This window comes from Anguilla anguilla, chromosome 14 (genome assembly GCF_013347855.1).
Source record: "Anguilla anguilla isolate fAngAng1 chromosome 14, fAngAng1.pri, whole genome shotgun sequence".
NCBI lineage: Eukaryota > Metazoa > Chordata > Actinopteri > Anguilliformes > Anguillidae > Anguilla > Anguilla anguilla.
Genome location: NC_049214.1, coordinates 28784724 through 28853929, shown reverse-complemented (window position 1 = coordinate 28853929; position 69206 = coordinate 28784724). Strand labels below are relative to the sequence as shown.

At 45.5% G+C, this 69206-nt stretch overlaps 6 protein-coding genes and 1 long non-coding RNA gene across 10 annotated transcripts in view; 5 read left to right on the top strand and 2 right to left on the bottom strand.

Annotated features, from left to right (window-relative positions):
- The window catches only part of LOC118212801, a 7107-nt gene extending 4987 nt beyond the window's left edge, over nucleotides 1-2120 (top strand). Inside the window, exon 3 of the long non-coding RNA XR_004762315.1 lies at nucleotides 1858-2120. This is a non-coding gene — a long non-coding RNA (uncharacterized LOC118212801). The remainder of the gene's footprint in view (nucleotides 1-1857) is intronic.
- The window catches only part of LOC118212780 (stromelysin-3-like), an 18516-nt gene extending 7857 nt beyond the window's left edge, over nucleotides 1-10659 (bottom strand). Inside the window, exons 1-3 of the mRNA XM_035391059.1 lie at nucleotides 10355-10659; nucleotides 2275-2519; nucleotides 884-1027 (exon numbers count right to left, since the gene is read on the bottom strand). Coding sequence (XP_035246950.1) covers nucleotides 884-1027; nucleotides 2275-2519; nucleotides 10355-10468 — 503 coding nt within the window. The 5' untranslated portion in view covers nucleotides 10469-10659. The remainder of the gene's footprint in view (nucleotides 1-883; nucleotides 1028-2274; nucleotides 2520-10354) is intronic.
- A 14905-nt stretch (nucleotides 10660-25564) lies between these two features.
- On the top strand, nucleotides 25565-28369 carry chchd10 (coiled-coil-helix-coiled-coil-helix domain containing 10). Its single transcript, XM_035391102.1, has 4 exons — nucleotides 25565-25767; nucleotides 26987-27227; nucleotides 27571-27712; nucleotides 28160-28369. Exons 1-4 carry the CDS (start codon nucleotides 25724-25726, stop codon nucleotides 28177-28179), a joined length of 447 nt encoding a protein of 148 aa, XP_035246993.1. The 5' UTR covers nucleotides 25565-25723; the 3' UTR covers nucleotides 28180-28369.
- Nucleotides 28370-28972: 603 nt separating this feature from the next.
- Nucleotides 28973-30839, top strand: ddt (D-dopachrome tautomerase). The gene is made up of 3 exons (XM_035391103.1): nucleotides 28973-29175; nucleotides 29610-29785; nucleotides 29926-30839. Exons 1-3 carry the CDS (start codon nucleotides 29068-29070, stop codon nucleotides 29996-29998), a joined length of 357 nt encoding a protein of 118 aa, XP_035246994.1. The 5' UTR covers nucleotides 28973-29067; the 3' UTR covers nucleotides 29999-30839.
- A 4553-nt stretch (nucleotides 30840-35392) lies between these two features.
- gstt1b (glutathione S-transferase theta 1b) lies at nucleotides 35393-40792 on the top strand. Its single transcript, XM_035391092.1, has 5 exons — nucleotides 35393-35611; nucleotides 36571-36658; nucleotides 37887-38037; nucleotides 38153-38329; nucleotides 39540-40792. The coding sequence occupies exons 1-5, from the start codon at nucleotides 35500-35502 to the stop codon at nucleotides 39735-39737; spliced, it is 726 nt and encodes a 241-aa protein (XP_035246983.1). The 5' UTR covers nucleotides 35393-35499; the 3' UTR covers nucleotides 39738-40792.
- A 5034-nt stretch (nucleotides 40793-45826) lies between these two features.
- p2rx4a (purinergic receptor P2X, ligand-gated ion channel, 4a) lies at nucleotides 45827-56088 on the top strand. 3 transcript variants are annotated; one of them, XR_004762307.1, is made up of 12 exons: nucleotides 45827-46171; nucleotides 47880-48027; nucleotides 48709-48780; nucleotides 49736-49808; nucleotides 50840-50936; nucleotides 51494-51574; nucleotides 52188-52329; nucleotides 52850-52986; nucleotides 53111-53204; nucleotides 53816-53881; nucleotides 54426-54505; nucleotides 55085-55170. XR_004762307.1 is itself a non-coding variant. In XM_035391082.1 (12 exons), exons 1-11 carry the CDS (start codon nucleotides 46029-46031, stop codon nucleotides 54429-54431), a joined length of 1059 nt encoding a protein of 352 aa, XP_035246973.1. In that variant the 5' UTR covers nucleotides 45827-46028; the 3' UTR covers nucleotides 54432-54470; nucleotides 55085-55143. The 3 variants fall into 3 exon arrangements, 2 of the variants coding, with proteins under 2 accessions (XP_035246973.1, XP_035246971.1); XM_035391082.1 differs by having other exon boundaries at nucleotides 54426-54470; nucleotides 55085-55143; XM_035391080.1 differs by lacking the exon at nucleotides 54426-54505 and adding an exon at nucleotides 55848-56088 and having other exon boundaries at nucleotides 45828-46171; nucleotides 55085-55180.
- A 2387-nt stretch (nucleotides 56089-58475) lies between these two features.
- The window catches only part of bcr (BCR activator of RhoGEF and GTPase), a 42079-nt gene continuing 31348 nt past the window's right edge, over nucleotides 58476-69206 (bottom strand). For both annotated transcript variants that reach the window (XM_035391037.1, XM_035391038.1), the window contains exons 11-24: nucleotides 68745-68910; nucleotides 68014-68133; nucleotides 67435-67510; nucleotides 67178-67282; nucleotides 66287-66361; nucleotides 66021-66118; nucleotides 65737-65868; nucleotides 65468-65527; nucleotides 64974-65083; nucleotides 62960-63099; nucleotides 62431-62565; nucleotides 62084-62189; nucleotides 61657-61819; nucleotides 58476-61390 (exon numbers count right to left, since the gene is read on the bottom strand). In XM_035391037.1, coding sequence (XP_035246928.1) covers nucleotides 61301-61390; nucleotides 61657-61819; nucleotides 62084-62189; nucleotides 62431-62565; nucleotides 62960-63099; nucleotides 64974-65083; nucleotides 65468-65527; nucleotides 65737-65868; nucleotides 66021-66118; nucleotides 66287-66361; nucleotides 67178-67282; nucleotides 67435-67510; nucleotides 68014-68133; nucleotides 68745-68910 — 1576 coding nt within the window. In that variant the 3' untranslated portion in view covers nucleotides 58476-61300. The remainder of the gene's footprint in view (nucleotides 61391-61656; nucleotides 61820-62083; nucleotides 62190-62430; nucleotides 62566-62959; nucleotides 63100-64973; nucleotides 65084-65467; nucleotides 65528-65736; nucleotides 65869-66020; nucleotides 66119-66286; nucleotides 66362-67177; nucleotides 67283-67434; nucleotides 67511-68013; nucleotides 68134-68744; nucleotides 68911-69206) is intronic.

Genomic DNA, 69206 nt, shown 5'->3' with positions numbered 1-69206 from the left:
GAAGGAGAGAGAGAGAGAGAGGGAGAGAGACAGAGAGAGAGAGAGAGAGCAGAACAATAAACCGCGAAGGGGAAGAGATTCCACACGCCGGGGCCTACAGGCTCTGTTGCTGCTTGGTGAGACTCTAATCGGGCTGGAGAACACACTGCGAGCGCAGGCCTCTCCAGCTCTGGTCCCAGAGGGCCCCAGGGTCTGCAGGTGTTTGTTTTCACCTTAAAAATCAGCAACCAAATTCAGACCCGAGAGCCCAGGTGGAGTGAGTTATTTCTGTAATCAGCAGCTTAGATTCAATCAATGAAGTGCTGAGTGACAGTGAAAACCTGCACACACTGCACAAAGCTCACCAGGACCAGGGTTCAGTTGGTCCTTCTTCTCGAGGCTGAAACATTAGCCAACTCAGGTTTTTTGTAGAAGAGTGTGAGGTTCTAACAGATAGTTAAACTTTATTTAAAAAGTGTTTAAGTTAGCTTCAGTTAAAGCAGCTCAGAATGCTTCTTTTCCTTTTCCTTTGGAACGCCCAATTGCTGAGGACTCATCCCATCACTACAACGTTCTTCATCTATTCAGCAGAGTAAGGGCCAGAGGAGGACTGTTCACAACCAGTCCACCAGAGAGGGCACTAGCGAGCAATAAGCCCTTCCTCCCTGGGTGGTGCTCTGGGTACTCAAGGTTAGACAAGATAGGTTTACCTGGTCAGAGTTGAGCTGCCAGGACAGAGAAGTGTTGTCTGTTTAAGGAAGAATTACCTGGTCATGGTGGGGTCATGTGGTCATGGGTCAGGGTGGGGTCACCAGGTGTGGGCGGAGTTACCTGGTTTGGGGCTGCTCAGTCAGGGCGGGGTTAACTGTTGAAGCTGGAGGTTGCTTGGTTATGGCGGCCTTACCTAGTGAAGTCGATGATGATGTCAGCGCGGCCGTGGCTGACCTCGGTGAAGGTGAGGGGGGTGACGTCGCTCCACACCTGGTTCGCCTCCCGCAGGATGCTCCTCACCTTGTCGTTACTCATCTGCCAGGGGAAACGCACGATCCTGAGACACACACACGCACGCATGCACACACACAGACACACAAATGCACGCGTACACACAGACATACACACACACACATGCACACACAAATACATTTTAAAAAACGCACGTATCCGGTATTTCAAAACTCCCAAAGCTCCCTCTCCACCTCTGTCACTGTCATCTGAAATGTGCCCAGTTGTGACAGGCAGTCGATGCCCCTGGTATTACGGTGTTTTAGGTAATCCCTGCACCTGAGCTCGGCTGGCGTGTCTGAACAGCCTCGCCTGTGCCATCTGACCATCCTGTGCCATCTGAGCGGGCGCGATGCCACCTACGTGCTGCGATACTGCGGCTGTGTGCAAGGCACCCTCATGAAAACACCCTCAGGCCTGCCTCTGCACTGTGGGTCACGCACACATGAATGTAGCCATGGGAACCACAGCACGTATTTTCTCTGTTTGTGTGTGTGTGTGTGCATGTGCATGTCTGTGTGTGCTGGGGGGGGGGGTCACTGTGAACTCCAGTGGGGTGAAATGAACAGGATTTTCTGTAAGGCTCAACGCCAGCTATTTACCCCCCACCTGCTAACTACACCCCCCCCCCCACCCCCACCCCCACCCCAAATAATCTGGAGCAGGGTGGGGTGTTATGGGGGCAGGGCTATTGTGAGCTAGCCCCTCCCCTTCCACTGCCTCTTCTCTACATCAAGGGCCTTGGATCCGTTTGACCCCCGACATGCGACTGACCCCTGACCTGCCTGACTGAAAGTGACGGGGGGGGGCGGGTGGATGGCCGTTGAGAGAAATGAAACACGGCAAGCTAATTAGTGTGATACTTCTGTTTTTTAGGGGATACTGTGTACACCCCCGTCTGCTTTGATGCTGGATGCCTGGTTACTGTGGGCTGATCGCCAGTCTGTACCCTCTCAGACCATCACCCCAGACCTCCCTGGACAGGTACTGCTTTAGCCGTGATCTCGGATTGGTCATCAAGGGAAATCTACTTTCATCACCCTGATTAATACTGCTGTGTCCAATAGTACTGCTACAGCTGTAACACCATCACTGATATTAATAATAATCACTGTATTTTTTACCTGTACAACACCAAGAACAGCAATGGTAATAATAATATGATAATAATAACTACAATAATAACACAGTAATCATAACAATAATACAACCATCATAATAATAACAAAACAATAATCATAATAATAACAACAACAACAATAATAATAATAATAATAATAATAATAGTCTCACTTGTAGGTGAGGTCAGTCTTGTCCCATCGGCCCCCAAACAGGACGAATCGTTTGTGCCGCTGCCTCCCAGTGGCCACGCCCCTCTTCTGGGCGGGGTAGTCCGGGACGCCACATCGAGGGCGGCTCCAGAGTTCGGAGACGTTTCCGGGCGTAACGCGGGTCGCCTCCTTCAGCGTGTCCTGGCCGTGGTTCAGCCGGTGCACCCTCTTCTTCAGCGGGTACGGGTGGGGCTTCTGGAGCCAACCCTGGCAACACAGACACGAGCAATCAACTCACTGATAAATCAATCAGTCAATGGAACAATAATAAACCAATCGACAGAGGAACTAGTAAACCGAATGACAGATAAATGGAGCAATAAGTTACCTAATCAACGCAACAACATGAAGCAATTAGATTAACAACTCAATTAACCAATTGAGAAGTCAAACAATATATGAAACAAAGATGAAATTAATCAACCCAAAATCAATTGATCTAACGAGCAATTTTTGAGAAAATCAAACTCAAGAAATGTAGCCATCAATGATACCACTGTCCCTGTACAAAACTACAGCCAGTAATAGTTTGATGACAGGACAGTGTTAGCCACATACCCAACAGTACTAATAAAAACATGTTATTGAACAAAAGATTTAAAAAAAAGAAATGTCTTTGTTTTGTTGTTTTTTTGTGTTTGTTGGATGTATTGCACCAAACCATGTCATGCTTCAAGGTAAATCAGAATCCAAAACGAGTCACAACAATGGTGACCCCATTTCACATCACTAGAGGTTCCTCAGTATTTCTTGGGGTGGGGGGGGGGGGTTGGAATGTCTGAGACGGAGAGAAGTTCACAGGATGTGGATAATCTCACGCATTATCACAGTCAATTTCCTCTGCAGAATTTAGAGGAAATAACGATTAGTTGGCTGGGGGGTTGATTTTCGACGGAGCAGTTAGCCCCCAGTGGACCTTTCTGATCTTTATTATCATTAACCGCCTTTCCTGTGGAAATAGCGAGAACAAATTCCCTGTTACTTCCCTCTAAAAAAAAAAAACATCCATAAGCTGAAGGGTAGAGGCTTGGGTTTGGGTGAGGGGGAATTTAGGGGTTGTGAGACAAGATTTAAAGGCTTAAAACCAGCAATTTAGGGATATTCTCTTTCTCAGCGGACAAAGACATTCAAAACCAAGAACTGAACAATAGAACCAGCATTGGCCTTTACTGTGCTTTTTTCCTTATAGTTGTAAAAAGAAGCACTTCTGTTACTTTGAGGAAGTCTCTCAAAGTTTGTGCTTCAGTAAGGAATGACTGGATGAATGTGTGAATGAGTGAGTGCATGAGTGAGCAGGCGAGAGATCGGGAGAGTGAGTGAGTGAGTGGGTGAGTGAGCAGGTGTGAGATCGGGAGAGTGAGTGAGTGAGTGAGCAGGTGTGAGATCGGGAGAGTGAGTGAGCGAGTGAGCAGGTGAGAGATCAGGAGAGTGAGTGAGTGAGAGGGTGAGTGAGCGGGTGTGAGATCGGGAGAGTGAGTGGGTGAGTGGGTGAGCAGGTGAGAGATCAGGAGAGTAAGTGAGTGAGTGAGTGAGTGAGTGCGTGAGGATCTTCTCTGCGAATGTAAGTACTGTGTGTGGTTTTCCTGCGGTACAGTATGAGCGCTGACAAGCGCTCTGTGATTTACGGCTGTGTGATCTCGGGCACAGTAAGAAGGTCCTTGGTTCGCATCCTGCCGGGGCGTTTCTGTGTGGAGTTTACATGTTCTCCCTGTGTCCGCATGGACGGGTTTCCTCTGGAAAAGTCCAAAAGACACAACAGTAGGCTAACAGTAGACTCTAGATTGCCCATAGGTATGAATGGTGAGTGACCCAGTTCAGTAAACGTGGGTGTATCTGAATTCTCTTGACACGTGAATCCTCCTATTGGGGCCTCCGGTTTGTCGTACTATGCTGATGCGTCAGCCTTAAAACGAGATGTTCCAAAGACACAGGCGCTACGCCCTCTACGGTAGGAGACCTGTCCATCTGTCCTTTCATAGTTTTCATTCTGGTGCATGTCAGCGCATGCATTAAAGCAGTCTGTGCGCTTTCTCCACATAAGCTCTGCACTGTCAGCTGCATTTCATTCTAAATCCACCCCCCCCCCCTTCATGACACCCGTTACATGTTCCCCCATCTCAGCACTTTTTGGTAATTTGTATTTGTCCTAATACTGTAGCTTGTTCTTCTGCCTAGTTTGGCTTGGCATAAGTTAGGTCTGAATAGTGTTCACCGTGTGAACTAAACAGTGTTCTTGGCTAGAAATAGCTGTACAAAATAAGTGTCGTATCTTACTGAACCTGTGTTTTGTAGTTGTCCGTGACCATGAAATGCACTTTTTGTATGTCGCTGGATAAAAGTGTCTGCCAAATAAATGTAATGGAATGTAATGTAAAGCTGCATTTAAGCCTTTGCAGACAGTTGCTCTGAAGACAGTTGAGAGTGCAATTGCATTAAAAAGCTGGGTGCCTGTCTGTCCTGCCCCTCACCCCCAAACTACCCCCCCCCCCCCCCGCCTCAGGCTCTCAGTCAAGTCCAACTGGGAGGGACATTCTCCAAAAGTTCAAAAGGTCAAATCCCAGACCAAGGAGCCTGACCTCATGACATGACCCCAGAGAACATGAAAGACTGCCACTTCCTGTGTGACAGACAGGATCAAACTGCAGAGAGGAGGCTGTATGGGTCCTGCAGTCTGGGCTTCACCTGAAGGCTCCAACATTACAGAAAGGGAATATACAGCCATGTCCTGAAAATATGCACGCTGAGACCATGCTGATGTATACATTTTTCAGCAATTTATTAAAAAATACTAATAGATACACGTATCATCAAATATGTGAAAGTGACAATTATTTTTTATTTTTGCCAAAATGTGAAGTGTAGCAATGCATTGGTGGCACAGTGAAGAAATATTTTCTGCACAGTGTCCGGTTATGAGAAACATTTCTTGTTAAAAGGAGATCCTTTTCCCGTTATAATGACATACCAATGTATCTTGTTATAATGACTAAAGTATCTCATTATGAGGAGAAACTTTCATAATTTGTTATGATGAGAAGACATACCTTTCGAAAATGATGCACAGAATGCGTTCAGTGAAGGCCAATAACTCCATAAAAGTGTGTATTACTTAATCAAGTGTTACTTTAGTCTTGGGTTGGGACAAGGCGAGATCTTTGAGCACTTTAGGTGCTATTGCAATAAGTATGCGTACACTAAGAAGAATTCTACACTAGGAAGAAGAAACGATTAGTCTGACCAACAAAGTTATTGGCCTTCAGTGAAAAAAATTTCGATTGGCTGTATGTATTGATAGCAGTAGCTATCATAATATTTCAGCATGAGAATAGTTCTCTGTAATCCCAGGAGAGGGCACTGCAGTGCTGTGCTATATGACCTGCTGATGTCAATAAACTGTGCCTTTTGATTAGTAAGGGATGTGTCACCCTCTCTTCAAAACATTACTTTCTCGTTATAATGAGATAAAGTTTCTTGCCATAATGAGACATTTTTATGAGAATTTAATGAGGATCTTGTTAAAAAGAAAAGTTTCTGGTTATAGCGAGATAATGAGCGAAAAATATTCTCCTACTGTGGCAGCAATGCCCTGCCATAGTGTTGTTACAATATCCTGATAGTATATTTTACTGCACTTTACTGCAGTATATTATACCTCTGTGATGGGACAGAACTGTATCTGGCATGGTTTTGGCACCCGCCGTGAAATATGTAGTCTCGGTGAAGTCTTACCGTAGGTTACCGCACATATGACTGACAGACGGATGATGCTTAATTGACATGCCGTATTCTATTCATTGTGAAATGTGAACCAGAGAAAACCGGTGGCCAGCGCAGGTGAAGCTTTGGGCTGCCATACGCTGGATGAGGGACCGGCACGAAGCAGGGGTGAACAGGAATGGCATCGAACCCTTATCGCATCCAATCAGTCGTACAGATTCATATTAGCGAGTCGTTGAAAACTGGGTCCGTTCTGTCTGTAAGCTTCCCTGATACTGTAGCCACCTGTCTCAGTTCACCATTCTGAGTTGGTGCTCTGCAGAGGGAAGGGATCATTTATGGGTCATTTATGGCTCATCTGTGATATGCAGGTGTACCATGTAGATCCCGAACCTTGGCACAAGGGCATCTCTGGCCCTGGCACGGTGCCACACACCGTAAACCAAGTCCCGTACAAGTGTACAAGTCCCGGGCGAAGATTCTCAACTTTGGTCACTTTTGGGAGAGGCACTTGACCTAGATCGCCTGACTAAAAAGTATGGTGCGTATCTGCACGAATCAGGCCAAGCATAGAGCCGCATTAAGCTCAATAATCTGCCACTCAGTGACTGAGCTTTCAGATCATCTCCGCACCTTCTGCAGAGGAATGAGGAAACAAAGGGAAGGACTGGAGAATGGGACTGTTACAGAGGAACAGTAACATTCCCACCCCCCCTCCCTCTCCCCCCCATCACCTCTGCAACCACAGCTGATGAAAGAGGCCCAGATCCAGCGGGCTGCAATTATCTGTGCAGGCGTGTGCGTGTTTGGACACCGCCGATCGCTCCGGATCTCCTGCTCGGGAGCGGCCTCTCCGAAGCGTCGCAGAAAAACTGCCGCCGGCGCTGGACTGACGGGCTCTCCGCAGAGGCCGGTCCCGCCAGCGTCCCCCCCGCACGCTCCCACACACCGGCCCCTTCACCGCGCTGTCAGGGGCGCAGGGTTAACCCTGTCAGCGCCTCCGCGAAGCTCGGAGCGGTGCTTTTTTTAATATAATGAACCCCCCACCCCTTTTTTTTTTGGTTTTTCTCCCCAGTTTGGAATACCCAGCAGACCACCATGCGCTGCCCTCTACAGCATGTGATGTCAGCAGCCATTTCTTGTCATAGTTCACAAGTCCGGCTCCTGTGATGGATCACATTGGTGACCTGTGCAGGGTGTATTCCTGCCTTTCACCCAGTGTGTGTAGGGATAGGCTCCAGCCCCCTCAGCTGTGATCAGGAGAAAGTGGTTTAGAAAATGGATGGATGGATGGACAGGCTCACACAGACTTAAGTTGGAGGAAGACACTTCATTTGTACCCAGGATTGACCAGCAGTGGTGTGCAATGAGACACTGTCAGTATTTGATACCAAACCATGGGGCCCATCCATGCACTAGACCAATGCCTTAACAGGATGAGCTCACCAGCAGCCCCCTCAGTTTTGAGAAGCTTAAATATGTCCTGGCCTGACCGATCAGCTGATGGGTCATTCGATGAGTTCTGGTCGTGCAACCCATATGGCCCAAAACACTGATCCTGGGTCAGACTCTAACCCTTCCACACAAAAGGGAATGGGTGGGAATAATTTGTTACATGCACTGATTCAGGATCAGCCATATTTATATAATGTAGTTTCTATGTTTTACGTTTACCATATATTTCCATCTTAAAATAAAAAAAGTACTTTTGCCTTGTATGAATTGTCTTTCAGAAAGAAAAGAAAATACCATTAGTATTATCATCATCATAATAGCTTAATAAAAAAAAACCATGCCTTTGCTTAGAGGACTTATAAAACTCGCACTTCAGGCAAAGTACCTGTTCGTGTTTGCACAACGTCAGTGTATCCACCTGAAAGCCCATACCTGTTACCTGTAACCCCACCCAGGGCCCTCGCTGCAAAGCAATCCCCACTCTGCTGACAAGCGCTGCCGGGCCCAAAGCGGTGATTTACAGATCGCTAAGATTAGCCAGAGCCAAGGAACACGCTGAGCTAAAACACGGTGACTCACACCTTTATTTGGGGGACGCATTAAAAAACACGGCTAATGTTTACGAACTGATTTCTGTTTTCTGCGCTGGCACTGCGGCTGCTGATAGGGTCACTGCGGCTGCTGATAGGGACACTGCGTACAGGTGCGGCACTCGTTCTTAAATAAGTAACTCAGTTGTTCTGGTTACACCCACAGCACGCGTACCGTGTTGGAGCAACACACTTCAAAGGTTGTTGCAGAATGTTGTGGTCTGTTTAGAGTGAATGTAGCGCTCAAGGTGAAACGTAGAGGGTTTAGCCTCTCGACTTCAGACTCGGGATGCATCTGTCCGTTCCGTTATTTCTGGGAGTCCTCCATTCCCTTCTCGCACATTTGAAATGTTTTCATCGTTCGGCGTATTGTTAGTATGTTCAGGGACGAGTGGTGTTGGAATCCCCTCTGGAGCGTAGTGCTTACACCTGAGGGGCCGTGAGCTGGCTGCCTGTGACCCTTTTCTGCACTGACACGTTGTCCATTGGCTGGTCATATTTGCTAAATTAAACTCCACACACCGCAGACAAGTACTCTTCTGCAGTGTGTAGTACATCGGCGATCCATTTTCCTCGGTTCTTGCTGCATCAGCAAACAGACAGGTTTTTACGCAGCTCTACGTGCCACATGACTTGTCTCTGCCTGTATAATCTCTGTCTCTCTCAGGCACTATTAGCTTCAAGGAAAATAGACCATCCTCCAGCTCTAGCTCTCGCTAACTACATCACATACTTCCAATACCACAAAACCAACTCGACAGCAAACTGCGAATACCACAAATTTACCATACTTCTGAAAGATACCATCAATACCACCAACTTAGCATGTCACAATCTTGCCATTTTAAAATATTACTGTTAGTATTTCATTCAGATCCGTTCAGAAGTACATCGGATCACATGGTCTGAGATCAACAAAAAGTTTCAAACGTTTGTGACATAATTTTGGAGAGAAAATGTAATGCATGCACGCACGCGCGCACTCACAAGTTCCACTACAATATCCTTAGAAACGGTTGTCAAAGGCCCCAAAAAACTATCGTGCCCCAGGCGCCCTTCTGAATGAAGGCAATTAAAGTCAACTATTTAAAACCTGAATGAGCGGGATGGCGCCATGTTTTGCCTCGAGTTATGACAAATTGTCGATGGATAAAAATGCTTCTAATCGCTTGTTTTGTTTTTTTGTTCGTAGTAGACAGACATTACACATTACAAATTAAAGAAATAAACAACTACTCCTTTGCATGCATTTAAAATCGTTAAGGATTTCAACGCACGGATGGTGTAACCTACTTTTTTGCTAAATTAATATTACGCTGTCAAATGTCTTTGAGGTGTTTTCAGTTCAAGGAAAGAGCGCGTTTTACTCAAGAAACAAGCACAACTGCAGGGATTGGTTTCCTCGCCGACACCTGCGCTGCGCGCACATTACCCAGCCATTCGCGTTAGTGAAACAATGCGGAAAGCAAAGGCAATTTACCTTTGGCTTTGGCTGTGGTGACATTTAAGCATTAAGCAAACGCGCGCGTGCCTCTGTATGAAGTTTGTTTCTTTCTTTGCTATTATGGACAGTCAAAGGAATACACTGCTCTGTACGCATTTTCAATAACGGAACGGTGATCGAGTGGCTTAGTAGTTAAGGAACGGGGCTTGGAACTCCAAAATTGTGGGTCAATACACTGCTGTTGTATCCTTCAGCAAGGTACTTATCCTGACTTGCCTCAGCAAATAATCACTTTGTACATGGGTTGTACGTAAAATAATACTGTACTATCTAACTCGCTCACTCAACCTCTAGAACAATGGCAAACTCTCGGTATAAGAATAAATATGTTTATTTTTTCAGAAGAAGCCGGTAAAATGTGAAATTGAATAATCCAGGTGAATTTCACGGCATCCGGCGCAGATCGATCCATTCCCGACAGTGTATTGCAATGACGCGAAATTACGGCCACTCGCGTGTAAAATATGTTGAAACATAAGATTATTATTTTCAATATAGACTTCTATACGTCTCATGTTTCACCTCTCATAACACCTGTGGGAGCCGCGCGCCTTTGCTCATCTGCCGTGTCCCGTGGGGTCCCTTCCACACACAAATTCGCAAACTGTAAAATGTATTTTATTTGAGGCACGGGATCAATGATACTTACTGCCTAGATACCCTTAAGCATGCAGACATCTCAAGCCCTGAGATGATGCTGAAATTCCCATCCCATAATTAGCCTACCTTACAGCAAAAGCGCGCGCTGAGATTTGCCAAACTGAAGGAAAACTCACCGCTGCAGCTTTGTGCCTGGCGGAGGCTTTGCCCTCGGGTACTGGCACGGAGTAAGCGTAAAGGAAGAAGTGCAAAACGAAAGCACTGGATAGAAGCCGAGGACCCCGCATCATCCTCCGACTCGAGACGGACTCGTTGAATACCAGAGCACCGGAGAGCAAATTGCGGAACCGGTCAACAGAGTGCGCTACCCGCCGCCCAACCAGTGACTGTAGCAGAGATGTCCCGTGGTGGATTTATATACTCCCAGACTTCTTTGTTCGGTTTCTCTTCAAATTACACTTCTTTATGGGAAGGGGAGACAACTTTTCTCGCTCCCACGTGATTTAACCCTTTTGCTGCCTTCACGAGACAGCAAAGTCTCACAAGTCGCTCCGTGTGACAATTGCAGTATGCAGAATTACCAGAGAAGTGCAGACTGCCACCAATGCTTTGAGGTGGCAACTTGCAACACGCTCATTTCAGGACAAAAGAGAGTTTTAGAGTTGCTAGTTAAGCCATTTAAGTATAAGTTATATAGTTATTATAGTAGTTATAGTCCATTGCCAAGTGTGCCAGTAATCAAAACAACATGGCAAGCCACAGTAAAGGGTATCAGTAACCTATTCAATACGTTTCAGAAGTCCAAGTTCTTTTACACTTTTCCCTGTTCAATCATTGATAGTTTCTCACTGGTTGCTAACACACCAAACAATGTCAACAAACAACATCAACAAAAATAACAAGATTTATAGACGCACCACACTAGCCTACTCAGCATCGACAAGAGATCATTTTTACTTGCTATGCCCAGAAGTGCTTATTTAGCACCACCTAGTGGGTGCGGTGGGTCGTGTATCTTTGGCTGCAACAATGACGACCAAAATGCGGGTTATTGCCAGTTTAATGAACGTTTGCATTCTGTGTGCGTGCGTGCGTGCGAGCGCGCGCGTCTCCTCTCAAGAGTCGTTTACCTAGCCTAATATCCTTTTACGTGTAACCATAAAGTGTACCCTACTCAATTCTCCAAACAAGTAATGCTCACTAATTAAATGACTTCTCATTGGCGTTTTGTATTCTGCGTCATAACCCACATAGCATATTTAATGTATTTCCGCAGCGGGTTGGATTTTTTTAATCCTTGTTTCTACCGCGTAATGACGTCATGTTCTCGTTATATGTGCAGGTATCAGTGTGCCTGCACGGGCCAAGTGCTGAATCGCGGCTCGTGGCGACGTTTCCTGCCGGTAATTGTCAGCTGTTTATTTTAGGAGATCAGACGCGCCTGACATGGAAAGCAGACGGACTACCACCACAAAGCGGGGCAGTTAACGGCCAGCCCCCTGTCCCCCGAAGCCCCACTTAAGATCAATTACTGGCACAAGTGAGCGGCGAGGCATGGAAGCGTGCGCGACGGTGGACATCCATCGAGCCCGCCCAGAGAACGCGCTTATTTTGTATATTGTGGAGAGAGCGACCTCCTATAAAAGCCGAGCGGTCTCGGGTTACCGCGGAGCACTTGTAAAGTTCGAATGTAGCACAACTCCCACAGAGCCAGGTGCAGACTATAAAACTACCATGCTTAATGGACCTTTTCCTGGCCAGGAGTTTGTGAGCTGGCCTGTCCTGGAAACATAGGGTATTACCTGCTTCCCTAACAGCTGATCCCAAACCAGCTATTTGTGGCCTCTGGAGCTCCGACTCTTGTAATGTTATTTGAAACTGAAGCTGATTTAGGATCTGTTTTTTGAGGTGCATAAAACTGCCCTCACTCAGGCATGCGTTGGTTTCCTCTCTCAGTCCAGGCTGTGTGAGGGTGGGTGCTTATCAGAGTACAGGGCTTTATGCCGAAAATATGTGAGTTCAACTGATGAAATAAAGAATAAGAATTAGGAGGATGCTAGGTTGATTAGCCTGTGAAGGTGCTCTTTTATTGGATGAATGGGTCCCACCGTACAAGGCGATAGGTTCTCACGTCGCCCAGGTTAACTGGCGTGACAGCATGTCGTTCTGGGCTAACGACCCCAGCCTGCCAATCAGGCGGCCGCAGGCTGCTGATGACGAAAACAGCTGGCCATTCTAAATGGGGAGAAAAGGGGGAACGCAACAAACAGAACGGGTCTATCGGCGCGTACAGACACCTCATTTACCGTCTGTGGCAGGGGAGCCGTAATCTGATCCAGGAGTGCTGAGGTGCCTGCTGGATTTTTGGTGTGTTTCAGCACTGACGCGCTTCGTTTACGTGATGGATTGGCATTGGTGTCTCTAAAGCCTAGATTGGGTTCTGATTCAAAGAGAAGGACACGGACCCGCGGGCTCTGCGGCCCTCATGTGCTCCTGGTCTCAGGTGTACGTAGCGCTACGCCAAAAAACCTGGACCTCACACTGTGAGGGTCTCTGTCTCTATGGCAGAACCCTGCAAGCTCCTTCACATGGTGACACAACTCTTGGTTCAAACAACCAAGCCAAGTGGTCCGTACATTTTCCCCTGTACACTGAAAAATTGAGATGTTTAAAACTGTTCAGACAGAAGTTCAAATATAGGCAGAAATAAAAGTTAATTCTGCGTTGCGATTAATGTTTTCTCCTCAGTTTGTTGTTTCAGAGAAAGAGCTGGGATTGGCCGGAGCAGTAAGAGACACACCGGGGCTGGGTGTTCGATTGGTCACGTGGCTCAGAGAGACACCGGGGCTGGGTGTTCGATTGGTCACATGGCTCAGAGACACACCGGGGTTGGGTGTTTGATTGGTCACGTGGTTCAGAGAGACACCGGGGTTGGGTGTTCGATTGGTCACATGGCTCAGAGACACACCGGGGTTGGGTGTTTGATTGGTCACGTGGTTCAGAGAGACACCGGGGTTGGGTGTTTGATTGGTCACATGGCTCAGAGACACACCGGGGTTGGGTGTTTGATTGGTCACGTGGCTCAGAGACACACCGGGGCTGGGTGTTTGATTGGTCACGTGGCTCAGAGACACACCGGGGCTGGGTGTTTGATTGGTCACGTGGCTCAGAGACACACCGGGGCTGGGTGTTTGATTGGTCACGTGGCTCAGAGACACACCGGGGTTGGGTGTTCGATTGGTCACGTGGCTCAGAGAGACACCGGGGTTGGGTGTTTGATTGGTCACATGGCTCAGAGACACACTGGGGTTTGGGTGTTCGATTGGTCGCATGGCTCAGAGACACACCAGGGCTGGGTGTTCGATTGGTCACGTGGCTCAGAGACACACCGGGGTTGGGTGTTTGATTGGTCACATGGCTCAGAGACACACCGGGGTTTGGGTGTTCGATTGGTCACATGGCTCAGAGACACACCGGGGTTGGATGTTTGATTGGTCGCATGGCTCAGAGAGACACCGGGGTTGGGTGTTCGATTGGTCGCATGGCTCAGAGAGACACCGGGGTTGGGTGTTCGATTGGTCACGTGGCTCAGAGAGACACCGGGGCTGGGTGTTCGATTGGTCACGTGGCTCAGAGAGACACCGGGGTTGGGTGTTTGATTGGTCACGTGACTCAGAGACACACCGGGGCTGGGTGTTCGATTGGTCACGTGGCTCAGAGACACACCGGGGTTGGGTGTTTGATTGGTCACGTGGCTCAGAGGGAACCCCCTCCCCCGTCTCTCGCACCTTGCGCCGCGTGGCGCAGATCAGGCCTGCCGCTCCTGAACGCCCGCGGGCCGCAGAGCCGGAGGTAGCCGTGACGGAGGGCAGGCATTCCTCAGGCCTCCACACCTGGACGCTGTTTCCGCAGGCGCTGCGAGTTTCCGCTGATTTATTGCTCGTTTTCCTCGGCGTACCTCAATATCCTGGGTGATTTATGAAGGTTTGCTTATTTTTCACGCAAAATTCGATATTTCTGACTGGCTTCCTTCGCGACAGCTTCCTGTGTTACTTTTTCTTTCCCGTTTGGAATTCCCAGCGGCGACCGCAACCGCGGCAACTCCCTCCGTTTTCTGGAGGGTTGCACGGCAACGCATCATTTCAGCCAAGCTCCGGCTTTCGCTCCGTAGGCCACTGGCTGAGCAGTCACTGTGCTGGACGTCTGGCCGGCTGCAGGCACCTGATTGGCCATTAAAGATGCTATTGAGCAGTGAGGTTTGGTATGACACTGCTCACTGAAGCCCTCCCTCCCTGGGCGATGCTGTGGCTAAACGTGTGGGGCCCCATGGGGCTCCTGGCCCCCGTCGGCCCTGCCACAGGCAGGATTCAGCCCAGGGGCCCCGGCCCCCGTCGGCCCTGGCACAGGCAGGATTCAGCTCAGGGGCCCTGCCACAGGCAGGATCCAGCCCAGGGGCCCTGGGTAGGCATGCTATATGCCCCTGTGAGGGTACACAGGCTTATCTAGGGCTTTATACATGTATAGGAGCCTGGTGTGTATGTGTGTGTGTGAGCGTGCATGCATGCTTGCGTGTGTTCTTTTACACATTAAAAGAAAGTAAAGGTTGTGTAATTTCCTCATCAGAGACAATGAGGGACTTTATCACATTAAAATCACAGGCCTGGAGTCAGCAGGAAAAGCCTTTTAAAAACAGAAACAGCAGGACCAGGAACCCTGGCCTAGTTCTGCCCCAGTTTATTATGGCACATCTGGAACACTGGACTACTGAAAGGCTGCAGCTGTCCCAGACTGCCCCCAGAATGGGGGGGGGGGCGCTATCAGTCATCACCAGATGTTTTATTTACTTTTTTGTTTTTTTATTTATATTTAATTATCTTTGGAAACTTTTCCACTTTTTCTTTGCTTTTTGAATTAGATGTTTTTTTTCCCTCCCTCTCTCTCTCTCTCTCTCTCTCAAAATGCCTCCGTTCCACCAGTATCCTTTTGGTCTGATTGAACTCAGCTGAAACAACTTGGCTGCTCTGTAATCTATCAATATCATCAAACCTATGTACCAGTATTTAATTGTTCACACCCAACCTCAGTGACATGGCCACTCGGCAAGCCAACTGGGAGGGTGGGTTCTGGAACCCAAGCCAGCACACTAGTCTTTACCCACAATCCCTTAGCACTGGATTACCATGTGGTTCAGTGTGTGATTACCCACTATCCTTCAGCACTAGATTACTGTGTGGTTGAGTGTGTGATTACCCACAAAGCACTAGATTAGCATATGACTGAGTTTGGTTGCTTTTGCAGTATGGACATGGACACACAGTTCATCAGCCAGCCAGTTAGTATGTTAACTTGTCGGTCAGTTGGTATGATTGTCTATAAGCCAGTCAGTTAGCTTATTAGTGTGTCAGTCAGTCAGCTGGTATGTTTGTGAGTCAGTGAGTGAGGGACTCCTCCATTGTCCACCAGTCTCTGTGAGGAAGAGGAGGCAGACAGCCCGCTGAAGACGTGTGAGCGCAGGGCAGTGATTGACAGGCCGAGCCGCTCCGTGATGGTGATTTTATTAAAGGCTGATCTGCCACCCGAAGCCCCTCCGCCTGACTTCACACGCGCTGCATCTGCTCCTCGTTTCAGGCTCATTCCACTGCTACATCGCGCAGCCTGTTTGCACCGCTACACGGCCTAATCACAGCCAGCTGGATCAGTACCGCGGACCGGGGCACCCTGAACTCAGTAACACGACCAGAACTCTGGCCCAAACTGCACTCTATAACAAGCACTCTGGGCCAGGGGTACCCCAACCTGAACTATACAACCAGGGTTCTGGACCAGGGGGTACCCCAAACTTAATAACACGACCAGAACTCTGGCCCAAACTGAACTGTATAACAAGCATTCTAGGCCTGGACTCCCCACACTGATCTATTCTACCAAGACTCTGGTCCAGGGGTACCCCAACCTGAACTATACAACCAGGGTTCTGGACCAGGGATACCCCAAACTCAATAACACGACCAGTGCTCTGGACCACTGGCCTCCCAAACTGGGCCGAACTGGGCAGTACTCTGAACCCGAAATATCTCAGAAACGGAGTCATGTGACCCGTGATGTGGACCGCTGACCGTGATTGGATGAAATGCCGGGTAGTTTCATCCGCATGTGGTGCGATGTGCAAGCAGTGCTGTCGGATGCATGCGAGAGGTCTTATTTTCACTCTGCCCGAGGACAGTCTCGGTGCTCGCTTTATTGAAGACTTCTGGGCCAACATGTGTCTTTATGTTCAGTGTCAGCAAACTGACCGGGAGAAATATCTACTGAAGTACAGCTTCATTGTCAACAGTAAGACTGGTGATGGCGTGTGTGCATGTGTGTGTGCGCGGATGTGTGCGTGTGTGTGTGTGCTTGTGTATGTGCCTGTGTGCGAGCATGTGTATGTTTGTGTGTGTGTGTGCATCTGTGTATGCGTGTACGCATATGCGTGTGCGTGTGTGAGTGCACGTGCGTGTTTGGTATGCGTTTCACCAAAGCCATTATTTTTAGTGAGCTCATTAAGAAAGCAATGATGTTTTGGGGGGAGTGTGTAATTATGTCTGAGGCAGGCTCAAAGCTGGGATTCATGAAACACCCCCCCTCCCCTCCCCTCCCCTCAGGTTCTTCTGTTCTCTCTTTCCACAATTCAATAAGTCACAATATTTCAACCTTTTCTTTCAAGAGCGAGCCTATTTGATTTTGCTCCGGCCCCCCTCTGACACCGCAGTGGGGTAGGGTTACATTACGCACTGCAGGACTGAAGTTACACGGAGGCTGGAGGTGTTTGGCAGGACACGCAGTCTTCAAAGCCTCACATCCGTCACTCACAACAAGACTGACCAGCCAGGGAATCCCCGGGGTCAGAGGTCAGCGCAGGACCTAAAACACAAAAAGTAAAAGAGACCTGTCTCTCCCTTTCATCTCTCTGTACAGAAGAAGAGATGAAGATGATAACGTTCAAAAAGAAAGAGAAGATAGGGTGAGAAGAAAGAGAGGTGAAAGAGAGAGGAGATGAAACGGAGCCAATGGGGGAGAGAGGGGAGAGAGAAAGGAGAAAAACGGAGAGGCAAAGGAGGAGAGAAGTGAGAGGACGGGGGGAAAATGAACGGGAGGATTTGAAGGGGTTTATGGCGGAAATGGCGCTGAAGGACATCGGCAGAGAGCCGCCAAAGGCGCCGGCAGCTGTGTCACATCGACAGCGCAGTAAAACTGTGTAACGCACCGGGATGCTGCAGGTCTTATCACAGTCACCCTGCGCCTCGCATAAACATGAGCAGAGGAAACAAGCCTTCCTCTCTCCCTTCTCTCTCTCTCTCTCTCTCCCCTTTCCCTCTCTTCTCTCCTCTCTGTCTCACTCTCCCTCCCCCCCTTTCCCTCTCTTCTCTCCTCTCTGTCTCTCTCTTCTCTCTCTCTCCTTTCCCTCTCTTCTCTCCTCTCTCTCTCTCTCTCTCTTCTCTCTCTCTCCTTTCCCTCTCTTCTCTCCTCTCTGTCTCACTCTCTCTCTCCCCTTTCCCTCTCTTCTCTCCTCTCTGTCTCACTCTCTCTCTCCTTTCCCTCTCTTCTCTCCTCTCTGTCTCTGCACAGGGGTATGTAGAGGGGGAGGGGTACGCTCAGTAACGATGAGCAAAGGACACAAGCCTTCCTCTCTCCCTTCTCCCTCTCTCTTTCCCCTTTCCCTCTCTTTCTTCTCTCTCTCTCTCTGCACAGGGGTATGTACAGGGGGAGGGGTACGCTCAGTAACGATGAGCTTTGACAGAAAGCCTGCTGCTGTGTTTTCTGGGGGTGGGGTGTGGGGGGTGGGGGGGTTGGTGCCAGTGTCAGACGTTTCAAATAAAGGGAATTGGCTGCATGCCGCATGCCTGCCCAAATGCAAACCAGACCCTCGCCGCCGTCCCGTACTGGAGGGGTTGCGCTGGTCACCCCGGGAGTGGAGACACGAAAGCTCGCTCCCCTCCCCCTCCCCCTCCCCCGAGTCGCTTTGTCTGCTGCTGACCACACGAAAAGGGCCACGGAAAGGGGGGGGGGGCGGCGCAGGGGTGAGGGGGACACGGCTGGCTGCTGGCAACCGTCAGCTGGAAAGGGCTTGCATCATCGCAAACGCTTTCTGTCGCTGATCACTGAGATGGGTATGGCACTGGTGATTATGATCGTTCCGATATTGAATATAATTATTCCCTCCCATTGGCTGGCTCATGGAGGCTGTGGGTCATGTGATTGGTTCAGCAGTCAGGGTCTTTCTTACACAAAGAAGTTAAAATGGCAGTGAAAGTGGCCATGAACTGAGCCTGTTGTAAGATTTTCTTTATTTGACATTTTAAAGATTCATATTTGTCCTATGCCATTTACAGACACAGTGAGAATATATACTGACACATAGTGGAGGTATACTGAGATAGGAAGGAGGTGTACTGACACAGTGAGGGGATGCACTGGCATATGCAGGGGTATACTGAAACGTTTGGTGTACTGACACGGTGAGGGGGTGTGGTGTACTAACACATGGAGGGGGTGTACTGACACAGTAAGGGGGTGTACTAACACATGGAGGGAGTATACTGACACAGTAAGGGGGTGTACTAACACAGTAAGGGGGTGTACTAACACATGGAGGGGTGTACTAACACAGTAAGGGGGTGTACTAACAAATGGAGGGAGTGTACTGACACAGTAAGGGGGTGTACTAACACAGGGAGGGAGTATACTGACACAGTGAGACGGTGTACAGAGAGGGGGTGTAGTGACATGGAGAGGGTATGTTGCTTGCTGTTCTCAAACCTGTCAGTAGAACACGAAGATGGAATGGCTGAAAACGTGGACATCTGTAAGCTGTTAGGGTGCAGCTCCAGGTCTCTGTGCTCCCCTGCTGCCCCCTCTCACCCCCCTGTCTCCCCCGCCCCCACCCAGGACTGCTCTCCTTGTTTCACTCCCCTTTTTTGTCTTCTCTTTCTTCCCTTTCCCAAACGCAGGGAACAGCGAGCTCATATGACACTATTTATTTACGTATGTGATCTAAGCTCCATTTCTTTTATGTTTTCTCTGGGCAGTACGTACGTACGGTTGCCTTGATTAGCACAAGGAGCCATGTGTACAGTACTTAAGGCTTAATACACAATATCACTCAGTCGCGTGCTGGCTGAGTCTAATAAGCTTTGCACTAAATAGCTGTGTTTCAGTCCACTGCGTTCCTGTACCAGGTCATTGTCCTGGTTACTGCCATTTTTGCCATCAGAGCCTGGAAAGTTATTTTGGGAAAAGGGGCCTATTGGAGCCTACCGGGTGTCTCATCCTGATAAGACTGTTCCAGTGTGTCGATGGGCTTCACGGTCTGGGAGAGGAATCTCGACCCGCCCCAGGACGGAGAGATTTTGGGCAGCCTTACGAGTGTCTCATTGTTCACCAGTGACCCGCACTAGTCAGCCAGATGTCCAAACAAAAAAACTAATTAGCCAATCCAACCAGAAAATAGCTAGAAATACGAACAAAGATCTGCTTGCCAAATAAATACATGCAAGGAAATGCATGTGTGTCAGTGTGTGGCTCACTCTCTCTTTTTTTTCTATCTCTCTCTCTCTCTGGTTCTTGTTTCTTTGTTCCTGTCTCTCTCCTTTCTCCCCTCTTTCTTTTTCTCTCTCTCTTTCTCTCTTGCTCTGTCTCTCTTTTTCTCTCTTTTCTGCCCTCTCTCTCTCTCTGTCTGTCTCTTTTTCTTTTTGTCTGTCTGTCTTTTCTCCCCTCATTCTTTCTTACTCTCTCTTTCTCGTTCCCCTCATGCTCTGTCTCTCTTTTTCTTTCTTTGTCTCTCTCTGTTCTCAGGAGGTGGTCTGTTTACAGGACATGGTCCCCTCCGGGCCCCAGGATTTAAGGTTTGGGGTAGTTATTCGGTCTCTTCCCCCCAAGCTGCCTTTGTGAGCCCTTCCTTCAGGAATGCAGTCTGGCCACCCAGCACCCCCCACCTCCTAACCTCCCAAAATCCCCCATGCCCGTTTGTAACTATAACGACAGAAAAGACAAGGGCCAGATGTGGGCCATGTCAGTATCACAGGCCAGTCACATTCCAATTAAATTCAGTTTATAAACCGAAAAACTCATTCCAATGACATTCTATGAGGATTTTTAAATTAACTAATTGAATTTTAGTTCATTTCCTGAACTGACTGAATTGAATCAGTGTTCCTGATCCTGATAATTGACAGGTCATGCAGCATCCAGAACGCTGCTGCCTGTCTGGCCTGCAACATCACAACCAACCCCCCCCACCCCCCCACCCCCCGCTGCCCTCCACTACATAGAACGTGTAACATTTGACTTAAAGCATGACCCCTTGGTGTCGGAATGAACTTCCACGGGCAGTGAGAACAGCAGAGGTGTCGGCCATCTTTTGGCACAGACTGAAGACCCACCTCTGCAGGCTGCCCCTCGGCTCCTCCACCTCAACCCGCCCTGGCATCTGGTACGGTGCAGCTTCTTCTCTTCGTTTTCAGAGCCTGTGGTCCTGTGGTGTTTCTAATACATATTACGGTAGTGTTGTTCTTGTTTGTGTAAATTAGTTTAATGTTCACTGGGGTAGTTGACAAGTTGTCAGTTGAGCCTTCTTGCACTTACTGTCTCTCTTGTGACTACATATTCTCCTCTAGGAAATCACGCCACTTCAGTCCCTGATCTTTGCACTTACATCACTCTGGATGAGAGTGTCTAGCAGTGAAGTGAAGTAAGTAATAAATATCAGATGGGAAATTACTTTTCTGAAGTTTTTTTCATGCCTTAGGGCACTGCATCCAGAACTTTCTCACTTAACTGAGGAAATGGATTTTCAGTGGCCCACCTCCTCCCAAAATGGTCATAAATGTACTATGCAACGTGTCAAAACAACTCTATAATTAGTGCAGTTCATGCAAGTGCAGAATTTTATTTTAAATTTTGTGGATGTCTATAGAAAGTATATAACATACTGGAAATTACATTTTCACACTTACACTATACGACAAAAAGTATCTGGACACCCCTTGGTCTGTGGCTGTTTTTCATTGTTTGGGCTAGGCCCCTCAACATACAATCACATTTTGGCCAATTCTGTGTTTGGGGAAGGCCCTTTCCTGTTTCAGCATGACAGTGCCACCCGAGCACACAGCAAGGTCCATGTAGAAATGGTTTTGTCAAGAACAGTGTGGAAGAACTTGACTAACCTTCACAGAGACCTGACCTCAAACCCATCACCTTTGGGATCAATTGTAAAGCCAACTACCCAACAGGCCTAATTACCCAATCAATGCCCGACCTCACTAATGCTCTTCTGGCTGAATGGAAGCAAATCCCTGCAGCAATGTTCCAACATCTAGTATAAAACCTTCCCAGAAAAGTGGAGGTTCTTATAGTGGCAAAGGGTGGACCAACTCAATATTAATGCCCATAATTTCGGATGAGATGTTGGATGCCAGGTGTTCAGATACTTTTGTCCATGTAGTGTATCTCCTGACCCACTTTGACCCCTCTGATGACCCAGCACTGGGTCCTGAGTCACAGCTTGGGATCCCCTCCATGCGGGGTTCCGCTGGTGTCTCAGGCACCAGGAGTCTTCCTAGAAGTGCTGCAGAAGAAGTGCAGCTGTAAAGGATGTGCGTCAGTCTGCGCCCCCCCCCCCCAACCCCCCCCCCCCCAACTTTTACACGATTAAAAGCTGATCAAAAAACACACAGAAAGAAAAACAAACAAGGGCTCGGCTTTAATGGTGCCTCGCGCCGCCCTCTGAATCACTGGTGCGGCTAACCCCGGCTCCCCACGGGCCCGAGCGTACGGAGGCCAGACCCGCGCGCGGCCGAGTGTGTTTAGTCTGCAGGGAGCCTGTGCAGCGTCTCCTCCGCGTCGCCCGCTGTGACTCCACGCGCGCGCGCGCGTGTGTGTGTGAGTCCGCCGCTCCCCCCCCCCCCCCCCGCTCCAGCCCGGGCGGAGACGCGCCGCTGCTGCAGACGAAGCGTGAGCGCGCGTCCACAGACGGAGAGGGCCGATGACTCAGCAGGCCGCTCGCCCGACGCCTGTGTCAGGCCAATTTACGTTTTTCCCTTCCTCCTTCCTCCTTCCTCTGCTCCCCTCGAACCCTCCGCCGTGCCCACCCACGAAGCCGGTCCTCCCGCTCTGGCCCCCCCCCTGGGTGCTCGGTGGCTCGCTGTCCCTTCGTGGCTGTATGGGGTTCGCTCCTCCACGGCTTCCTTCACCTCCTTCACAAGCAGGAGGCGCACTCAGACGTGCCCCAGTGATGCTTCCCCCATCGTTCCAAAGTCGCAGTGCAGTTAAGGGCAGAGGATTGGGCTGGTCCTGTACTCATAAAGAATTAGAGCCCCAATTGGGCGTGTACTCATAAAGAATTAGAGCCCAGCATAGTAGTGCTGATCTGGGATCACTCTTTCCCTTTAGTCCATAATGGATGAGGTCAAGATATAAACAGGGGAAAACTGTTCCTAGATCAGCGATCCTCTGAAACTCTTTATGAATTTCAGACCTGGTCCTTCAATTGTGTATAAAAGCTGTTTAAAGTGTTACCTTTGATATTTCTTCACAAAACAAGCTTGGCAAGCTAATTATACCAACTGCTGAAGTCTCTAAGCAGTGTTTGTAAAGATTTTTTATGATACAATTTATGATACAATATGTGACTGAATCCAGGCACCAGTCACCAACATTAGATATTTGATGATGGAGCCAATTATGTTTGTTTCACTGTGTAGATGAAATATTAAATATCTCCTTCACATAAACACATTCATGTTCTGCAGTGCTTTTTCTCCCAGAGTACAAAGAATGTCAAACAAATCCAAGATGCCTGTGAATATTTTTAACCTCAAACTCATATTGCCAATTGTGCTTTTTTCTGTTGGTCTCTTTTTGGGGTCATTGGGGGTGGGGGGTGGAGTGGTGTCTCTCAGTAATACGTGAAAGATCTTTCATTTTCAAGCCTGTCTGAAATTTGTTATGTCGTCATATTTATACTGTCTCCTTTGTACAAGGTTCGTTGTGTTTCCTCATCTTTGCCAAGAACCAGAAACAGCTGGCTATCAAACTCTATCAAACAAGCCAAAAACAAGAGGCTTTTTTTGTATTTCTTCATTTGAACAAAAGGCATGATTGCTGTTTTCAGACAATACTCTTTACCATTTTTCTACATTGCGTGGAAAGACTCAAGAGAATGCGCTGTGATCTAAGCACATGGCAAAGTATTTTTGGGAGTTTAATATTATACAGATGTGGCATAAAGTAGGCTTTTCTAAGATACAATGAAGCTGCCTTTGGCTATTGTTGAAAATGAAGCCAAGCTAAGTATCAGACTGACCCAAAATTAGTTTGCATTTTTGGTTTAAATAATAATGAAAAACCACAAAAACTTGAATAAATAATTGTTTCAGTAATTTAGAATAACGTATTAATAGAAAAAGCCACACCACTGCCACACTGTTTATTTTGCTCTTTGCATTGAGTTCATGCGAATACAGCAACAGAATGAACGTGCCCACTCAGATAACTGATGGTTTTCGTCCCCAGACGAGAAAATATCCAGATATAATGTCATGTTGTAGGCTACCGGGTGCATTATGATAAATGCGTAGATACAGGCGCGAGATAATATCGTTGCAATTATTTCCAAGACCACTTGGTGGCGGTCGGACACCACCGTCACACAATACGACAGTGGTTTCTGAGCGCCACCAAGTGGTCCTGGAGTCAAGTGCAAAAGTGCTTACACCCACATGACAAGTCCCAGTATTTACACTTTGTAGACACTATTACCCAGGAGTGTTTACAAAAACTCGGCAGATGATTTATAATAATAGTGAACGTTTTTTTAAACATATAAGAGTTAGAAAGACGAACTTTTTCCTCACAAGAATGTTTGAAAAATGCAAAAGAACAGTCTTACACAGACTGTAAGAGTTGTAAAGAATGAGAGTAAATGGTGTAAGCTATGTTCAGCATAGATTTCTCTATTTAGCAGTGCAATTATGCTAAAGCAGGTAATACCACTACCACTGCCACTGTAATCATATTATGCAGGCTGGACTCTCGGCTAAATTCACCAAGGTGTTACTGCTGTAGAAAGGTCTCAAAGGGTTGTTTGTTAAATGCAGGAGTTTACCTTCACCACACACAGCCTACTTTACTGAAGCCAAACTGCCATCCGCCAAGTCACCGCTTGGCAGGGCAAGCTCCATACCAAATGTAAATGTGGACCATCTGCACCTATAGTAAAGAGTTTTTGGCATTCATAGTAATAAAAATATCTATTGGAAAGAAGTTTGGAGTATTACGAGAAAATATTGTGTCACCAATAAATCTGAGAGTATTGAAGAATAATTCAGTTCTGCACAGAGACCTCAATCAAGGTTGAGAAGCTTCAATACATGATATCATGGAGAGAAGAACAGCATCGGTAATCCTCTGAAGAAATGCAGTTTGCGGTGGTCTTTGTGTATTTTCTTCTGCGTCATATAGTGTGATAAACAGTTCCACCCACACCCGGAGTGCAGCTGATAAAAGTGGCACAGACAGGACACAGCTGCTGAGAACAGTTGTTTAAGCAAAGTCAGTTACATTTGTTATTACTTGCAATTACAGAAATGCCCACATAGTAGATGTTATTTTACAGAAGGCACACACAAATGTATTTTCCCTACACAGAGGGGAATCATTCAGAATTACTCACCACATTTTATCATGTAAACCAGGTAATGGCAAAGTTTAGAAAATATATTGATTTAGCATGTATTTTCTGTAACAGTAAATGTGTAATGTATTATTATTTATTTTTGAATCTATACTAAAGTGTTTTGGTGTGAAAGATTTTTCAAAAAGACTACTGATGAAGAGATTCACATGAATGTTGTTCGCAAGGTGTTATATTTTTTCTGATGGAAATATGGAACATAACATTTGGTATATTTTGAATTTATTTATGATTTATGGAAAATTCCACATTCACAAATGTACACGAACAAAGACTAAACTAAACTTTATACAATTCTAAATATAAATTGGATACTATATTAATACTTAAAAAGGACTGACGAACGCTGAAGCAAAATGACAGTGAATTGTTGTGAAGACTTGAATCTAACTCTAATTAAAATTTTATGTAAGTTAGTATCTTTAAAAGACATTTGGAATATACCACTTCTTGACTTGTTAGATTGCTATATATTATTGCTTTTTCTGCCTTTGTATATATATATATACATATATATAGGCTATATTTAATGTGTATTTCGAAAAAAAAAGCAAAAGAAAAGATTTTTGCAACAAAAAGAAAATACCTGGCCTATTTAAACGCACAATAAGACGACACCGGCTATGTAACCAAATTTCGCGCATGCGTACTACAGATTTTCCCCCACACAAGGTCATCCACACGTGTATGGTGAATCTGATGATCCATTTCAGTTGCGACAATCCTTCGAAGAGGAGTTAGCGAGCTGTCTCTTGTATCTGAACCCACAGTAACCCAATTTATTCATAATATTAGCAACGTGAAAGTGTCTGAAATGGCGAGGGGAAGTCGCAGTCGTCCGTCGCCTTCACCAGCAAGGTAAGAGCTCTTAAATAATATCGCTGTAACTAGTCGCCGTATACCGATTACATGCGAAGTAAACTGACGTTACACTCGAACGCCGTGCAAAATAGAATATATGATACCTCAAGGAATCCCTGGTAGCTAAAACAAGCTTATATTACCGAGTCAAAGAACGCTTTAAGCAATTATGTAAAATATAAATTGACCCATATCGGCGTCGCAAAATCAATATAATAAATGCTCTAAAGTAGGGTCGCATAGTAAGTTCGTTCACTCTCGCCTGCTTGGCTAGCCAGCTAAATTGGTTAACGTTATATATAATGCATCCTACGGACAGGCATTTCTGCTAATTATTTATTAATGCTACCAAACTTTAGCTACTTTCGGATATAGTTTGATTCCTCGGAATGGTTGATTTGTTCATGTTCACGATGCAAAGTGCACTAAGTAAAAGGTCATAACAATTACGTGTAAGCTAAGTTGAGCAAAAGATGATGACACGCTAGCCTTCTAGTGCGCAGCAGTCTTGACGCAAGAATCTCCTTCTCAATGTCATTTGCTGGTTAGCAATTTGATAGTAACTCAGAAGCTTTATTATCATTTTCGAATTAACGTACAAACGCACCTCTCTACCATCAGCTACTTAGCTAATACCTAACATGGTTAGTTGAGGACGTGCTCCATTACGCTGGAAGTTTCTAGCAATCGTTTCGTCATCAGTGCCATATTGGATAGCTAAATGTGTTCAAGAATAAATCGTGCTATTATTATGAACAAAACTGGAATTTATATTAGGCAGCATATTAACAAACATCTATTTGCTTGCTAATGTTTGTGCAAAAGAAATGTAACATTTTTTATTTTATTTGAAAGCATGTATTAATGAACTATTTATGTCACCACTTCAAGATTGACTGACCAAATTAATACTTTCACGTGCAGATTGGGTAATAAAAGGTGGGAAAAAAAGACATTTTAATACATCACACTTAATCTTAAGTGACTCCTCTCCAGAGATGTGGTCAGTTTCATTTAAGGTAATCCAACTCAGTGAATGACCTTAAATTCAATACATAAATAAAAGTAAATAAAAAAACTTCTTGGTGTGACTACATTGAAATTGAACCCGAATCCTGAAGTGAAGCCCCCCCTCGCCCCCCCTTTTTTTTTGTTGTTGTTCCACTTGGTACATTCCAGTGTGCCAATCAGCCTGTCTTGTTTCTTTGCCCCGCAGCCACCCTGCTCACTCCTATGCCCCTGCTCCAGCCCCGCCCCCTCCCGCCGCCCTGGCGCCGGCGGCGGCGGCCCAGCCCAAGCAGCCGGGCCTGATGGCCCAGATGGCCACCACGGCCGCGGGCGTGGCGGTGGGGTCGGCGGTGGGGCACGTGCTCGGCGGCGCCCTCACGGGATCCTTCGGCGGGGGCGGCGGCTCCAGCAGCAGCGCCCCAGAGGCCGCCAAACCCGCTGCCTACCAGGTACGGAGCTCACCTCGGGGGGCCTGGACAGATTCGGTCACATGTGCAGGGTGTAGAGAGGCACACAGGTGTAGTCAGCTTAAGGCGTAGCTCACCCAGTCTCAGAAAGAGAGGGCTGTTTGCACGTGCTGGTTGGATCCCGGGTTTGAACGATCAACTTTGATTTAAACAAAACAAAAAAAAGACATAAAAATGACCACAGACCCTATTTTCTTCACACGCAGTACTTCAGAATTTAAGTGAAGTTTAAGCACTGACTGTGCGTAAAATCATAAACTTACTAAGGTGTTTGTCTGTGTGTGTGTGTGTGTGTGTGTGTGTGTGTGTGTATTTTCACCCTCAGGAGCCCCCCCGTGCAGCCCCTCCCCCACCAGGTCCCTGCCATTTTGAAGTGAGGCAGTTCCTGGACTGTGCCACGACCCAGAGTGACCTCACTCTGTGCGAGGGCTTCAGCGAAGCACTGAAGCAGTGCAAGTACTCACACGGTAAGCCTAATTCACACAGTAAGCTTCTTATAACCTTTACTTTTCTGTGTTTAATGGGAATGAGTGCTTGCCATAAAGTGTCAAACGTTTATTTAAACTGACGAAAGCTAACTGAAAGTTTTGTCGTAGTCTTCTATTAAAACGTAACACTTTGAGCGCACTTCAGGCAGCTGTTGTTGTGCGGAGCCTTCTTTTTTCTTTGAGATGTTTATTTAAAAACTGGATTTATGCCATGGGTGTTGGGGTGTAAAGTATGGAAATCAATAAAAAATGATCAGCAAGAAAAGACAGTAAAAACTTTTCCTTTTAAAAAAGTGCTGTAATAGATTCATCATAACTGCCCGTCTGTCTTTGGTCACAGTAAAATTCATGCATCGGTCAAGTGTAATCGATCAGTGTTTTGCGTCATTGAATACTCTTATCTTTGTTCTTTGTTTTTCATCTTAGGCGTGACATCACTGGTTTGACGGAATGGACGGTGATGGAAAACAAGACAAAACACTCAAATGGCATTGAACTGCTCTCACTATGAGCTCTTGGACATTAACATAAACTCATCTGCTCTGCTGTAACAGTTGGTGTCAACATGAAATGCACAGGATTTTTAGCACTGTACTGTATATTAGGTTGTAAAATAAAAGTTCATTTTAAACGTGGCAGTGTTGGCACTTGCACTGTACTTGTATACCTGACAGCCAGATATATGTAGAATAAAGGTAGATTGAGCCACTCATTTTACTTAAACTGGATGCATCTACACATATGCAAGATTGCACTTGCTTTGGAAGAGAGCACTTGCTCACCTGCGCTGTGCAGTAAAAAAAAAAAAAAGGTATGGAAATCGAGGGGAAATAGACAAAATAGTCTGAAAATCTTAGCAGGGCTTGGAATTTTTGAGTCTGGAATTAGGCTTAATGTGGTCATTAGTTTTTATGCGTTTCCACCACAAACACGGGTCTTAATATCCCTCTGATGTAGTTTCGATTTCCACTAACAGTCAGTCGTCTACGGAGACACGTAGAATATATCCTAAGTAACTGTAAGATCTGAAGACAAGACCAGATTTTACTATTTTCTGTTTTTGCTTTTCTGGACCTTCATGAGTGTTCAGCGTTTCAGCGTCACGTTTTCAGCGAAAGCTCCGGAGATTCGCTAATCTTTACGCAGCGCGTGCTTCTATTTGGTCAGTAAACGTCAGGGGCGTTTCATCCTCAACCAATCAGTTTAAGGTTCAAGATCCAACCAATGGATAGAAGAGGTGTGAGATCACTTTCCGGTGCAGGCAAGTGCTGCTGCCATTGCGTAAAAGGTTATTAGATTTTTGTACAGGAGCTGGAATAGGAATTTATGCAATCATGCCTTTCATTGAGCTGGAAAGTAACTTGCCAGCAAGTAAATTCACCGATGATTTTTTGAAAAAACTGTGCTCAACAACGGCTGCTGCCCTTCAGAAACCTGAAGAAGTAAGTTGCAATGAGATGAAGCTCGCTAACTACTGTAAGTCCCTTTGGAACAGTGATAGCGAGCTGGCGAGATAGTTGGTTAGTTCACTTACTATGTCTATTAGGTGGCCATTGACACAAAATTGCTTTACAGTATAACGTTAATTTGAAGTCATTGCATTATAGCAAGTAGTGACATTGTGTTTCGAACAAATTATATGACATAGCGGCAAGTGAAATGGGATTCATGTCTGAATTACCTCCACCGTTGTAACTCGTTGAAAAACAAAACAAAAATAGTGTATTAGCATGCATTTTGCTCAATTCTGCAATGCAATCCTTTTATTTAAGATTGTCAAAAGTGTATCCATTATAAGCAATTTACTATTCAGAACTGCTATGCGGTTGAAACATGACACTGTGATAGATTACCGGTCGTAATTTGGTTCTGACAGAGGATGAATTTGTCCGTGAAGTCCGGAATGGCGATGCTCATGGCCGGATCCACTGCGCCGTGCGTCATGCTGTGTGTGTCCGCCATCGGCGTGACCGACACGGCGGAGAAGAACAAAGAACACAGCGCCAAGATCTTCCAGTTCCTCACCGGGGAACTTGGCCTAAGCGAGGATCGGTGAGAACAGTTGCAGTGCATCCAGCACTCAGCGAACTCATAATTAGGAAGCCGACGGTTGCATGTCCTGAAAAATTATCTGAATGGTTTGATTTGACAGCTTTAAATTATTTTCTTTTTTTTCCCTGCTTTGCCAATAGGATCGTCATCAGATTCTACCCACTGGAGCCCTGGCAAGTAGGAAAGAAGGGAACTGTGATGAGTTTCCTGTAGTGGAGGGGCGTGCCCACATTTCCCCCTGGAGACAACACAAGCCATTCCATGCATTCACCCGTATATCTATTTTACTTAAGATTCCCCCCAGTGTTAATATTTGGAAGAATGTTAATGCGGTTTCAGTCAGACGCACTTGGACCTGTATTCAGTCAATATTTGCCCTTTACTTTCACTAAGAATCAAACAGAAGGGTTACACTTTTTCTCGAAACTGTATGTGAACAAAAGTAGTCTTTTTTAACTTTTTAAGTTGAGGAAAAATGTTGATTCACTCCTTGCTTTTTAATTTGATTAAGGGCATACGAACTTCAGCCAAACTAAAACAAAACTACTGCATAACTGCAATTTATTGATAGTGAAACCATTTTGGGTACACTTACTTACATAATACATAGTCCAGAGTAGACAAGGTCAACTGTGGTCATTTCAAATATAGTCTTTATAAGTATCATTTAGATTTTTCTAAAGTATGGTCTGATTGAATTGCATACCTTTGAATCAGTTATCTGCATTTGACTGAATTTTAGTCTTTTCAAATTTGCCCACAGAGTGGGCTGTAGAATTTAGTTACCTTTCTCAGACCCCTTAATGAGCCAAATTTTAAGATTAAATCACTCATTCTGATCAGCTCATTGGTGGAATGTGTGATTTAGTCATAGATCACGGATCTATGGAGTTCCTAAAATGCAGTTTTTAAGATTTGCTGATTTTTTTTGGGTAAGAATGCAAAGCTTTGGCATAGGAAACTGAGGTTGTGCTTGCATATGTATATGCATCACTTGGCAATTTTTTAGAATTAAGATAGTGATTAAAAACAGACATTAAAGAAGTATGTTTTTGTACGTCTCTATTTTTGTGGTACTTTATGTCCAATGAAATTCCACCTGTGTGATGTTACTTTTTTTCAGTCTATCTATAATTGATTTTGCAGTCATTACCAGTTTTCGCATAAACAGTCACCACAAATAGGGATTTTTGGGGTGGGGCATTTGCGGTTGGGGAGGGGCACTGAAAAGCAGCTGTTTGGAACATCTGGAAGCCATTGATCCACTTTTCAGTACAAATGCAATGTGGCAACCCGGAATGCTAACTCAGTTAGCACTGAGCCAATGTCTCTCCGACTCATAGCTTTCAACTGATTACTAAATTGAAACTTCATAAAATGTTGACCCATTTCAGCTAAAACAAAAATCTCTGTAAGGACAGTCTTTAAATCAAATTGTGAGTCTTTCCAGTTGAAGCCATTGTGCATTCCCGAATGGATGGGAAAGTTTCAGTGCCCTGTGGGCACACCTCTTCAGTGCTGGCTACTGAATGCCATCAAAATCTCATTTTATGATTTAGACAAAATACAGTTAGCACTGTAATTACAGATTTGTTTGCACTATTGGCACAGATGTAAGAACTGGGTTAGATTTATATGATTATATGATTCATAGTACTTCATAAATGGTTGTAGATGAGTCATAGTCCACATTACAGTTTTAACCTGCTAACAAAGCATGTACATATACTAAATATACAGATTACGTATGCTGAAGAGTAGCGCAGCAGATGTTCACGATTGCAGGAGAGGCCCTGGCCTGAGGGCTGCACACTTAAGCAGAAACTAAAGGTAAGGAAGCTGGCATACGCACCAACATTGGTTACACCTGATTTTATCTGGATTAAAATTTGAAAGACTCATGAAATGATATGGTTGTTATATGCAAGCTCTTCGTAAGGCCAAGTATGTAGGTGTGATTGCTGTAGCCAGTTATTGCACTGTGACCTTGGCAGCCACGTGGTGCACAGCCTCTGCTGCCAGAGGGAGGCAGCTGGCATGAGAGGGCCTACTGGCTCCACCCACAATGAGGAGGTTCCACCCACTGCTGAGGTCCGCCCACAATGAGCAAACCCTGCCCACTATGAGCAATTCTGCCCACTCCGAGCCACCTGCTAGTGACTCCAAATTTGAAAAGAGCCTCCTGTTACAGATTATCTGTACATGTGTGAAAAAGACTCTTCTTAGCCTCTGATCTTTGTTCTGCCATGTAGAGATCAGCGATGTTCCCTGACTGTGGCGATCCGGCAGTTTGTCACAGTGCACTTCTTGCGATTCACCAGGTTGCCAGCAGATGGCGGTAGAGGGTGCACTGAGTCCAGTATGATCCTGCTGGCAACCCTATGGTGGATTGCTCGGTTTCACCACAGGGTGCTCCCCGTGGCGCCCTGATGGCCTGAGGCTGCTTTCCTTCCCTCATCGGTCTCCTGGAAGCGGAGCCATGGCAGCTCCCGCTCCACAGAAAAGCCTGTGAGTGAGCTCCATGAGCCCAGTATGGGTGTGGAGCTAGAGCTGTCTGTGTTGTGTCCTCCCCCTTTCAGGGTGCGAAGGAGGAGCAGGCAACTCTCCTGTGCCCTGTTCGGTCACTCAGGTGCTACATACTCGAAGTGGGATCGGCTTTTTGTGAGCATCAGGCTAAGGGCTCGACTGTCCACAGAAGATTGTGAAAGTTGTTGCACTCAAGCCTACTAGAGTGCAGGGCAAGTGGTGTGTGGGCAGGGTGGTGGCAGGGCCAGAGAGTGTGATCTGCCATTGCCACCAAAGGTGTTGGTACTTCTTGGCTGGTGTTACATTACATTACAAGCTTATCTAGAGCGACTTACAAAACTTTTTACATTGCATCCATTTATACAGCTGGATATATATTGAAGCAAGTTAAGTACCTTGTTCAAGGGTACAACGGCAATGTCTCATTCGGGAATCGAACCTGTGACCTTTAGGTCACAAGCCCAGCTCCTTGCCCATTGGTTGTCACCTTGAGGCATTCATTAAGCAAGAGCAAGACAAGTAGGTAGATAGGTTTTTACGTAATATTGGTGTTGTATTGTTTCGCTTTTAGAGTGGTGCTCTCTTGATAAGGCTCGTTTTTTTTTTTTTTTTTTTAAAGCACATCTCAGTATGACTACCTTGTTTACATGAAATGTGAAAACTTCCACTCTTTGTGTACTCCTTGAAAGCCTAGCAGTGGAAGCCACAAGCTGAGGAGGGTGTGAAGGATTTCCTCTTCCTGTGAAACGAAACATTAAAGCTGGGGAAGTCATTACTTGATGTTACTTCATGACTTTCACACGGTGAGGGCGCAGTGCTGACTACCACAAGTCTGTCGTTGTTGTGACATTAGCCCATGGCTCACAGTCTGTCCACAATCTCACCATCTCAACAGCTATGGGTAAATATAAAATGGCACATTCACCCCTCAACTGTGTCTCTGAAGACAGTGAGAGTGTTCCCTATTCCTTGTGGATCTCCACCTTAGGGACAACTTAAGTTAAACGTATGAAGTATATTCAACATGGTACCAGCAAACATTGATGACTGGGCAGTACACGACAACTTGCTTTGACAGTTACCTCTGTATAGGTGTAATAATTAACAATAAATACACAGAAAACTTTGAAATATTTAGGCCTATAAAATAAATATTGCATCTTACAAACCTATCCAGACATGTTTGCCCCAATTATGTACTATAAGCTTGCTATTCGCATGAAGTTTTGCCAGATAGGTACAATAGTATAATTTTTTCTGCAATGGTAAAGAATAACATATCTTCTTTCTGAACACAATGTTCTAAACAAACCTATTTTATTCATGCATTTCATTCAAGATACGCTTCCCATACACCCAAAGCGCTGCATGCAGGCAGTTGTTTCAACATATTGTGTATTCATTACAAATATACACTGGTGTGAAACTGCTGAAATTATTCAGAAACATTGTTCACACTATAAATTGTTGCCATTTCACACTTTGATATGACACATATGACACATATAAAAGAATGACCACATTTTCTTTACATGGTCAGATGAAAAAACACAGGGCCAAGTTACTTGAAGTAATTTCAGAAGCACTGGATAGCAGCATTGCTTTGAAATACTGCATGTTGAATTTGTGTTAGGTAAGATGGCCAATTTTTCTTATTGTAACTTTGTGTAATTTTGATATCAGTACTTTTAATGGCAGGCCTAGTGGTAATGCCATATAGTGGTTTGTATGTGTGAGTAACTTGCCATTTTTTCTATGTTGAAAACATGCTTTTCTATACATAAGAGGTTTGCCCAAGGTCTGAAGGGCGCAATATTAACAGTGAGCCACAAACTTACTAGTTGCACTGAGAGGGAATTTTTTGAGGTAAAAAGGTAGAAGTCCATTTTGCGTGTGTACGTGACATTTTGATTGGCTGGTGTAGTTTGGCTCCACATTATGTTTCTGACCTCCTTTGCCCCTATTCCACCTCCAGGCCTCTTCCTCTGACCAACTGCTCCTGTCTGTTCCTCGGTCCCGGTTAAAAACCAAGGGCGACAGTGCCTTCTCCAATGCTGCCCCAAGGCTTTGGAATAGTCTGCCATGTTTTATTAGGTCTTCCCCCTCCATTGACTCCATTGCCCCAGTTACAACGTATTACATTGTTCGATTGGTTAAATTTCTTGTGAACGCCCCGAATTCTTTGTAATGTGTTCAGCAAAATGACAAGAATAGAACGAAAACTCGGACTTGCGTGAAAATTTAAATTAGCAGTGGTACAGCCACCGTTTGCTTTCCTTCGAAGTTACTGCTAGCCGAGCAGCGAAGTGTGACCTCCAGATGCGAAACATGCACCATAAATTAGTCCATAGTCTTCCTGGTCTTTTTGTGGAATTGAAGAATGGCAGAGTAAAATTACGGCAGTCTGAAAAAGATGAAGGGACGATTACTAGAATTAACCTGTTATTTTACCCTGACAAAAAGTGCGGAAGGTGATTTCCAGTGATTTCACCAATGTGAATTACGCAGAACTACCGCATACCTCACATAACTGTATCAAACGTTTTGAGTCAATTACAACGGGCTAACAAAGAAAATCCGGAAGAAAATATTCAGCAACCGAATTAATCCGTTTGAATGTTTTGGAACGTAATATGCTGTCCCAGCACGAATGCTTAGCATTTTATAAAACGAATACTAAAGCAAGAAAAGAACAGAAGAGCACAAGTTATAATTCCAAGACGTTGGCAGGCTATAACCAAAACTAGCCTACTGCGCCGCATAACATACAAGTTTGATTTGAAGTTATTATGAAAATAAGATTTTTAAACATGGCGGTTGAAATAAAACACTGCAAGTAGTCGACCAATCAGAAATTTTCAGCGCTTGCGCCCCCACCCCAAAGGTTCCAGTACTTTTGGAAAGTACTACCCCCCGAGCAGGAAATTTTGGGGGTAAAATAAAGCCCCCGGAACTAAATTTAGACCCTAGTTCCTGCGGTCGAAACGCACTGAGTTCCTCAAAAGGTTCCTAGTTCCGGGGTAAAGTTCCTGCGGTGGAAACGTGGCTTAATTGTATTGAGTTACACTGCGCGTTTCTGGGGAGTGGCGTTTTGTGACTGCTTTTTCTAGTAGTACAAGAGTCCAGTCGTTGTCCTATTCGTTCCAAGTGGTCTGTGAAAGCACTTTGGTCTGCGCAGTGCATTGAAAATGGCACTTGAACTTTACCTCGATCTGTTTTCACAACCTTGCCGTTCGGTGTTCATCTTTGCGAAGAAAAACAACATCCCATTCGTATTCAAAAGTATAAAGCTTTTTGAAGGTAGGATCAAAATCGAGTTAAGAGAACAACTAGCTAAAGAGTGGCGGAATGTCTATTGTTTCCTGGGCTTAGTGTCAGTCTTGGCAATATAACGTTTCATGCAATTAGAGTGAAAATGAACCGTACATGAACCTTGTCGAGATTTATGGAAATATCGACTGTATCGTGCAATTCTGCGGCTGCAAATCAGGTTGTTTCCGGGTGACAGTTGGTGACTCGTACAAATGCAAGACAGCATTGTGCAGAGGAGCGTTTTAAAGTTGCTTGGTACCTAGTTATTGATTTGCTCAGTCCCGTACCTACAGTATAGTGTTGTTTTCGCAGTGTGTTTTAATTAGTTACCCTAATTTAGCTTTTTGCGTGAGATTTAGCTTTTGTACTTATTAAAACACTTTTTAGCGACAGTTAAAAACGAAAATGTTGGCTATATTTATTTATTTATTTATTTATTTATTTATTTATTTTAAAAGGTGCATAACGTATTAAAATGCGTGTTTTCCGTGGACAAATTAAACGAAAACAAAAATCGAGTTGTGTGAGAGGCACGCCTAAGTTTTATATTTAGGGACTATATCAGACCACAGGAATTTAGAATTCCAGGCTCAATAGGTAAGCCTTTGACATATACGTTGGCTGCGGTTGGCAAGGGATATAAAGAATTTGGCAGAGGCATGCATCCGTTACAATGTTTCAGAACAGGTGGCCTTTGTACCTGTGCCTTGATTAAGCTCATATTTAAACTGCGTGCATCGGTTTGTTTAAAAAAAAAAAGAGGGGGGGGGGGGGGGGGGGTGGGGGGGGTTGGATGGCGGTCAAGCTTGTGTCATTTGTAAATGCTTAATCATCATTTACATTTTGGCATTTGGCGGACACAATTCATACCTCTCCAATTTTTTTAACGGCATCTTGATCGCTCGCCATTTGTCGGTAAATGTTGTGACCTGTCCTTTCTCTTGTAGGGGAGCAGTATGGAGAGGATTTTGGGAAGATTAACATGATTCGCAAAGTGCCCGCCATCCGTGATGGGGACTTCACCATGGGCGAGAGGTGGGAGAACACTCAAACCTGTAGCAGATGGATTCGTACAGAGGAGAATTTATGTCAGTGTTTGATATAATTGATATGTCAGAGCTGCAACGAATTCACATCGCAGACGATCGATACAGTATCAATATTACAGTAATAGTTCATACAGTAGACGACTAACTGGCTTTGTTGGCTGACTCTATGGGATAGCTACTGAATTTGTAAATTGTGTGATTTCAATGATTTATGTAATGTTGGCACGTTTGCAGACTGCTTGGCATATGGCATAGAATGGTTAGAAAGGAAATGGCAAGGGAATTGATTTATGCTTAGCTTCATGGAATTTATCATAACTTAAGTTTTTTTTTTAAATCAGAAAGGGTATCAGTACTGTACACCAAAAAGACAAAGTACTGGAGGTTAGCAGTTGGGATTTAGGGGTACACTGCAATTATACTGTAATCAAGTATGGTAGCTGATTGGTTAGACATAGATTTGCCATTGCAAAAGTAAGATGAACAGGGATGAGAAGAAGCCCACCTCCAGCCCAGACCAACCACATCTTTTTCTTCTACCTGCACCCCCTCAACCTTACCCCAAACTCCCTCAACCTGACCCTGAACCCCCTCAACCTGACCCCAAACTCCCTCACCCTGACCCTCAACCCCCTCGACCTGACCCTGCACCCTCTCAACCTGATCCTCAACCCCCTCAACCTGACCCTGCACCCCCTCAACCAGACCCTGAACCCCCTCAAACTGACCCCAAACTCCCTCACCCTGACCCTCAACCCCCTCGACCTGACCCTGCACCCTCTCAACCTTACCCCAAACTCCCTCAACCTGACCCTGAACCCCCTCAACCTGACCCCAAACTCCCTCACCCTGACCCTGAACCCCCTCAACCTGACCCCAAACTCCCTCAACCTGACCCTGAACCCCCTCAACCTGACCCCAAACTCCCTCACCCTGACCCTCAACCCCCTCGACCTGACCCTGCACCCTCTCAACCTTACCCCAAACTCCCTCAACCTGACCCTGAACCCCCTCAACCTGACCCCAAACTCCCTCACCCTGACCCTCAACCCCCTCGACCTGACCCTGCACCCTCTCAACCTGATCCTCAACCCCCTCGACCTGACCCTGCACCCCCTCAACCAGACCCTGAACCCCCTCAAACTGACCCTCGAACCGGCTCAACCTGACCCTGAACGCCCTCCTTCCTTTGTGTTTCATGGCCCGTTCATCAGCATCGCCATCTTGATGTACATGGCGGAGAAGTTCCGCACCCCTGATCACTGGTACCCAGCCGACCTGCAGAAACGAGCGCTTGTTAACGAGTACCTGTCTTGGCAACACACAGCCACCCGAATGCACGGCTCTAAGATCTTCTGGCTCAAGGTAAGCTTGTCAGTCAATCTACCAACCAATCAGCAAATCAATCAATGAATCATCCAGTTTTTGGGTAAGGGCAAAGACGTGTCTAAATACAGACCGATGTCTGTCCTGTCTACAGCTAATGATTCCAAAGGTCATGAAGACGGAGGTGCCCAAGGAGAAGATGGATTCGGCCATTGAGGACCTGGAGGGGTCACTGAAGATCGTGGAGGAGAAGTTCCTCCAGGACAAACCCTTCATCGCCGGAGAGCACATCTCCCTCGCTGACTTGGTGGCCATCGTGGAGATCATGCAGGTACAATTCAGAAAAAAGAGTCAAATAAAAACACAATTAAAACATAAAAATGGTGGAGAAGCAGAAGCAGTGGAGCATGTGCGTGGTCTGAAGTCGTTTGAAAGTTTGAATCCGTTTGAAAGTTTGAATCAGTGGGATTGTCTTTCTCTGACTGAGCGCCGGTGACGCCCCTGGAGGATCCCGCCAGCACTATCTGCTCATTGACCAATCATCTTCCTCCACTGCAATCAGGGGCCCAGGATTTCTCTCCTAGCGCGTGCCTGCAGAAGTAACGATTTTTGCTTCTCAGCGCAAATAATGACATCATAACCCTGCAACCTCGAAGGACTGTGCTGTAGTGTTTGAAGAATAAGCTCCCTAAAAATCCTGAAACTCCAATGGAGGTTTGCCATATGGAAATCATCCACAATACATTTTATAGAGAGTTATTTTGAGAATATGAGGAATAATTTATATACATCAAAATGTCTACGATGATTGGCGAATCGCAAAGATTTTGCATGCTAACCTTTGCTGTAATCGAATTCTACAGCACAGCTACTACAAGGAGTACATATTTTGTATCCCTAACCGTAGACTTGGCCCCTGCACAGTCTTGTGTGTTCCCAGTATCCATTGCACAGGAGGCCGATCAGGTAGTGATACGATCGGCATCCAATCTCACTCATTGAAAATAGCGGCGTCCCGTCATCCATTTATATACTGTCACTGACTGCCATGGCTGTGCAGCTCAGCCCGTCTGCAGTCTGAAGCTGACAGGGAATGATGATGCAAGCTCACAAGTACAATTCATCATCCCAAATTTTATGAAAAATAATCACAATGGTACAATTGGTTCGGATCTATAATGACATGGTAGCTCCACCCACTAGTTTGTTAAACGACAGGTATGGGAGTCAATTCCATTCTCAATTCAGTTTACTCATCCATCCATCCATTATCTATACCCGCTATCTCATCTGTATCCTGGGGTAGGGTTGCGGGGTCTGTTCTGACTGTGAAAAGAAATTATGTTTACTGACTGAAAAATTCATGTAGAACATTATGGTCTATTTTTCAATTCATAAACAGAATTTCAGAGTTTTAACTGAATGGAACTTACGCAGAATTAACCCCACAAGCCCGTTATGGGTCACTTGCTAGTTCCGGGCCCCGGTGACCTGGTGTGTTTTCTCTCTTCCCTGTGCTCTGCTTTCGGGGACCGCGGCAGCCTGTGGGGGCGGGCATGGATGTGTTTTCGGGGAGGCCGAAGCTGACAGCCTGGCGGGACAGGGTCCAGGCTGCGATCGGGAAGGATCTCTTCGACGAGGCCCACCAGGATATCCTGTCCGCTGCCAAAACGGTGGATTCCATGGACAGCAGCAAGCTGGAGCGCTTCAAACCTCGCATCGTGAAAATGTTTTTTTGAGCTCCTTGCTTTCAAGCCAGCGGAGGGGGTTAATGGTTCAAACCCAAACAGTTTAATCATAACCCCTTCCCTGTGTTTGTCTTCAGCTGATTCCAGGCCAACTTGGGGAAATCATTATTTGAAATAGTTTGAAACTTTAGACAGTGGTAAGAAAATTGCTCCATATTATGCAGAATTTTTAAAGAAACATGTTTTCCCAAATATTCTGAACAAACTCCCAACTTCCACATGATTGAAGGTGTTGATTAGTGACATGCTTTGTGGAGAGTACTGCAGTGTTGTATTCAAGTCTTACCGATATATAAATGGTAAAAAATTTTCAAGAAATATTCTAGAAATCTAGTTCTGGTTGGCTCTTGCAGTCTACCGCTGTGCAAGTGTTTGAGACTAAAGCCACTGCCATAGTATGTGTCATAAGCCATCAGATTAACATAAATCTGAAGGACTTCACAGTGTGAATAAGGGCCACCGGTTCGTTTCCCCTTGTCTTCTTGCACGGTACTTTAGTCCTCCGTCCGCTAGAGGTCATGATAGCCTCTTTGTCACTCCACATCTCAAACAATTATCCCACTTGCACCACCTTGGTAAGTCTAGTTGATAAAGTAACAATGGAAGCCAGCAGACCCTGTGGCTTTTTGCAGCATTTAAACTTCTGTCTATGTTCACTTTCTTTTCTGAATCACCCTATATTGATCACTTGTATTTCAGTGGTTATCCTCCAGGGGTCCCTCTAGGCACTCTAACAGCACAGTCTACTGACTAATCATACAATTGAGTTTCTAACTGAATGATTAGTCACATGACTGTGATGGATGGAGGATGATCATTGAAATACAAGTTTAAATCCCTGCAGGTCACATGGTGGAGACAGACTGTTGCCTCTAATTATGAATCTCTACTGCCGGTTGTAACAACTCACTGGCATAAAAATGTCATATTTTCCCAGAACCTTTTCCACAAAGGACACAGCTAGCCACCTTCTTTTTAAATCCACTGTCTCCTTAAACTTTATTTTCTTGACCAATAAAAAATGTTAGTTGATCACACAAAGTTAATTGTTATGTTTCGTGTTTGATTTAATAAGCCATTGGTAATATAACAAATTAATGCTGGTTCTGCAACATGCGCCTTTAAACTTCTTTTTATTGCTCCCAAATGCACTACTGTAACTGTAGGCTTGCTTCATAGAATACATTGCTTGCACACATGCTCACGGTAGACCTGGCTATTATACTTAACATTGAATACTTTGATCCTTTGGAAGCTAGTAAAATCTACGGATTACTGACTGAAATACTATCAAATATGTTTTGTCACCAATATTCAGAACAAATTTCTAAATATGATTTTAAAAATTTCAAATGTTTATACTTCCATAGTAATGTGATTCCTTAAAAGGAATGTTAAGGAATCTTGGATGTTATGTTCTAGATTAGGATCTACAGAAGGAGTTTTGAATGTTACCAGCTTCTAGAAAGTTACAGTATTCAAGAAATATGAAGTTGTAAAGGAAATGTATTTTATTCGTTTTCACTTTTGAGGGTTTTCTCTCTGGCTGAGTTTGATAAGCCACTGCCAGGTTCACTGTAGTGGAAATATTTGCATTTCATCGTGGAAACTTCCAACTTATTTTTGGCTGTTAAGGGTTCATTCAGTACATGCTTTGCTGGAGTGGTGGACTTTTTTTGTTACATAATCCGTTGTTACGTTTCATCATTGTCTAATGTTAATTACAGTCAGAGCAGCAATGAAAAGGAAAGCAGAACTTGCCCTGTTCTCTATCTCAAATCAACAGACTTTCCCTCCTCATCTGAGAAGAGGGAAGGGGAGTGAACAGAGGGAAGGGGAGTGAACAGAGGGAAGGGGAGTGAACAGAGGGAAAGGGAGTGAACAGAGGGAAGGGGAATGAACAGAGGGGAGGGGAGTGAACAGAGGGAAAGGGAGTGAACAGAGGGAAGGGGAGTGAACAGAGGGAAAGGGAGTGAACAGAGGGAAGGGGAGTGAACAGAGGGAAAGGGAGTGAACAGAGGGAAAGGGAGTGAACAGAGGGAAGGGGAGTGAACAGAGGGAAGGGGAGTGAACAGAGGGAAGGGGAGTGAACCGCTGTGCTGTTCCACGCGTGGCCTCTATGGTTTAGAGGGGAGAGGGAAGGCCGGTCCCTCTGTAAATTCAGAAGAAAGTGGTTATTTTGCCAGTCTTGTTTTTTGTGTATTTTCCCCCCACTATTATTCCACAGTTATCAGTTTTTCCACTTTTGCCATTCGGCAGCTTCTGTTCTTACGATCAGCTTACAATGCAGAGGCATTTTTGGCATAGAAAAATTGTTTTTTTGTTTTTTTTGGAGTTTGATACTTTTGTAAACTGAATGTTACCTGAAGCAGTTCATGTTTTTGCTCAAACGGGCAATGGTAGCACCACACCCAGGAATGAAACCCACAACTTCATAAGGCCAGTTCCTTAATCATTATGCTACACTGCTGTGCAAATTTTCAACTGAATTATCCATGTTTAATATTGGCTGTGGTCTGTTTAGATGAATTACTGCAAAAAAACCTAATAAACCTATAAGATTGTATTTTAGGCTGAGAACACTTCAGTCCTCAGAACTGATTTGTGCATTGGTGACCACGTTTTGTATGAAATTGGCTAGAATACCATTTTGAAATGCAGTGTGTGTTGGGAAAGAACTAGCATGATGTAAGTCTGTGGTTTTTATGATTTTAATTTCTCACACCGTGAGCAGTTTCTTTTTCTGGAAGAGGAAGTATCAAATACAACTGGTCAAATTGGGGAAAACGTTAAAAAGAAATCACAGTCTTAAAAATAAATACATTTTCCTTGTATATTTCCTGGTCGAAGTTGGAACAGAGTGCATTGTGAGAAACTTTTGTCAGTTAAGACTGTTCATGAACCTGTACAAGGAGGATTGACAGTACTTCTGTTTAGCATGCATGTATAAGTAGCTGGGTTTTATGGCATTGAGTTTCAGGTCAGAAGAGAGAGACTATGCATAGCTTATGAATATTTCCTGTGTCACAGTCCTGTGCGTGTACATTGGATTGGGCTGTGCTGCTTTCCCCAGACTTACTGAAGAGATATAATCCCAGCGTGTGAGGCAGTGTTGAGGTTTACTTGAAGCTAGTGTGAAAAATGAATTCCTTTCCATTACATCAATTTAGAGGATTAACTGACCAAGAGGTGATGACAAAACAAAAGTGAATTTTAAAATCTCAAATTCCCGCCTTCGTTCTCCTGTAAACCCATTTTTATACAACAATACATCACTCGGATGTCAGGGCACTTCCACCGCAAGGACAGTATTAAATAGAGGCAATCATAGGTGTGCAGAGCAGCCTGAACTAAGCCTGAAAAATACATAATCAACAAATGGCTGACACGGGCAGCGAGGGAATGGACCCAAACGCTGAGTCAAAAAATACTCACAATCCAAAAGGGTAATCCAATCCGAGAAAGTAACTTTTAATAAGAACCAAAAAACCAAGCAGATCAAAAAAACAAAGCCACGCAGGGCAAGTTTCAAAAAGTCAAAGCAGAGTTCGTAAAACGCAAAAACAAAGAAAGCCCAGAAAAACCAAAACAATGCCAAACCAGAACACGGGCAGGGTAAAAACACACTCGGAACAAAACACAGAGTCAGAAGTACACATGGGGACACACACCGAAGCACAAACCGAAAAGTACACACAAAAGGATCCAGCACCTGAGTCAGGGAAGAAGGGAACTTAAATAGACAAGACACTGACGAGACACAGGAGGGCACAATGAACAATCAGGCAACAGAGAGTGCAATCAAGACTGCCACCCCCGACAGCATGCAGCACCCTGGCCAATGAGAGCAAAGACAAAGTCAGGTGAAAACAAGAGGGGAGGGTGGCACGCCAGGCGTGACAGTGTTCTGATTGGTGATCTAGGGCAGTATGTTGTAGCCACAGTGAAATCCATTTTCCGTTCAGCATCTTGTTATAATGATAAACTTCTCTCAAAAACTTACCTGTTGAAACGAGATACCAATGTACCTGATTATGCCCAGAAACCCTTCATATGAAATTCTTGCAGTGCCCTGCATAAGTGTTGGCACTCTTGGTAAAGATGAGCAAAAAAAAAAGCAATGAATATGTTGTTGTTTATCAGGTTAATCTTGAACTCAAAATATGAGATAAATTTAATTAAAAGTAATTAATTAAAGTTATGTAAATTTTATGTAAATTTGTTCGTTAAAAAAATCTTCATTAATAATAAATACTGGAACCACTAGAACTTCTTATGAACAAGATTTACTGAAAGTAGACCTCCATTAATATTTTTATATTAAAGTTCATCCAAGTTTTTAAAAGCTCTCAGGTGGCGGTCATCCATGACTTCCTGTCTCACTGGGATCATAAATATGAGGTGACTCACATGCCAAACTCCTTCAGTCATCCATCAATTTGGGGAGTGTTAGGCAACAAAAAATTGTCAAAAAGATGTTGACCTCCATAAACCAGGCAAACGCTATAAAAATATTAAGGAAATACTAAAATAAAAAATAAAAAAATGTTTAAAACAATTGGAGCTGTGGTGAGCCTGTCTGAAAAAAGTATGCATGTTTTGCCCCCACGCACAGTGAAGATGATGATGTGACAAAATTCTCCAAGGATGGAGCATCGCGTAGTTCTGGCAGGCCACGAGAGTCAAGAGCTCCGGCTGAATCAGCTGATGGCTCAGCTGAGTGATGTTTGCCTATCACAGTACATTCACTAACAGGGCGGTCTACTTAAACAGCCTCCCTCTACTCATTCGGCTGCTCCTCCTGCATGCAAGCGCTGCACGTTGCTTCGTAAATCCCCTCCACCACCCCAGCTCCATCCCTATGCGTCAAGAATTTGTATTGCTCCATTCCTATGTGTTAAGAATTTGTATTTCTCCATTCCTGTGTGTTAAGAATTTGTATTGCTCCATCCCTATGTGTTAAGAACTTGCTTTGCTGCTGGATCTGTTCTGTGTGTACCCCTCTAGGGGGGTTTGGCTGCTGGCCTCCCTGCCTTATCCATGCGGGCTGCATGGTTGGCGGGAGAGCTCCAGAACAGAGCCATACCGCCAAACATAACCGTATTGCCTTTATTGTCAATAAAGTTCTACTTTGATGACAGTGGTCCTGACAGAAATCACAGTTGAAGAACTGTAGGATTTGGTTCTATCTTGGAGGTCAGCAAAGCTAGCACTTGCAGTGGGCATCCCTGGCCTAAAACCCACTGAAAACCTGTGGGGGTGTGAGGAAGAGGAGAGCCCACAAGTGAAGAGGACCAAGGAATCTGACGGATCTGGAGAGATTCTGCGTGGGGAAATGGTCTCAGAAGACTCAGATCCCTTGCTGTGTGTCCTCCAACCTCATCAAACATTTTATCCAGCATGTTAATATATTCATTCAGAGTAGCAAGAATTCTGGAGGGCACTGTATATATTTAGGAAATACAGCCTTCTTTTTACTACGTTGTATAGTCCTAACAACTTTAAGTTAGCATTTTTCAAATATCTGGCTAATAGACAATTACGTTGAACCTGAAAAGTGCGTATACAGGTTAAGTTTGGACTCGATTTAAGGCACTGTGTTTATGTTTGCTAGCATCCAAGAATCTTAATGCTCGCAGCACAGAAATAAATATCAGTGATAATATAGCCACATTTATTAATTAAGACTAAAGATGATGTTGTTACACGTAACCACAACGTCCTGCTGATCCATAGCTTACTATTCAGAACCATGCTTAGCCAATAAGTATTACGTAGCCACAGCACGAGCGTCTTTGCTCTCGAAACTCCTGCTGTGTTAGAAAACTAAGATACCTGTCAGTATTTCATGATCATTTTTTCTACATCAATGGATAATGAAATTAATGCCAAGATATCCATTAGACACTGGCCTTTGAGGTAAACATTATGGTGATTTCGGACTCCTAGCCCGTTCATTTTTGGTCTCAAGCACTCATTCGACTACTGCCCTCTAGTTACAGTTGTAGTGTTATTGCAGGTCAGGCGAAGTTTAACGGAATTTAAAAAGTGGGATGGCAAGTCTAAAAACGCCATGACGCAGGGCAGATTTCGGTAAATCCATGCGGAAGATCAACTAAGGTTGACGGGGATTTATTGGAGAGTTGCGGATGTATTTTAAGTGGGCACGTTAATATGTCACAAATCCCGTGACCACCGGGAATGAGTGCGATCTCATAAAAGAGGCTGAGAAAGCTAGCATACCGCCTTTCCTACTGTTTTTCAGCAAATATAAACGTAAACATGACACTTGATAAAGGGTGTTGCGCCTCTATCTGTCAGAGTTTTTTCGAATACGCGACCCCTAAAATTCTAGTGATAAGAAGCAAAAGAGTGGGAACAGTCAACAGGTTGATCCAGGCAGTCATCATTGCTTATGTGATCGGGTAAGACTTTTTAGGACTTTTTATTCCGCAATTAAAGAAACACACGGATCACCATCTCCTTGACTAATGTATCGTTTTATGGGTGTAACGGGGTTGCACTTGAAACGTGTAACGCGGTTGAAACGTAGGTTCTGAGCTATAAAGTTGCATCCAAATGTCTGCTTCACTTTCCTTACCGGCGTCTTTAAAATTTCTCACTGAGCCTAATTATTCTCCAAATTTGTTTTCGTATATGCAGAAGCATCTCCTAGCGTAATTGGGTAAGAATAGGCGCTTTGTGTGGTTTATATGAATAGTTCTTTACCTTATAGAAAGCCCCACGGTCTTGTGGAATGGTGGCTATGTGAATGTGTGTGGTGGGGACGGTCAGTGCATCAAATTATCATTTTTTGGCTTCAGTGGTAAAGACACATAATTGTAAATGTTAAGTGTACAGAGCTGAGTATCTGCACAACCTGTGGTGTCAGGTAAGATGGAGTCCAAGACTAAAATAAAGACAAAGATTAATCAGAGTACATAAAGACTTACGCCAAGAGATAGTGGACAGCATTAACCTGTATGGTGTTTATATGTAAATAACACTTATTTTAACAAGACAGTCTGTTGGGTTGTTACTCTGGTTTTTTTCCCCTCTTGACCGTTTATCTGTAATCTAACTGGACAAATAATATGTATACTGTTTATATGTAAATAACACTTAATTTTAACAAGACAGTCTGTTGGGTTGTTACTATGATTTTTTCCCTCTTGACCGTTTATCTGTAATCTAACTGAACAAATAATATGCATACTGTTTATATGTAATTAACACTTAATTTTAACAAAACAGTCTGTTGGGTTGTTACTCTGGTTTTTTTCCCCTCTTGACCGTTTATCTGTAATCTAACTGAACAAATAATATGTATACCACAAACGAGTGGGCTGGAAATCAAACCTAAAACTAAGACCCGTACACAAGTTCAGAGAGAGTTTAGCTTATAATAGATAAGGTTACGGCACGGTCAGTGAAAATCTGATCCTAGAGCGGCACCAGTGTTCTCCCAGTGTTATGAATGCAGGAGCTGACCTTTGAACCCTGGAGTGTGTTGGTTGCGTTTCAGCCCAAATACTGTCTCTCCTCGGCAAGCCTGATCTCTGATCTGCACCGGCTACCGCGTGCTCTTGGGTCAGGTGGAGTGAGCATTTTGCCAGCGCTAATCTGAAATCAGTGTTGCCCAGTGCATTGCTTAGTGCTTTAAGGCATGGATCTCAGGTTTTTGTGGTTTCCTTTTCAATCATCTTTTCAAATTAGGCCTTGGATCAAGATGGATGGACTCTGATGCAAATGAGTGACTTAAGGGCTTAAATACACTGAATACTAGAAGGTGACATTACATTACATTACATTACAGGCATTTAGGAGATCCTTATCCAGAGCGACTTACACAACTTTTTTACATAGCATTTTTTTTTTACATTGTATCCATTTATACAGCTGGATATATACTGAAGCAATTTCGGTTAAGTACCTTGCTCAAGGGTACAACGGCAGTGTCCTACCCGGGAATCGAACCCACGACCTTGCGGTTACAAGGAGAAGTTCCTTACCCACTGTGCTACACTCCGTCTACCGACATAGTCCTCAGGGTTGGAATTTAAGAACAGGTTGTTATTAAGTGGAAACTCTTTCAGAGGCGAGTGCCAGGTGTCCCCTTTCTCACCTGTCCAGGTACGTCTGCGTGCTGAAGAGGGGCTACCAAGACACAGACTCCGTCATCAGCTCAGTCACCACCAAGGTGAAGGGCGTCGCCCTCACCAACACATCTGACCTGGGCCTTCGCGTTTGGGATGTGGCGGATTACATCATCCCCCCTCAGGTAGCACCCACATCTGAGGAGGAGGTACACGATACTCCAAAGTCCTCCACTTCCTGGTGTCTAGGCCCCCACTTCCTGTCCTCCAGGGCTCCACTTGCTGTTTTCTAAGGTTTTATTTCCTTTATTGAGGGTTCACTTCCTGGTGCCTGGGGTTCTTACTGGCAGTGCTTCAAGGCCCTTAGTTTGGCCCCTACAGCTGTGTCACACACTGCTTGGTGAATCAAGCCACTCCAGTTTAACACTGCACAGCAGTGGTAGGGGGATGAAAGAGTGTCTGTTGCTTAACTGGATTCATTTTCAGGATATGTCACTTGCAGTTGAGATCACTTTTGTTTAGTTAGTTTAGTTTTTTAAAGTTTTTTTAATTTCTTTTTTTTTTGTCTTGTTTAGGTTAACAGTGTTTGTGAGCTGGGCTCTTAGGAATATGTTATATTTATGGAGTTGCATTGTGGAATTGCAGAGTTCAGTATTAGATGGTGAAATTATGTTGTACGGTTTGCTGCTGTAGAGGGAGTTTTTAAACGTGGCTTTTTTGGTATTGCAAAAGGTTTTTACTGATTATGGATCACATATCAGACATACCACATCTACACCGGTTTTTCCAGACGGGGTTGTATTATGACATCCAAGTTGTAATTTTACACCACTTCACTTTTTTTCTGTTTTTTTTTTTCATTACAGGAGGAGAGTTCCTTCTTTGTGCTAACAAACATGATCATCACCGCTAACCAAACGCAGTCACGCTGCCCTGAGGTAGGGCAGACCCCTAAACACATCCCATGATTCTCTCTGCTCTGCATCACTTGCACCGGAAATCAAACATGGTGTGGGATGACTATGACGTGATATCACCTTTATGAAGTTTGACTCAAATATCGTAAAAGTACTTCTGCAGATAAATATCTTTCTGGGGCAATGGGTTCTATTCAAGACATTTTAACCACACAAGTAATTTAACCATACTGTCAGGGTGGGCGAGGGAATGGACCCAAATGCAGAATGCGGGGAAAAACACAAAACTCGAAAATAGGAAGAACCAAGACTTTACTTACAACGCCAAGAAAAAGGGAACAAAAAGCCTCGCAGGGCAACTCTCACAAACACAAAGAAAAGCTTCAAAAAAACGCAGGAAACAAGAGAATACAAAAGTCCAAAAGCACGTTGCAAACATAACATGGGCAGGAACACACGGGGCAGGAACATGACCAGACAAACTAACCAACAACAAGGATCCAGTACCTGAGTCAGGGGGAAGGGAAACTTATGGACACGACACAGACGAGACACAGGAGGGCACAATGAACAATCAGGCCACAGAGAGGGAAGGGAAAATGAGACAACCAGCAAACAATAACAGGACAATTGAAAACAAAAACACAATTAGCCATCTGGCAGCCCAACAAGGAAATACAGAGGGAAAACACAGAACCATGACACACAATTTAAAAATGATTTGGCCAAAATGATTTGGCTACAGGAATGGACAGTTCAACAGTAGCAGTTTTTACAGCACTTTATCTTTGCTGCTATCATTGAATGTATTTTCCAGATCGTAATGTCTACTGTAATGTTCATCTTAAGTTTAATGTGAAACAACACAGAGAAGCCTCCAGAACTGAACCCTGGGAAAACGTTTGGCTACCTGGGCGCTTGGGTTTCATTTTCATCGGGGGAAACTGAGGTGAGACTGACGGTGTCTGTCGTTCAGGTCCCCGGGCCAAACTCCAACTGTTCGTCGGACAGAGACTGCACCCCAGGTCTCAAGGACGTGCGGGGAAATGGTAGGCTTCAGAAAGACTGATTCACTGAGGATGGAACTATAGTAAAGTGGTTAGGGAGTTGGGCAAAGTGTCTGGTGAAAGTGCAAATGAGGTCAAATCTGGAAGTGGATCTCAGAGTTGAGGTTCAGGGGTTTAGGAACGTTCAGCCTGCACACAAAATTTTCCAACGTTAGAGTTCAGCTTTCGAGTTTCACTTCGAAGCTTAACCACAAAGCAGCTTGTTTCTCCTTTTGTGGGTTCACTAGCCTTTCCCCTTTAGTCCACCTTGTGAAGCCTGCAGCTTTCATATTAGATGTATACAAATACGAAATTAAATATTTTGATAACAAATCTAAAATTTTGAAGTACAGTGCCAAATAAATACTGTGTATATATATATATACACACTCACCGGCCACTTCATTAGGTGACAGGAGTGGCACCCGGTGTGGTCTTCTGCTGCTGTAGCCCATCTGCTTCAAGGTTTGACGTGGTGTGTGTTCACAGATGCTCTTTTGCATACCTTGGTTGTAGTGAGTGGTTATTTGAGTTACTGTTGCCTTTCTATCAACTCGAAACAGTCTGGCCATTCTCCTCTGACCTCTGCCATCAACAAGGCATTTTCGCCCAGAGAACTGCCGCTCACTGGATATTTTTTCTTTTTCGGACCATTCTCTGTAAACCCTAGAGATGGTTGTGCGTGAAAATCCCAGTAGATCAGCAGTTTCTGAAATACTCAAACCAGCCGGTCTGGCACCAACAACCATACCACGTACAAAGTCACTTAAATCACATTTCTTCCCCATTCTGATGCTTGGTTTGAACTTCAGCAGATCGTCTTGACCATGTCTACATGGCTAAATGCATTTAGTTGCTACCACGTGATTGGCTGATTAGATGTTTGCGTTAACGGGTGCAGTTTGCAGTTGATCAGGTGGACCTAATGAAGTGGCCGGTGAGTGTATATATACGTGTGTGTGTGTGTGTTAAAATTATTTATTTAATTATTTATTTATTTTACATTATTGATGAGTTCCCTTGCTGTCCTGTAGGTGTGCAGACAGGTAACTGTGTGAATTACTCAGACTCTGTAAAGACTTGCGAAGTCCTGGCTTGGTGTCCCTTGGAAGTGAACGTGGATCCACCTGTGTGAGTAGCCACACTCACTGAAACATTTCCCAGAATCCCCTGCTGCATGATGTTTGAATATAAAGTATGTGTACTGCCTCCAGCTGTGGTGTAGCATATAATGGAAGATGCAGGTGAGGTGTAAGGTGCTGGTCAAACCCAGTTACTGCTTTGTAGCCAGGCTTTACCATGAGATTCGTTTCTTGCATTAATTTTCCATGCCTCCAGTCTGAATTCTACCTGCACAAAACTATGATTCATCTGAAGAAGCAGCTGAACATCGGTTTCTTAGCAAAGCACATTCCTGGAGGTTGGGTGGGATGATCTTACATCAGAGCGTCGGCCTCATCTGACTCATAGTCCCATAAGCAACCTGGTCAGGCTTATAGTAGCGTAAGGTTGTGACCCTGGCTAGTGAGGGTACACTGAGCTAACTCGAGTACACACAGGCACACACACACACACACACACACAAACACCAACCTGCCACAGTTTGCTTCAGCCCCTGGCCCTCAGGAGAGAGGGGTTTTTTTTGTTTTTGGGGTTTTGACTGCGCTCCTCTCTGTGTGCCCTCACAGTCCTCCCATGCTGGCAGATGCTGAAAACTTCACTGTGCTGATTAAGAACAACATCCGCTACCCCAAGTTCAACTTCAACAAGTGAGTCCGTCTGCATGTGTTTATGTCTTCCTGTGCCCTTTCACTCATATTTGGATCAGTCACCAAGGCTCTATACTAACATTTTTTCAAAGCAGCACGCATGCTTCTAAAATGAAAAATGTAAGCCCAGACATTCAGATGTGTTCAGTCATGTTCAGATGTGTTCAGTCATGCTCAGTCATGTTCAGATGTGTTCAGTCATGCTCAGTCATGTTCAGATGTGTTCAGTCATGCTCAGTCATGTTCAGATGTGTTCAGTCATGCTCAGTCATGTTCAGATGTGTTCAGTCATGCTCAGTCATGTTCAGATGTGTTCAGTCATGCTCAGTCATGTTCAGATGTGTTCAGTCATGCTCAGTCATGTTCAGATGTGTTCAGTCATGCTCAGTCATGTTCAGATGTGTTCAGTCATACCCAGTCATGTTCAGATGTGTTCAGTCATGCTCAGTCATGTTCAGATGTGTTCAGTCATGCTCAGTCATGTTCAGATGTGTTCAGTCATACCCAGTCATGTTCAGATGTGTTCAGTCATACTCAGTCATGTTCAGATGTGTTGTTCAGTAGCGATCAGTTGTGCTTCAGTCGCATTCAGCTCCAGTGTTGACACTTGCAGAAGGAACATCCTGCCCCACATCAATAAGACCTACCTGACGCACTGCATATTCAACGCCACCACTGACCCAGACTGCCCCATCTTTTCTCTCAAGTACATCGTCTCTGCCGCACAGGAGGACTTTCAGACAATGGCGGTGATGGTCAGTACCTCCCCGTCTTCTGTCTCAATGACGCATGCACCCGGATGGTTTCTCTCAGTCTCTCTAAATCTCAGAACTGATTCATTCTCTCTCTCTCTCTCTCTCTCTCTCTCTTTCGCTCTCTCTCCCTCTCTCTCTCTCTCTCCCTCTCTCTCTCTTTCTCTCGCTCTCTCTCCCTCTCTCTCTCTCTCTCTCTCTCCCTCTCTCTCTCTCGCTCTCTCTCCCTCTCTCTCTATCTCTCTCTCTCTCTCTCTCTCTCTCTCTCCCTCTCTCTCCCTCTCTCTCTCTCTCTTGCTCTCTCTCCCCCTCTCTCTCTCTCTCTCTCACCCACATGATGTCAGCATGACACAGCATGCTCTATTGGCCATCATCCCCCAGCCACAGTTGGCACCGGCACGGTCAGGATTCAACTGGTGCTGTCTTTTGTTTAGTGTCTGGAACGAAGGGCTGTTTGGAGGGTCGTTGGGTTCATACATCCGTATGGGCTGCCCCTGAGTCCCGCTGTGTGCCTCTCCGTTAGGGCGGAGTCATGGGGATTCAGATCCGGTGGGACTGTGACCTGGACATGCCGGCCAGCTGGTGCAAGCCCCGGTACACCTTCCGGCGGCTGGACAACAAGGAACCCGAAAACAACGTGGCCCCAGGGTACAACTTCAGGTACAGGCCCAACTGGCGCTGTCTCTTGGCACTTTCTGACCAAAAGGTCGCAGGTGAGAGTAGCGCAGTGGCGTGGTATGTCTATGTGCAGGGTGCTCTAGGTCGGTTCTGATGTGCTTTGCAGGTTTGCAAAATACTACAGGACTGCCGATGACGTGGAGGTGAGAACATTGATCAAAGGGTTCGGGATTCGCTTCGATGTCATGGTTTTTGGCAAGGTGAGCCTTCACTCAAGTGCATTATCTGTGGATAGACGAGGAAAATTCTTTAGGATTTGTAATTCTACTCATGATTGATTGATAAATGATTCACACAACAGCTCACCAATCAGAATGTCCAGTAAAGCCTTTGTGTCATAGGTTTGTTTTCATTGCTTTATGACTTTAGTGCCTGTATAATTTTGCTCGGTTAACTTTATCCTGAATGTAATGTAAATGTTATGATATTGATATTGCAACTTGTATTTCTGGTGAATATATCATTGTGCAGTGTCCCTGTAGTGACTGTATCATGTCATGTGACAGTATTGACCCAAAACCACATTGTCTTAATAGTGCACCTTGCATTTCGCAACAGCATTTACTCTATTTTAACTATACTGGGATGATATCATCACGGCATTGTGTTGCTACTGTATTGTGACAGTATCATGACTAAAATATTGTGACAATATTGCGACTGCATTGTCTCTATTGTGACCGCACCGTGACTACATTTCACTGTTGTCCATATTGTGACTATGATGCATTGATGCTGTGACAGTGTTGTCAGTATCACGACAGCGCGGTTATATTGTGACGGTGACATCTGCATTGTTTCCATGGTGAAGGCGGGGAAGTTCAGCATTGTGCCGATGCTGCTGAACATTGGTGCTGGGCTCGCTCTCCTCGGGCTGGTGAGTGATGTCACAACTCCTGGCGAAAACGTTTCTAATCAGTGGCGGCGGTGCTCAAAAACCTGAGGGGGGGGGGGGGGGGGGGGGGTTGGGGGTCAGTCAGGCATTTGAACTGGGGAAAGATTTGGTGGTCACATTGATATAGACAGGCCAGGAATCTGTGTCTAATCATGCTTTAGTGCAGGGCTCTGTTTTCAACTTCTTTACCAATGGCACAAGCAAAGAACATGCATCAGTTGTAAGATAAATGCATGTAGAATATGAATGAATGAATGAATGAATGAAACATGGCATTTATATAGTACTTTTCCGAACGCTCAAAGTGCTTTACAGGGATGAGTGGGAACTCACCTCACCCACCACAAATACTCATTCATATGTGGAAACATATAATCTTATAAACATATGATCTTATTTGATAAATGGAATTATTAAAACAGGTATACAGTACATATAAATGTGCTGCACATATGATGGCCTTATTGCGGATGTCTGCTGACCTAGAAGTGCAGTAACGATGATATTGTGTGTTTTTAAATTTCAGATATGAGCTGAGCCAGATCATGCTCTCGGGGACCAGGGCTAACTGGTAGAGCAGTTACTTGTGTGAAATTGCTTGGCTAGGTGACTGGCCGTGTTCCTTTCTTTCCTTGTGACTCATTTGTGGTTGGTTGGTTCCTTCTCTGTATTTGGGTAGCTCTGGCTCTCTGTAGAAAACTCTCATCTCTGATTAGGGACGGTGAGTTCTGTCTATATATTGGCAACCCTCATGTGTGATTAGCCTGTTGTGACTTTTTAAAAATGTAACCCACGTTTGTGATTGTTTCCAGCCAGCTCTGTATTGTTTGTAGACAGCCCCTTTTGTGGTGACAGCATGGTTTTCCTATTAGCTGGTAACCCTTGTCTGCTCTTGGTCTGTGGGCCCTCTGTGGACTGTTGTGTTCCAATATAGCATTCTCTTCCCTCTGTAGGGCATCCTTGCCTGTGATTGGCCTGTTCTGTCTCTCCGTAGATAACCCTTGTCTGTGATTGGTCTTCGGTCTGTTATGTTTCTTTGTAGGCTGTTGGTGTCTGTGAATTGCTGAATTGTTGAATTGCTGGTGGCATTCTCCTTTCCTCTGTAGGACACCTCTACTCTGATAGGTCATTTCTGTTTCTCTGCGGCTAACCATGGCCTGCGATTGGTCTGTTTTCCCTCTGTAGGTTACGATTGTCTGTGATTGGGTTGTCCTCACCTTTATGAAGAAAAGGCACCAGTATAGAGAAGAGAAATTCTCTTATGTGGATGACTATGGACTGGTGAGGAGTTTTTGTTTTTCAACAATCTAATATATGAAATTAAATATGTGAAATCAATGTGACAAGTTACAGACCTGGGTCAGAATTATCTGAAATGTGCATAAGACACCAGGAAAATAGACGCTTACGGTTACTGACAGTTTTAAAATAAAAATCGTATTTTACCCAATAGTCTGGACAAAACTTCTTATTTCATATTAGGGGTGTGCAGACACAACACTGTCTATATCTGTTTGGAGCTGGTTTGGATCTGTTTGTCTAGAACTTTAATAAATACATATGTCAACGTGTAGAGAAATGCACCGAAATGTGTAATATTATATGCCACAAATGCTCATCACTTCATTTTCCATTTTTATGTTCACTTTTTTTGGGACTCTCATTTTCTGGCTGCCTTCCACAAATAATTGGTCGACTTAAGGACAAAAAAAATCTCAATACGATGCTCATTTCTGTACGTCTGTGCATTTTGGGTATTGGGTTCAGACGCACTGCTATTTCATATGGTGGTTGTTTCTGTTATTCATATTTAATTCAAAAACACTTTGGGTGCTGCAACGGTTTTCGAAGGTTTTTCAAATAGATATTTGACGCGGGCCTGATGAGTTGGCAGGTCGCAGTGCTCCTGGGGCTGAGCTTTCCGTAATGAAACCCTGTGTTTGTGTAGCTTTCTGAAACGGCAGAATGAGAATGAGACGGGCAGGTCCCACTGCGAGAGCTCACATTGAGATCGGCAGGAGGACCTGTGGAAGAGGAGGGGCCTCCACTGGACACCGAAACCCACACTCCACCCATGCCCCGCCCACCCTGTCCAGTATTCTGCACAAACCCCCACCCCCCCTCTCAAGCCAGTAAACTGATTCTTTGTCTGCATCTAACAATTAAACCATTTGACCTCTGAACTGTGACCCTGTCATTGTGGCCTTTGTTATTTCCCTGATTGAGACTGGAAGCACAAATACTGTCAAATCTAAACTAACAAAACAACACTTGGGTAATGTTAACAGTGGCAACAGCCATACCTGGGTGAAATATACATTTAAAATGCTGCCTAGAACACTTCAGGCATTGCTGGTGAAATTATTTTTTGCATATCTTTGAGACTTTTCAAAGAAACCTATTGCCAGCCAGAATGTACAATCATACGAATGCACAATTTCAGTCTGTATACTGGAGAAAATACGTGTTTTTAAAAAGGTGATTAGTCTGAAGAAATATTCCTCAAAACTGCAGGAATTAATCTGAGATTGGACTGTGGCAGTGTAGCGTGACGCTGCGGAAGCTTATATTGTAATTGAGGCTGCAGGATCAACTCCCAAGTGAATCGATTGTATCTGAAGAATGCTAGCTATGTAGCTTGCCTGGATTAACAGTGTCTGCCAAAGGCCTGTATTATGTGGAATTTCTGTTCTTCCTTCCCTTCAGGATGTGTGAACATTTTAATGCTAAATGCAGTGAGTAAAAAAAGATCTGATCAGAGGACTTGGCAAGAGGTGACATGGTTTTTCAACTCTATATTGACATTTGATTAGAAGATGAAAACTTGATTTTTTTTAAACAGCAGCACAAAGAGAATGTTTTAACCAAGTTATTCTCGGGCTTCTGACTTGTGCTCCTCCACCTCCTCTTCAAGAGAAATTTAAAATGACTGTATGGAGCCGGAAGGTAAATTTGTAGGTGGAGGTGGTGACCTTTTCCTTTACTGGAATATGTTTCCTCGGCCCATCGGGCCATGACCGCACCCTCGTCCGGCAGCTGTTTGGGGGGGGGCGGCAAGTTCTGGGAGCAGATGTTTGCACTGTTTTCCGTCACAGTCAAATACAAGCTTCAGCACCATCACTGCTCACAGCTTCCTGGTTTCACAGCAGGCCCAAAATACGCATTCATACAAAACAAAAGAAAAAATCTGATCTTCCCTTTCAAAGAAACAGAACTACGAACATACTGCGTAATGAGCAACGTGAGATCAGAGCTCTGGAGTAGATATTTGTTGACATGAGTACATCTGTAAGCTCTGAACCACAGTGTGCACGTCAGGCCTGGATTCGAACGCCTCGAGGGCCTTTCGGTTCACCCTTGCATGGAGCTTTTTACGCAGTCATGCAGCGAGGCCCGTCGAGCCGCTCTGTCCGCGCATTCCTCCGGGAGGCGCCGCAGGAGCATGCTGAGCTCGCGTGTGTGAGCTAAATAAAGCAGCAGTAATTCTGCAGAGTCAGTCTCCTTCATTAACACCGGACTGGTAAAGGCCGGGCGGTCTGTTCCTTCAGAGAGAACAGGCCACGGAGCGCCTGGCTTCTGCTCTCCGGTGAGGTTTGCACATACGCGTGGACAAGGATCATTCACACCAGCGATGCACCTCTATCTTTGGCTCTTTCCTGTGGTCTACGTGGTTGTTTGCTATTGCTGAGCGATCACACTACATGTCTACAGAGAACTGAAGTGGCAGGAGCTTAGAATATTTGCATTTTTAGCATGATGAACATTTGTGGACCATAATACATCTCATCCAAAGGTGTTGTGTTTGTCAGTACCTGGCCCATCCATCAGATGAGTTGCAGGGTTCCTGAAACAGTGCATGTGCCAGGAGACAGTACTTTGCCACTCACGGTGCAGACGTCTGGGGCTAGGATTGGTGACAACCGGTGGCCCATGACGTACACAAGCTGAAAGCCGCTTCCTAGCGAGGTCAACTGTGGAGACAGTGTTTCCTATTTTTAATTTTAGAATGAAACGGCCTTCATCGTCTGCACTTGCTTGCAAATAAATCCACCTCAGTGTCATCTGCAGGGCCATCCTGAGCTGCGTGACACGTTACGTCTTCCATATCAATGCTTATTATTTATTACTGCACTTTCAGTCGTGAAAATGAGGCCAGGCTCGGTGTTCATTTACAGCAGGCTGCCTGGTGAGGAGTAAGGCTTCAACACTCTCAAAAAGGATGTCTTAATATACAACACATTTTTTGTGTCACTACTTCTATGTTACTTTCAACACATTTTGTGTCAGCGTTATTACTTGTGTGTTACAAATGCACAATTCACGTGTTACCAAGCGAAGCTTTGACTGTGCTGAAAGTAACACAAAATGTGTTGTCACGGAAGTGTATTAAGAAATTACACCTTGTGTGTGGTTTTTCAGAGTGTATATATCGGTTGGAAAAGAAGTGCACTTTGCTTTAAGTGCGGAAAAAAAAAAAGAATCTGCATCCTCTGTCACAGAAGGTACAAGGAAGTGAAAAGGGAAACGTTAGGTTAGGCCGTCATGGAGAACGAAGGAGGTCACGGACAGCGTTGGATACATACAGGAGTTTTTATTTAACAGCTCGTGTACAAACAGAGGCTACAAACGTGTTCCACACATCTCCCTTTTCATTCTCCCCCTCTTCCCTGTACAGAATCCCTTTAAAGAGCTACCCGATGAGAATAACATACGACAATGGAGATAGACGGGGGGAGGGGGGGGGGGGATGAGAACGGCTAAATCTGTTCGCTGGCACGGCTAGTACATAAAGCAAGACGTCTGAGAGTGACCGGTGACTGCCGGTACGGAGCGGGAGAGAGGATAACCGGACCGCGGCAGCACACGGCCTGCTCACCAGACCCGGGTCAAATACGCATTCGTTTTGGATTCAAATTCTTTTTCTACACGTCACTGATCTCGTCTGGCGTATTGAAACCAATGGAATACTCTCAGAAAGTGCAAACCCCGCCTTCTGGTCATATTGGAGGGTCAGTTACACCAGGCAAGATCAATAGAGCGCAGACAAGTATTTGAATCCAAAACGAATACGTATTTGTGCCAGGTCTCCTACTCGCACAGATCACAGATCTGTGCAGGACCCACCCACACAGGTCTGCAACCTCAGCACCCTCCCATTCATCCAAGTTACTCTAACTCTTCCATATATCATTATTATAATATCTTAACATTAAAAACTTTTGATTATCAGTAAATGACCAATAAACATTCCCTCTGTGACCTTGCTAGGACATTCAATACTCTATCATCCTACTTCTTAACGTGCGTCTTAATCAGCCGCTCAGGCGAGCAGTACGGTACATTAACAGGAAATGACCTCACTCTTGTGGAGCGGCACGTCACCACAGTGGGCAGCCAGAATGAGGTCGATGAGCGTGGCACCAGCGAAGGAAAGAGAAACGTCCCCAAATATCGCTGAAGCTGGGCAATCCACTGGGGCCCGAACATTCCGAACAGAACAGCCTCCATCTCAGATGGGTGGAGAGAGCCAGAGCCGGGCTCAGTGCTTATCTGTCTCTGAGCGCCATCTTGATGGTTGGGGTGCATATCAAAAGAAAACAAAGTGAATTCAAATGATCCACAAGGGAGGGTGGGGGTGTGTGTGTGGACGGGATGGTTTGACCGCGAAATGAACGATCAGAAGGGGAAAAATACCAGAAGGAACCAAGATGGAAATATCCCGGATTGCAGGGTTGCCAGTGTCCTACCGGCATTGGGTTCCTACAGTATATTTAGTCCCCTGCGCAGACACCGTGCAGCTTCGATAAATTCACAAACCGTATTCACTATTCTATGGTATTCACCGATCATTAGGCTACAACCAGTAGTCGCGGTTCTGTGGCATGTGACCATATAACGGTGAGTAATGGTGAAGCGTTATTCATTGTTGTAGGGAATTCGCCATTTTGTTCTGCTCACCATTGGTATTGATAAACATCACCCTCCATAAATAAAACTTCATTTCCATGGGTCACATAAATTCAGGACGTCTGTGGGTCATACCTTAATAATAAAATAATAATAATAATAATGTAAACATAAAAAAATACTACTTAACATGCCTGCATGTTAGAGATGCATAAATAACCATTTTAACCATTCTAATATAGTCGTCTTCTGATTAAATGAAAAATAAATAATGACATGCAACTAAGTTTACCCCCTCTCTCCCTCTTTCTCGCCCTCTCTCGTTCTCTCGCTTTCTCGCTCTCATTCTCTCCCTCGCTCCCTCCAGATTTCCATAGCTTATTCCAATGCGCAGGCGACAGTAATCCCTGGAAGATCTGAGCAGAGTGACACCCGAAGGGCCCTGATAATCACGACAAAAAGCACCCGTGTGCACTGAATGTGGGAGGAGCCACCAACCAATGAAAACACACAGTACACAAGCTTAAACGGTCTCAAACTGTCTTCAACTGTTATTCACAATAAGGATGACGCCACGTACTCAAAAAATAGAAATGCACAATTTTCAAATTATGTACAACAGAACACGTACATACCATAAATGTGCAAGTCATTGTCTCCCCGGCTACAAAATGTTTTCCCAGGAAGTCTTATAACAGCGTACATTTTGAGGAGCGATTTGCGAAACAATAATAACGACGATGTGGTTCACTCCTGCTTTTGTGTATTTTTAACGATTCAGGAATAATAATCAATATGATTGAAGCAGATCCTAATCTACTACCTTGGCCTACATATTAAACGGGCACAAGCCCAGAAGGACATGCAGTGGAAAAATCTGCACAGCTTCACCAAAAGTGGAACTAACTCCTTTCGTTTTAAGACTCGTTCCTTTTCTATCGCAACGTTTTTTTTCTTCTTCAGAGACCTTCCAAACTCTAGCCAGCATCTCTGCAGTCTAATTTAACCATCCAATCTGTTTAATGTTTTATGAAGTAGAATATTGATGTTGACAGAAATCCGTGTGGAAACGTCAAGTTTTACTGAAAATCGGATCAGGTACCGTCAAGAGGAGCCGTTAATTTTCTAGGTTAGGAATGAAGAGTGAAACCAAGCAAGAGCAGCATGGTGGGGAAATATGAGATATGAATCCCAGGATATGGATTTCTGCATATGCCATCCTGCGTAAGACAAGACAGAACCCGATGGTCTATGAAATGGCATGACAGTTATCATAAATATGATTTCAGGGATGTAGTTCTTCTTCATGTCTTTATATTGTGTTGCAATCCTGACAGGGCTGTGCTCCCGCAGCTGAGGTCCAGTGAAACTGCCATTCATCCGCAGAAAGGTTCCACTCCAGGCCCTCTCCCTCTCTTTCTCGTTCTCTTCCTTTTTTCTCTCTCTCTCTCCAGTGTCCTTGACTAAAAAAAAGTCTCACACAAAAGAATGTGTCTACACCTCTGTGGAGAAGAGGATGCTCTGTCGTTTACTGTCAGGGGTGGGGATTGTCTCAAGTTGTAGGAAGTACAGCAGAACCTGAACCTGAAGGAAGGGATGGACAGACAGACAGACTCTGTTAACAGAAAGAAGGCAAAAACAACAGGTGCTTAACTAACAAATACTACTACTGCTACTACTACTACTAATAATAATAATAATAATAATAAGTAAATGGACAGAGCTATGGAATAATACTAAGTCTTAGTATGATAATAACAATAATAAGTCTTAGTATGAATTATTATGAATAAATTCTGATTATTATTATCATCTATTAATTGAATAATAATGAAAGTCAGCGGTGGTACCTGTGACATGACCTCCAGGGACCAGCTGTCACCCATGCTGATGGGCTGCGTGGGATTGGTGGGGATCTTGCTGTCCTTCTCCGAGGGGCGGAGCAGGGTAGGCCCAAACACCGTTGCCAGGTTGTGGAGGGACATTTTGTTGATGCACTCCTTCTCAGCCACCCTATGAGGGGAAGCAAAGAACATCATCGCTATGGCAACGTGTGTGGCCTATAGTGCCTGTTACACGTGTGGACCTGCAGGTCAGTGAGGCTGTTCCAGCAGAGGGAGGGGGTTGTGAAGCTGAGGGTGTACAGTGGGGGAGAGAGGGGGTTGTAAGGCTGATCCAGCAGAGGGAGGGGGTTGTGAGGCCGAGGTTGTACAGTGGGGGAGGGAGGGGGTTGTAAAAACTGAGGGTGTACAGTGGGGGAAGGAGGGGGTGCTGCACCTCTTCAGGTGGTCCAGCAGGAACAGGAAGGTGAGCAGGTTGGGCTCTGGCAGGGACAGCAGCAGGTTCAGCATGCAGCTCTCCTTCGCCACGCTGTCCGACAGAGCTGCAGAGGAGCACAGAGAGACAGAGAATGCTGTACCGTGTGTGTACACAGATATGATCTCATATGATCTGACCACACTGCTACATGTGGAATTAGAAACACTACTATGAGTGTGTGTGTGTGAGAGAGAGAGAGAGAGAGAGTATGTGTGCCCATGCATAGGCTGAGGCTCAAATATACAGTGCTGCTGTGGTGTGAGTTCAGAGGTCAGAGGTCAGAGGTGAGGGGGGGGGGGACTGACCGATGCCGCCGGCGAAGTTGGCGTACAGCTCGTCGGTGAACAGGGGTTCCGGAAGCTCGCGGAAGTACAGCTTGAGTGTCCCGGCGATGGCGTTCACGTCCATCTCGCTCATCAGCACCGACACGTCCTTATTATCTGCAAGGGGCCGGAGCCAGGGTTACCATGACGACCAGAGTCCCCGCCTTCTCAGTCTAAAGTCTGCACTGTGCAGAACAGAGCTCTTTCTGGGAGCAACAGCCGGCAGGCCACCCACACATTCTATGTGCAGCTGGTCTGTCGATATGAACGATTGATTGATTGATTGACATGCCTCACAAGCATAATAAGTAATCTACAAATTATTTAATAGTATTCAAAATATCGGGGTTGGCCATCTCCCTGCTTCCCCCCAACCTGACGCATATATGGGAGAGAAAGTTTAAGGTGGAAGATGCAGAACCAAAAAAGGAAAGAGACAGAGAGACTGAGGTGGAGACATAAGAGGGGTTTCTGTGCAGTGGGTGGAGCTGGTGGGCGGGGTCATACTCACTGGCATCGAAGGCAGCCTTCAGGACCTGAATGTCGGTGGCTACGCCAGAAACACGGTAGATGCCCACTTCTTCCAGGCCCCGCCTCTCTATCTCCTCCAGACACTGCCGCACGATGTAGGGGACCTTGGAGCGCTCGCGCCTGACAATATAGATATACACACAGAAACAAGCACGCACACACACACACAAACACACACACACACACACACATAGATATACACACAGAAACAAATGCGCACACACACACAGATGCACACACAGAAACAAGCACGCACACACACACATACGCACAGAAAAGATCAACGGAGTGGAAAACAGAGCAGGATAAAACACAAAAAGTGTAGTTCCAGAGGGTGTCCAGAAGGTGAGGCTGCTGCACCACCTCAATGCTGTACGGAAGGTTGACAGCAGGCCTTCGGCTGCTAAGATTACCTCATTCTCATTGTCACCGTGGTAACCCCCCTCTACTTTCTCAGCACGTTCTGCACTGAGGCAAGTTCCCCTGGCCAGATTTCACCTATTTTAACGGTGAAATCTTGAGTGCTACTCTGTAGGCCTGTCCACAATATCCCTAACTCTGCTAAAACCAGATATTTATAAACCGGTTAAAACATGAAATGTCTGAAATATACGCGTCACTATCAAAGTAGATATATATTGTGCATATAAGGTACATTACTACTGCATATATACTACATCTACAACCAGGGACAAATCTAGAAATTATTTCTGCTGGGCAGAAAATTATGAGCAATCCCCCTACATCATCCCCCCCATCCCACCCCCCTCCCCACTCCCCCCCCCCCTTCCCACATCCCACCTCTAGGGGCCTCCTGGATCTGCCAGTTCCCAGGAAAGCTTTCCCTGTTATACCCCCCTTTCACTCCACCCCTGTCCACAATGTATGAGGTTGGTAATGAGGACAGCTATTTAAGAGCTTATTGTATTGTACTGCATTAACTTGCATTGTATTGCATTGTATTATATTATATTGTATTTCCTGGCACTATATAATTTGTCATATTACTCATGTAGCACACGCTGACTATAAGCCTTATTAAAAATTCCTACATTTGCAGAGGCGGCTGTACAATAGAGAGTCTCAGGAAAAGGAACTCCATCGCAGCTATTCCGGGCTGCAATAATATCTCTGCCTGCAGGTTACTTTCTGCTTTTATAATAAAACCCAGCAGAGGACAGGATCCAACCTCAGTCCCACACACAGCAGCTCTAACGCCTCAATACCAGGCCTGGGGGGGGGGGGGGGGGGGGGGGGGGGGTGAGGGTCTATCCACACACTGGCATAGAGCCTTAGCAGACCTCTGAGCCCCTAACCTGTTGCAACTCCTCATCTTTAAATTAAGCCTTGAGTAAATAAGATTTGGGCATATAGATGAAACTCTTCTTTTTCACAGTCTGACATAATCGTAGCTTGAAGTTTCAATTTGCAAGTAACTTGGCTCAGTTGACCATGCAACAATATACACAGTGTGATTGGCTACCCCTTGACCAGGCCAACCGCATTTAAACCAAGCTTCTCTGGCACTGGGAGTGAAGACCCAACACTGCTTACGAACGGAGAAGGCAAGAAATACCTGTACAATGTTTTGTGTTTACATAAAATTAATATGTATACTCTCTGGAGCCTATTGATTCACCCCAGTATTTAGTATTATTAGACAAGTATTAGACAAGTTAAATAATTTTGTTACCTCATTTATGCAATTAGTTGTAATATAGCACAATATGAACATGGGAATTTTATTCCTCATAGCGTGCAAAGCTATTTCTGACATAATGTGGTTTAAGAGGGTAAATAATCCCTCTAAACATGAAAATCACCTAATTAAGAAAAGTTAACAGCTTGTAAAAACTATGGAGTTGCAGTTGTGGTTGAAACGAAAACCTGTATACACAGGGGGTACCCCAGGATCGAGTGCGGGAAACACTGATCTACAGCCTTGTTTTTAAGGCTGACAGTATGTGGTCGTCATGGCGAGTCACGGGACTTACTTGGTTACCGCGGAGATCTTCACGCCGAACACGCCCATCGGTTTCTCCGACGACCGCCTCTTCGGGCTCAGCTCGCGGCTGGTGAACTTCATGGAGATCTTCACCTCGATCTGCGTGTGGAAGAACGGAGGAAGCACACATACGCAAACCCTTTATAAACGCTACACAGCTACACGACACCTTCAGAGAAGCCGAACAGCACCTTTTTACGAACACTGCCAAACGACACCATTGGTACAAAACATAGGTACAAAATGTCAATTTGCCAGAGGACATGGGTATTGCGAGGTTGGTACTGTGTAATGTTCAGTTTCATTCTGTACTTAGTGTAATTATAGTATGTAGTTATTACAAGGTGTGACATCATGCAGGATCGCTCTTAGGAAACATTGCATGAGTATACAGTATGTATTGTGTGGCATGACCCCGCCCCTGCCTCCAGTCCTGACCTCGCCCCTAGCCCCGCCCCTAGCCCCACCCCCGGTGATCCTCACCCCGTTCATGGCGATGACCGTCCTCTGCCAGTCTTTACCCTGCAGCGTCTGCGGATCCAGCTAAACAGCAAAACAAGGAAAGCTACTTCACCACAATTCAGCCACGTGTCTGTCATGAATGCTTTCAGACTGTAACACTGTACCTGGATCAGCCCTTTGGCCATAATGCGGTCTGTGCTGAATGCTTTAAGACTTTGACACTGTACCTGGATCAGCCCTTTGGCCATAATGCGGTCTGTGCTGAATGCTTTAAGACTTTGACACTGTACCTGGATCAGCCCTTTGGCCATAATGCGGTCTGTGCTCTCCCCGTCCTCCTTATTCAGCTTGGTTCTGCTGTAGTTCTTCTCGTAGCAGAGCAGCCTGAGGATCTGGGAGCCCTCCAGCTCGATCTCAAACTCCTGAGGGAGGGGGGGGGGAACGCAAACGCAAACACGGACACCTCAGAGCACAGCCTTTCAGACGGACCTGCCCCGGGGTCCACGCTCCAGGGGCAGCCAGGTTAGCCTCACAGTGACGCTTTCGGGTGCACGCCGTGGGTCAGGGAGCTCACCTCGTTCCAGCTGGGCTCGGTGGTGTACCGGTACACCCGGGTCTTGGCTTTGTTGGTGAAGTAGCCGAACGAGTCCACCTCCAAGGCGCAGTACAGGTCTGCCCGGGGAGAAACAGAGAGAGGCACACGGCCAGAGAGGGTCTGAGAGAGAGCTAACCACCAAAACAGGCCTGCCTGACTCACAGGGCGGACATGTTTTAAAGGAACCCTCTGTCACTAAGCGACAGGCTGCTGTATACTGTGGAAGGTTCGGGACGGGGGCATACTCAGGCTCTGCTTGAGTCCGGAGGCAGAGTGGACGATCACGTTCAGGAAGCCGTACAGTCCAGGAGACTCCGAATCTGCAGAGGGAGGAGCGAGGTCAGGGGACTCATAAACACACACGCACACACGAACACGCACGCACACACACACACATATACACACACACACCCATGCGTGTATGGATGTATTATATGCATATGCGTGTGCACACTCCCATGCCTGTATGGGTGTATTATGTGTATATGTGTGGCTGACTCATGCATTATTTGTCATACAGCTGCATGCTGAAACAGCCCCCAGACCCATTCACGCTTCACTGGCTCCATAACCAAAAGCAAGCAGAAAAAGCTCCTGACACAGCACTAAGCCCCCAGCGGAGGCGGCCAGAGCCATGCAGTACGTCCTGTTCTCCTTCTCCCTCTCTCTCTCCCCCTCTCTCTCTCTGTATCTCTCTCCCTCTCTCTCTCCCCCTCTCTCTCTCTGTATCTCTCTCCCTCTCCCTCTCCCCCTCTCTCTCTCTGTATCTCTCTCTCCCCTCCCTCTCCCTCCCTCCCTCTCTCTCTGTCTTTCTCCCCCCCCTCCTGCCTCCCTCCATCTCTCTCTCTGTCTCTCTACCCCTCTCTCTACATCTCTTTCTCTCTCCTCCTCCTCTCTGTGCCCCTGCCCTTCTCCCTCTCTCAAGTTCAAAATGCTTTATTGGCATGAAATACATATGGAAACATTGCCAAAGCACACATACAGAAATAAGTTACAACATGATCATAAATTGAACAGAACAATTGCTATATCTAACTGTGATAACAACTACAAACAACACTATAATAATAACAATAATAATAATAATAATAATAATAATAATAATATCCCCCCCCCCCGCTCTGGGGCAGTCTCACCCTCTCTGTAGATGCTCAGGGGAATAGGGTGCACAGCCTGCTGTTTCACACAGGAGCTGGTCAGCATCTGCAGCTCCAGCGAGCTCAGCGTGGCGCTCTTAAAACCTGCGGGGCGGGAGCACAAGGGTCACGGGTTCGCACGATCAGAAGGTCAAAAGGTCGTGTGATCCCGGGTCGTAAGGTCGCCCGCGCGGCAGCTGGCAGCGGAAGCCTGCCTGTCTCAGCTCGGCCAGCAGGGGGCGCTGCGGGACACCTACACTTCTTCTGCTGCTCCTGGATGGTCTCCCTCCACTCCGCGCGCTCGTAGTCCGAGGAGATCAGGAACGCGTAGCTCTGAAACGCACACGGGCCACACAAGGGTTACACAGCGTCCACACAGCGTTTAGACAACAGACCCACAACGTTCACACACAGCGTTTAGACAACAGACCCACAACGTTCACACAGCGTTTAAACAACACTCCCACAACGTTCACACAGCCTTTAAACAACACAGACCCACAAATGTTCCTGCCATGTTCACACAGGCCCTGTGTCCAGCACTCCCTCCCTCCACCCCATGAAGTGGACATCACACATTAGGAGCTACTACCCTGAGGGCAGAGGAAGCAGGACTGCAGTCTTTAAGGGCATTATTATTATTATTATTATTATTACTATTACTATTACTATAATTATTATTATTATAGTATAGCAACTACAACCGTAACAACAAACTAGCTAAATAACAGCCATGCTGCCACTACCACTGAAGCTGATATGATACATATGCAGTTAATATGAATGAGCTGATTAATATGGGAGTGTGTGATGTGAGTGCAGTGAATGGCGCTCACCTTGCCGCTCCTGCTGTGTACCCTCAGGGCCATGTGTGGGGAAGACAGCAGCAGGAGGGACTCCTGCTCCGAGAGCTTCTTCTTCATCCTTTCAACCGCCTTCACCCCTTTGCTAGCCGCCTGTGGAGACAGCATGCTTAGCGCAGCTGAAACACGCTTAGCGCAGCTGCAACACGCTTAGTGCAGCTGCAACACACTTAGCACAGCTGCAACACACTTAGCGCAGCTGCAACACGCTTAGCGCAGCTGCAACACGCTTAGCGCAGCTACAACACACTTAGCGCAGCTGCAACACACTTAGCGCAGCTGCAACACACTTAGCGCAGCTGCAACAAACTTAGCGCAGCTGCAACTCACTACGCGCAGCCGCAACACACTTAGCACAGCCGCAACTCACTACGCGCAGCTGCAACACACTTAGCACAGCTGCAACTCCCTTAGCACAGCCGCAAGACACTTAGCACAGCCATAGCACAGCTAGTGCATTGACTACATGACTAGCACAGCTGCAACACACGTACTGCACATAGCATGGCCAGAGCACACTTAGCGTAGCTGCAATATGCTTAACACTGCCACCACACTCTTAACACAGCCACAGCATGGTTACCACAGCCCCAACACAAAAACATGCTTAGCACTGCTCCTTTAGTCAGTCTAATCTCCACGGAGATCCCGCATATTCACCTCTGTGGTTAGAGCTGGGGGCGGAACACAGGGGCGGGGCTCACCTTCTCTCTCTGAATCTCAGCCTTCAAGTGGGAGATCTTCGCTTTCATGCCGTCGATCTCCTCGTCTGGGACCTGGGGGATGGGCGGAGCGTCTGTCTCCTCCCCCGCCTGGAAGGTGAGGTCACAGAGCGGGATATACCACTTGCTGTCATACTGCAGGGTCTTCCTACAGAGGGAGAGGCAGAGAGGGGGAGGTGGAGGCAGAGATGGGGGGAGGAGAGAAACCTTGTGTTTAATTGCGAAGTGTTCAGATTTTATATACAGTAAGAAGACAGGCACAGAGTCCGTTGAAGGAAATGGGCAACAGGTTCTGTTTATGACAAGGTTAGGATGTGTTTAAGGAAGTGGGGTGCAGGCGGTTTAAGACAATGGGGTGCAGGTTGGGCTGTAGGTGGTTTCAGACAGTGGGGTACAGGTGGTTTCGGACACTGGGGTGTAGGTGGTTTCAGACAGTGGTGGGTA

Coding starts and splice junctions, on each gene's coding strand:
- chchd10 (XM_035391102.1), top strand. CDS start 25,724: ATGGCGAGGGGAAGTCGCAGTCGTCCGTCGCCTTCACCAGCAAG. Junction 25,768..26,986: donor CCGTCGCCTTCACCAGCAAG/GTAAGAGCTCTT, acceptor TTTGCCCCGCAG/CCACCCTGCTCACTCCTATG. Junction 27,228..27,570: donor CCAAACCCGCTGCCTACCAG/GTACGGAGCTCA, acceptor TTTCACCCTCAG/GAGCCCCCCCGTGCAGCCCC.
- ddt (XM_035391103.1), top strand. CDS start 29,068: ATGCCTTTCATTGAGCTGGAAAGTAACTTGCCAGCAAGTAAATTCACC. Junction 29,176..29,609: donor CCCTTCAGAAACCTGAAGAA/GTAAGTTGCAAT, acceptor TGGTTCTGACAG/AGGATGAATTTGTCCGTGAA. Junction 29,786..29,925: donor CTTGGCCTAAGCGAGGATCG/GTGAGAACAGTT, acceptor CTTTGCCAATAG/GATCGTCATCAGATTCTACC.
- p2rx4a (XM_035391080.1), top strand. CDS start 46,029: ATGACACTTGATAAAGGGTGTTGCGCCTCTATCTGTCAGAGTTTTTTC. Junction 48,781..49,735: donor CGCAGTCACGCTGCCCTGAG/GTAGGGCAGACC, acceptor TCTGTCGTTCAG/GTCCCCGGGCCAAACTCCAA. Junction 53,205..53,815: donor ATGTCATGGTTTTTGGCAAG/GTGAGCCTTCAC, acceptor TCCATGGTGAAG/GCGGGGAAGTTCAGCATTGT.
- gstt1b (XM_035391092.1), top strand. CDS start 35,500: ATGGCACTTGAACTTTACCTCGATCTGTTTTCACAACCTTGCCGTTCG. Junction 35,612..36,570: donor AAGTATAAAGCTTTTTGAAG/GTAGGATCAAAA, acceptor TTTCTCTTGTAG/GGGAGCAGTATGGAGAGGAT. Junction 36,659..37,886: donor GACTTCACCATGGGCGAGAG/GTGGGAGAACAC, acceptor CCCGTTCATCAG/CATCGCCATCTTGATGTACA.